Raw genomic sequence first — 72,089 nt, forward strand, 5'->3', positions numbered from 1 at the left:
TATTAAATGTTAGCAACAGTAAAACCCTCTGGTCACATTAGTGATTCCGATTGTATAATTCAGAGAGGAATATAAGAACTACTTACTATCGATATACAAATATGTATTTTGTAATAAAAGAATCGATACAGTAAAACACATCGTAAAAAACACATTAAAACGATCAATACCTTTTATACAGGGTGGTCCAAAGAAAGGTAACTGAACACGTAAAACAACGGTTCTAGATTTTGGTTACCTTTTTTGGGCCACCCTGTATTATGGAAAGCTAATGTGGCTGTATTTTAAACATATAACAATGTGATGTCTACATATTTTTCGTAAAATCATTATAAAAATGTGGAATCTATTTAAATATGTAAAACTCAAATAAGTATGAGAACCAGCGTCGAATACCATGGGTACCTGGGGGAAACCCTGGGGGGTAAAGGCGGTTAGGGGCGTGATGCTGATCACATCACCCCCACTGACGACCGGATCAAGAAAGTGTGGGGCGTTACCCCCACACCCCCTATACGCCTTCATGGCGTGGTGCTATGTACAGGGGAACACTTTACCTTTTTTACATTTTTACCTTTAAATTCTAGTGAATTTTGCAACTTAACATACTTGAACAAGTAGAATCATTTTCCAGCCTTGTCATTTTAAAAACAAATAGTACATGTACATAGCAAAATGTGGAAAATATTTGTGAAGTTCCCTATTTTCCTTTAGAGTTGTTTGTCCTCCCCGATGGCGCAGTGCCCGACCCTGTGGCCGAGTGGTTAGCACATCGCGCTGCGACGCCAAGGGTCCCGGGTTCGAATCCCGGTCGGGTATGGTTGTTTGTGATTGTCCATTTTCATCCATTTCATCATTTCATCACTCATACCCATCTTCGCAAATTAGCCAAGAGGCACAAAACGCGAAGTAAAATAAACTAAATCAACTACAAATCAACCGATGGCGCAGTGGTAGCGTCGTCGCCTTGTAATCAAGGGGTCCCGGGTTCGATTCCCGGTGGAGGCACATAGTGGTTCGGATCCCACTTTAAACTGTAGGTCCAGTCCCGATTTGCCTTACTGTGCATAAAGTGGACTTAAAACAACAAATCAATCCAATCAATCAATCCAATCCTTTAGAGTTGGTATAATTCGCGAAGATCTCATATTAGCTCAAATAAATATCTATAAGCATTATAGAAGTTCCAAAATATATCAAAATGAAGCTGCGGTTAGAATGGAAAAGGACCTTCAGAAGGCAAAAATGTAAATACTCTGAGAATCCGCCCTCTAGTATTGCGAGATTGATATGGTGTTTAATGCCCATAAACATACGCATATTTTCATCTTTTTCTATCGTAATTTTTTCAATTGTAGTCTTCCCACCTCCCATGACCTCTACCCCAAACCTGACCATGGACTTCGCAATCTCAAGGACGCTTGTTAAATATCTGGTCCGAAAGATTGGTAAATTTATGACTAGTTTCATCCCGCCCAAGGTCAACCCACTAATTCTTTGCATCTAGAGCAATTCGCGACATATGCAGTGCGTGTAGGACAGTTTTTTCTTCAAGCTATAACTGCCTGCCACCTGGTGAGCATTATTCTATGGTTAAAAAAATCCATGCAAGAATTTCTGGTGGAAGATGTTGAGGGATTGTTTCTCAGTGACAAAAAATTCACATGACAAAAGAATTTATAACTGCAGGTTGTAAAAGAGAGTCGCTAAGACACAATAATAGCGGCGGCTTTGATGCGTGGGTTCTGGCCCACTCCAGATTGTAAATACGACCATATTTATCGTAAGTAAGTTTTAAGAAATACTGAAAGATGAGCAGAGGGTAATGCCAATTACAGGGTGAAGTGAAAACAACTGATGGTTTGCAAACAGTGATGTGCGTCTACGCGTAAACAACGATAGTATTCTACACGTAGACTATTTTATACACGTAGATTACGTAATCTATGTAAACAACATGGCGAAAGGTGATAATTTGCAAAGGCGCAGTGGAATTAAAGGAAAATTATACTGCGTATCAGTTGCTGATGTGTGAAGATAACTTTTCATACTCTTTCCTCCAAATTCGAACAATTTTTCACCTAGGAAGAAACCTAATATAAGAAATATTCTAATGTTCATGGGAGAAAGACCATTCTTGCCTCACGACTGCCATCTGTTGTTGTTTTTTGCATACTATTTATGTTCTTCCATAGTTGATAATAGAAGAGAAGAGAGATTTGTTGTAAATAGGATTCTTTTCATTTCGTTAGGAACCAATATAGTTGAAAATGTCACTTTCCCTTCATGGAACCCTTGAAAATTAATTTTAATTCACTTTAGATTATCTACGTAGTCTATGTAAACTACAACCCAATGTAATCTACGCGTAGATTACGTGTAGACAACGCATGTAGACGTAAACTTATAGTCTACTGCACATCACTGTTTGCAACGCAAACACACACAGAGAGAGAGATAGAGAGTGATACACACATACATATGCAGTGCCGGCGATAAGGGGGAGTGGTGGGGCAGTTTCCCTTCACTTTTTTTAACTTTTGCCCCCGCACTATGCTAAAACTTATCTACCAAGGGAAAGTAGACTGTCCTTGCCCCCCAAAACTTTAACACCTTGTCCCCCAGTTTTGGAACCCAATCGCCGTCACTGTGTGTGTGTTTGTGTGTGCATATACAGCCGCTTTTTACCGTTCAATTATCACGGTACCTTTAAATAATTGGTTGTTGCGGACCCCTAGAACCAGTGATGTGCGTCTACGCGTAAACAACGATTGTCTACATTCTACGTGTAGACAATGTAGACTATGTAAACTATGTAATCTACGTAATCAACGTAGACAACATGGCGTTCGGCGTTCTCCGTGCAAGGCACGCGCATCGTTCTAGAAGCAGCAAACAGCATCAGCAGGTGGAAGTAGAGAGCGTGAAGTATTCGATGGTCCAGAAATACGTGTTTTAAGTATTTATTTACGTTCAACCAATTCACTAGGTATTAATTGAACTGCAAGATAAACTTGTCGCGACATACACCAAAAAATGCGATGTCCGTAGAATGACAAGATTTGTTTTACTTCTTTCTGTTTCCACCATTTCACACGTGGAAAAATCTGCTTTAAAGACACATGCACTTTCCTATGTAGTAATAAGACACAAAAATAATTCTAGCCTTCCCTTTTGTCAGTGTAAAAAATAATGTCACTTTTCACTATGGCTGTCATTTGTTTTTCTTCCGCTAGAGCTTTTCCCCTAGGTAGTGAAAATTCGATAACTTTACGTCGATGGTCTTCAGTTGGTTATAGGCCCAGATTATCGACATGTTTGAAGAAAAAAAATACTTTCTCCTTCAAAGAGCACTGGGATTTCTTTCTTCCCTGTTGTTTGCATTGTCTACAGTAGACTATGTAAACTAGAGCCCAATGTAATCTTCGTGTAGATTACGCGTAGACAACGCATGTAGACGTAAACTTATAGTCTACGGCACATCACTGCCTAGAACTGAATATATCCACTTAAACTTGCTCTCGAAGTATATATGACTACAATAACACGATGCATTTCAATGCAAATATATTATTTTAATAATATTGACACAAATGAAGGGTCTCATATTATATTTTAATATTAATATTGAGAGAGAGAAGTTGTCTATCATAAAGACACTCTAATATTAATTAAAACGATAAAAAAATGTTCAAGCTTTACAATCAATTTGTCTTCGAGGCAAGTACAGAGTTCGGTCGAAATTTACAGTAGGGTTTGACATGTAAGTAACTTTTTGCGGTGACACAAGTTCCCTTTGAAAATTACTATTCAAATTTACTCATCGCCGTAGGGTTAGGCAACACACATAACACCTCGCAGGGAAGCGGGTATTCCAGGATGTAGGTGTCCCGTTTTCATTACTGGTGGCTGTACGCGAGTCGTGGGAGATTCATTATGGTGAATTTCACGCAGGGACAAGGGCAAATAGTGAATGACAGGTGAATTATTTTGATAGAAAGAGCTTACCACCGACAATTCAATGCAAGAAATGGTGGCTACGATTGGGAAACTAACGCAACGTTTTGAGGAAACGGGTTCAGTGATGAACCGTCCACACATGTGTGCTAGAACCTCAAACATTGCGAACGGAGGGGCCTGATTTTGATTGATTTGTTTAACTTAGCTTTTCTTCCACTTTAGGCTAATCGCGAAGATGAGGATGAGGGATGATATGATGAAATGACACAAAGAACACCCACGCGCAGGCCGGGATTCGAAACCGGAACCTTTGTGCTAGCCACTCCGCCACGGAGATGGACGAAAGAGCCTGACTTTGTGGGGCGTCATTTAAAAGATTTCGCTTTACATGCCTAGTAAAACAAATCTCCATACGTTCAGCATCCATTGTATGTAATACCATGGATAATAGGCGGATCCTAACGGAGGTGGAGGCAGTCGGTCATACCAAAACCTGTGTTACCACCACCTACTATCTTGGGATGGAAAATGGTTGATGGACAGCTCGTTCCAAAACTTCAATCGCTGCCACCAATTCCACAACCCTGCTACGACATTGTTACCTGTGGATGTTTGGGTGGTTGTACGTACCGCTACATGTTCCTGCAGGAAAGGCCAGCTTGTATGTACTGCAGCTTGCAAATGTGCAGATACTGACACTAGGGAGTGGATGAATATCCGTGACTAGAAAAATGTTACACTATTTTTGTAGGCAAAATAAGGTTGAATAAGGATAACGTGCGGATTTATCATACACTGGTACTGTTAATATTTCAATATGGTCTTATGCTTTGAATATTATTATTATTTTGCATCTCTACTTTAGCAATGTTCTATACTTTTTTCTGCATCAAAAACCTACTAGTTCAAAAGTATGGATACGAAACATTGCATGGATGCACGTATCCGCCATTTTGTTTTTTTTAGCGATTTGGAACAAACAGCTTAAAATTTCAGATTAGAAAACATAATATTTGGATTCAGTAGGCTATACCCAAAAACAAAATGTTTGACACCAAGATTACTATTTTCTTTCTGCTCCCTCAAAAGTTATTAGGAACTCATTTCGTATGGCCGCCATTTTGTTTTTTAGCGATTTGGAGCACATAGCTTAAAATTTCAAATTAGAAAACATAATATTTGGATTCAGCATACCAAAAAACATAATGTTTGACACCAAGATCACTATTTTGTTTCGACTCCTTCATAAGTTAATAGAAACTCATTTCGTATAGCCGCCATTTTGATTTTTAGCAATTTGAAGCATATAACACCAAAATCGAGAGTGGCAAACAAAATATTCGTAATCAGCACATCAAATACATTCAGAAAATGTTGTTTGCCCGCTTTTCCTCAAAAATGCTTCCTACAGTCAGAATTTTCGAAAATTGTCCCAGTCTAACACACTTGATTTAAAATGCATTCATTTTTATAGGCAAAAATAGCAAATGTTTTGTGTAGAAAATATACAAACTACTAATCACCTTAAACCGTAAACAGTGTTCTTATGATTTAACTGTAAATAAACATGGCAGCTGATATCTTGCAAAGTATCATTAAAAAAATATTGCCAAATTCTGTTACAAAAATCATAAAAAAATATTTTAATTTATAATTATAGAGTACATCCAGAATGTTTTATTTTCATTGGAAGAAAAGTTACTGAAATTATTATAGTTTCATTAACACACTCAACAACCATTTCCAACATACATAAAAATGTATATTTATGTATAATTTTTTATTTGCTTGAATCAAACTGTTCAAATATTTTACAGATCCGTTTATTAGAAAAAGCCCTTCTACAATGGTTTCAAAAACCATACAAGCATTATTTTAAGCGTGCTTTTTTTTTTTTTAAAAAAATCGATTTAAATTTAAAAAATCATCAATTTTTTTTTTAAATAAAGATCATGAATTGTATCCACCCTCCTTAGAATACACAGGATGCAGACGATTTCATTTCGAGAAATAAACAAATGAAGCGCATGTTATTTCAATTACTTTGTACTGTAGAGAAAATTGTCACGGCTAGCCATGTCAATATTTTCTCAATCCACCACACGCATTACTTTTTCCCCTTTTATACGTTTACAACAACGACACCAGAAATGGGTCGAAACGGAAGAGGAATTATTGGTAGAGCTGTCTTATTTATTACAACACAAACCTTCTTACGAATAAGCATCTAATCGAGCTCAAAGAACACCTTATCCATTTGTCTTGTTTTCTAGCGAAAATGTGTGGTAAATAGAGGAGCCTCGCTTCATGTGTATGTACAGGGTGTTTCAAAATTATCGTTACAAACCTGACCACCCATAAAACCTAAACGAAATAAGATAACAAGACTCTGGCTTTTGTACGTGTAAGAACAATTCGAAAAGATTTTACGTGCATTTAAAAGAACACTGCATATCCGCAATGTTCCCATGTTAGTATATTCATGAAACATTTCCCGATAGATGAATTGAAAGGTACGATGGCTCAATATCTTGGCCTCAACGTTCGCCGGACCTTATCCCGCCCACTGGACGTTTCTTCTGTGGGGCTACGTTTAAGGTATTGTGACTGCAAATATGTTAGTGATTCGGATGAGTTGAGGCACGGAATTAAAGTTATTAACACCACAATACCAGAAAGTACATTGAGGACACCGCAGGAAGTCGAATACCTGCTCATGTAAAGCTTCAGTAGGATAAACCAATTTTCTTAGCTTGCTGCTCAATATCTCAACCTCGCCCCACCTCTCTCAACAAATATGTGATGAACCTGTTCATCTTAATATAATCTCACCGTCCCGTCCAGAATAGCTCAGTTACATTTAAAAGCTTTCAAATTTAGGTGATGGCCAAGATTTCATGGACCCTCACGTACAGTCACCGACAATAAAAATGGGACACCTAGTTCCTGAAATGCTCGCTTTTCTGCAAGGCGTTATGTGTGTTGCCTAACTCTACGCCAGTGGTAGAAGTTGCCATTGAAAATTTGCTATAAAATCCACTCTTGGCCGTTAATTTGCAAGGAAGAGAGTGTTTCAGGATCTAGGTGTCCCATTTTCATTGCCGGTGAGTGTACATTTGGGTATAAATAGGGTTGATAGGGCCTCTCCGATGATGTAGTGGCAACGTCGACGCCATGTAATAGACACCGGGCTCACTACACGGTGAAGGCACATGTTTTTCAGATCCCACTTTAAACTGCAGGCCCAGTCTCTATTATCTTATCTATGCAAAATAGCTTCGTTACTTCAATAATTATGTTGGTCTCACGCAGCATCCTGCATCCTTAGTCTTGGCGCTTTAGTATGTCTCGAGTTCCAGTCAGTAGACTCTGCCTTCGTATTTCGTCTTAGTTTGTCGTTAGTCTTTGTCATTGCGGGTTAGTAAAGAGCGACGTTTTGTCTTACAAATATTATGACGAAAGTTAAATATACTTGAGATTTCACATTCAAATTGCTGATACACGAAACACTGTTACATATATTCATCTGTTTCACACAAATTTTGATACACACAAATTTCCTTTACAAGAAATATGCAAAATGTTAACGTATGTTTGCACAACAGAAGAAATTGTGTCAATTTTAATCACATGAATCGTGCTGACATCTGTGGAGAGAAACTGAAACTACATTAAACGGGCGTACAACTTGCAAACGGCCTTCATTTGTATTCGTCCTTGAGTACCTGTGACGCCCAGCTTATTGCGTAATTTAACCGAGCGACCGTGTGGAGTGCGTCAACCTCTTCCCATTAAATCAGTCTTCTAATTGTTCTATCAAGTTGCACTCTTTGTCAATGCTGTTGGCAGAGAATGCTTTTTGATGCGTTGAATGGCGAAGGAATCATCATTATTATGTGCTCTGCTGCGCTGATCATTTCTGCTAAGTCTGTTTCTCTCTTTTTATACTTCTCATTTATTTCTCGCTCTTGTTCTCTCTCTTTGCTCTCACGTCTTTCCTTTATCTCCTTCTCCCATCTATTTCTCCAATTTCTATATTTCACTTTTGTTCTCTCATCTGTCTCTCACATATTGTTTTTATTTCTCTTCCATTCTCCCTCATTTTTTTATTTCCTCCCTTCTATCTCTATCCCTTTCTTTCTCGAATCTTCTTCTTCTCTCTCATCTCTCTCATGTATTGCTTCTATTTCTAACCATTTCTTTATTTCTTTGTTCTCTTCCATACTTTCTTCACTATCTTCTTCTTCTCTACAGCTAGTTTCTCCCTTTCTTACCTTTTCTCTCTCTCTGTGATTCTACCTATTTCTTTTGTTACCTAGTTTTCTCTTTCTTCTTGTTTACATCTGATCTCCTCTTTCTTAACTTTTCTACCTCCACGTTTCTACCTTCTCTCCTTCTTGTCTATGACTATTTCTTTTCTTAGCTACTTTTCTCTTTCTTCTGGTCTACATCTGATCTTCTTTCTTTCTTTCCTTCTTACCTTTTCTCTCTCCATGTTATTACCTCCTTCTCTCCTTCTTGCTTCTACCTATTACTTTTCTTAGCTACTTTTCTCTTTCTTCTTGTCTACATCTGATCTTCTTTCTTTCTTACCTTTTCTCTCTCCATGTTATTACCTTCTTCTGTCCTTCTTGCATCTACCTATTACTTTTCTTAGCTACTTTTCTCTCCATGTTATTACTTTCTCCATCTTGCCTCTACTTATTTCTCGATCTGTACCTTACCACTGCGTTTATAACAGTGTGGGTTGAGGCAGAGATGAGAAACTATAAAATTCACGCTTCACTCAGTTTTGTAGGGACGCGAGCGTGTTTGTGCACATGGTATAAACCTTCGTGTTTTGTTTCGTATTTTTGTTCTACCATTGAAAAAATTCACAGAATGGAGAGATCTATGACGCTAATGTAAATAAAACAAGCTCTGTCTCAAAGAAAACCATGTTTCTTTTGACGTAAGGCAGAGATGATGTCGTCACTTAACTTTGGTTTAACTAACGTTTCGAAACATGAATTAACTTAACTTCCCTTTTAAACAGTACACCGAGAAAGCAAGCCTGCTGTTAGGAACCACACCAAAACACGTCACAGTTTGTCCCTGATTCATTATCACGGTGTCCTGAAAACGGCTGCTAATTTCAGGCCTGGAAAACACGCTTCTGTCTTGTGACAAGAAGATTTGTTGAATCCTTGACAGACATTTCTTTCCTCAAATCTCTACCACGAAATTAACACCCATTTCCGCCCAACATTCCAAGGTTATTCCGGTATTTGTAAGAAGTGGGTTCTGTCAGGACCCCGGAAGAGTTAAAACGTCACGCCATATTTTGTTCAACGAAAAACCATCCATTTTGTTAAATACTACCGTTTATTAACAACACGTCATCTAGGAGTTACCACTAACTGGTCCTTAATGTTTAACCTTGTAAGCGCGAACCACCTTAGGGCATTGTGAGTAGCTACATAAAAAAAAAATACCCTTTTGTAATTCAACATTAATAACGCCACTCTGTCTACGTTTGTTTCAGGCTTCTTCGTCTGCCAAGCTCGAAGAATAATTGTCGGCTCAGGAATGGTTTCAACAATGAACAACTTAATCTTCGTCATTGTTATCATCATTGTTGTGTTGTTTATTCTTGTACCTTCTTCATTTGTCAAAACCTCGGATAGATGGAGGCACTTAGGCATTCTTAAGGATTAAGTTATTATTTATGTTACGAAGACATATGTACATATTTTTAAAATGGCAGAATATGGTTGAAAATTTAAAGTTGTACCAAGTCAAGAACATGTTACATATTATCACCCTTCAAATTGAAATTTAATACACTTTTTCGTAGAAAGTATTGTAGGATGTTGATTAGATTAAAAATTCTACTTCACCACTGTTCGTTTCCTTGCCTTTGTCTTGCTTTCTAGGTTTTGGAAAAACCGAATGTTCTAAGAAATTTTCCAACGAGAGTTAAAATCTAGCACAAACTAATAGAGAGATTCTGATTTAAGTTCAGGTTGTCAGATATATTCCCCAACCTGGAAGTAAATTATACAACAATTCTGAAAAACTTAATATGCTGACCAAGGCAGAAATTTATTTTATTATAAAACATAAACTAAACGTAACGTTTCAACCTTCTAGCAGAGTGTATAGAAGAGAAAGTGTGTGCACTTCGTGTACTTTCCGTAAGCCAAGTGAATAGAGCGGTGCCCCACCGAAACACTGGCAGCACCTCCGCTTGCGACGAGCGTCTTCTGCTTGCAGTGCGGCCGCGCTTTACGTAGAGCGTTGTGTTTTGTTGTGCTAGAATAACATTGTGTACTTTTATTAATGACAACATTGTTACGTTATTGAGTTTAGTGTCGTTATTTTTGTGATTGATCCGTTGTGACTAGTTTGTGTTGTGTTCAACGCATTATTATTGTGTTTGAAACAGCAGCGATCGAAAACTACAAGATGCCTACGTGTTTCGTACCCGGCTGTAGATCTGGATATGACCGCTGTTCTTCAGGCAGTATTAATTTTTGAGGCCACCTAAAGACAGTAATGGTCTCCCTAGAAAAGATAAAAAACTAAGTCATAATTGCTATGTGTGTGATATTCATTTTTCCACTGACCTTTTAGTGAAAGTGGATTCGTTCATAGTGGATGGCGATACAGTAGAAATTCCACGACAAAGGTGGAAATTAAAACCAGAAGCAGTTCCTCATATATTTCCTAATTTGTCCAAATACATCTCTAAGACAGTTAAGAAGCCAAAATCTCCCATGAAAAGGCAATCCTTGCGGACAGATGATAATAAAGTAAGTACTCGTCGCTATGTATCAAGCTTATCAGTAGAGGATGATTTGCTTCACACTGCGAATGCTAGCAATACAATAGCATTGCTAAAGAAAAAAGGATCAGAAACACATACAACTTTAATAAAATGGAATGCTGTCCTTAGAGATAATCGAAATTCCTTCGCTTCAGAAAAAACTCTAGAGTCCTTAAGAGTGACTCTAGAAAGTACTTTAGAAGTGTCCGAATATTTGTGGAAGAACAATTACAAGTACGTTTTGACAGGAAAATTTAATCAAGATCCCCTAGATCGCCATTTTGGTATATTGAGGTCGTTCACTTGCGATGATCATCCCTCCACTGTGGATTTTCTGCACTTACATATGCTGCAATCAATTTACGTACCAGCAAAACTTGCTTTATTTTCGGGCGGAAATTGTGAATGCAGGAATGAATCTCCTCTGACGTCTTTTGTTAATCAAATGCGAACTCTGGCAAGAGCAACCGAAAATAAAAATCTTTCGGTGAAGAAGAAAACTGAAAATAAAGTAAGGGAAAAAATTCCATTGTTGAAGATGAAATTCAAATACCGGACTGGGAAAACAACATACCGAACTTAAAATGAACAAAATATTGATAAAGAATACTTGGTGTATCATTTGGCAGGATACATAGTGCGGTATATTTCCAAAGTGACGAATTGTAAACTGTGTACAACTTTTCTGCACGGGGAACCAACTAATGTACCTGCCTCACTTACGTTAATCCAAGACTATGGTTCGGGCGACGGCTGTAAATACCTTACCTATGCATCGAAAAGTGTTTATGATGTGCTGTTACGAGTGGAAGAATTTGTTGCAGAAAAAATATCATGTGCTAATAGTTTATGGGGTGATATATTTTTTGAGTGTTTGGACAATTTAAATATAATTGCTGTAAAAACTTCGCAATTAGGATGCTGTGAAGATCATGTGCTGCGTACGCTACATAAACTCGTATTTCACTCTCTGAAATGTCGATTTTTCTTCCGCACCAAGGAGATAAGAATGGAATTAAGTGCCTCGAAGACAGCAAAATCATCTCGGAAATTCTCCAAACTATCCAGCTGCTGAGCTTTTCTCCAAACGTAAGTAACATGCATTTTTGTTTCTTATGTAGTTAGTTATGTAAGCAACGCGAGGATCTTCCGCGCCCTCTCAAACGTCACCACTGCCATCTAAGCGGTGGACCAAGGCAACTCAGGGAGTGCGCACACTATTTCTTCTATACGCTCTGCTTCTAGCAAGGTTGAACCAAGTGGTACAGAGTCTGAAGAAGACCTTGCTAGAAGGTTGAAACGTTACGTTTAGTTTATGTTTTAAAATAAAATAAATTTCTGCCTTGGTCAGCATATTAAGTTTTTCATATCATGGAAAGAATGCTTAATGGTGTTACAACAATTCTGTCTTTTTCGGGTACTATTTCTTTAAATCGGGTCATTGTTGGACACAAACCACTGAAACTAATAATTCCTCACTTTAGAGTTTAGGCATTACCAACACACAGGTCATCATTCTAATTACAAGTTCATTGATACAAAATATCAAATTTGTTATACTTAATGACTAAAGCCCGGATTTTTATGTAATATCAACCCCTAAAATATGTACATAAATATGTAATAAAAATGTCTGAAATATGTAAAAAATATGTAAATTCATAATGAAATATGTACTATAAATATTTATTCCAAACGTTACTTCCTATTTTTGTTACATTTTTTCCTCACAAAGGGATATGTTTATTTCAAAAAGACTTACAAAAATTGAAGTTACAATATTACAATGCTTACATTAAGTATTTTTTATGTTCTTATAGAGCAAAAATATTAACCACAATTTGAATATATTCAATATTTAATATACAATGTCACCAGGTACCATTCAAAATGTTCAGTAGTAAATTTTCGTTGCCCAAAATTTTTCACTCAAAAAACACTTACAAAAATTCAGGTTACCTTTGATCTTGGGGCAGGCACTGTATTTAATTATTTAACTTACAATATGTTACCAGGTACATTTCCAAATGTCCAGAAGTAAATGTTTGTCGCCGATCAGATAATATGTTCTTGTACGCAGAGAAACTTCTCTCCACGTCACAAGAAGTAACCGGAGCGTACTTCAGGAGGTGAATGTGGTCGGGAGAAATATCATTGGGAGGGTTAACTGTTTCACCATTGAGAATGCGGCTCACTGTAAATAAGCTGAAGTAACCTGGGTTTCTCTCAGTCACTGCGTCAAATTTTCTTCGAGCTTTCTCTCCCACATCTCCTCCAACAGCAGACAGTTTCTTTCTTGCATATATCCATGGCTTCCAGGAGAGGAAGCCCAACAGTTTCAATTTTTTTATGCTTGTATCAATCCAACCAAAATTGCTGTTTATGTATGCCATATCGCAAGCAAGTTTGGTGTCCTTGAAGAGATTTTGAGCAGTGCGTACCGATACAGCTGAGTCCGCCGAAAATGAGTAAAGCACAGATTTCACTTCTTCAAAATGTTCGTTGTAAAGCTTACTTGCCCGGATCCAAGTGCCCCATCTAGTAAGAATAGGTTCCGGAGGAAGTGGTACACCTGGCAATTGTTCCTTGTAAACTTGCACACGTTGTGGTGCCTTCAGAAACACCTTTTTCGTGGAAGAAATAAGTTGGTTGACTTCCGGGAAATTGCCTCTCACCACCTCAGCAATGCGTTGGAGAGCATGTACCAAGCAAGTAAAGTGGATCAAGTTAGGATAAAACACTTTAAGTGCCGTAGCAGCTTTTAACATGTATGACGCACTGTCTGTGAACATGAGAAGAACTCTCTCTTCTTGTACGCCATCCGGATACAACAATTTAAGACTGTCATTCACAAATCGTGCTATGGTGGAATGATTAGTACGCTCTAGAACTTTGCATGCAATGAGATGTGGTGTAGATGGAGAATCAGCAATTAGCGTTCCAACAATGAAATTACTTACATACCGTCCCAAAGCATCAGTTGTTTCGTCGATGGAAATCCACACATAGGAACTGCCTACTTCTGCCCTAATTGATTCTAAAGTTTCTTTGTAGGAATGTGGAAGATATCGCTTTCGAAGGGTTGACTCGTCAGGAAGTTTACGGCCACAATATTTTTCCAGAAAATCCCGGAACTTCGGTACTTGAATTTTATACCAAGGGATGTTTGCTGCAATCATTGCTTCGCACATTTCCTTGTAAAACACACTGAATGAAGAATCCTCTTGCATCTGGGTTAGTAAAACTTGCTTCTTTTCACTCCGTAGTTGTTTGTTTTTCACATGAAGTGAAGTGCGAACATGTTGATCTAATTGAGACTTCATAGTGCACCCAACTATTTTATCGCACACTCGACAAAAAATAACTTTACCATCCGTAGTAAATGCATCATCGACTGCTATCCAAGATCGCAACTTTTGAGATAACGAGGAGGTAGGCGGAGCCATTCCAGCTTTCTACAGCTAAAACACTGTTTAAATACTGAGGCAAGCTATTCTTAAAACTCCAATGGTTAAAATGAAAAGGTGACGAAATATATATATACGAAATTCTACGGTTGAGTTAACAATACTTCATTCAAGATTTGTCACCACCGGCTGCAAAAATCAAAACGATCACAACAATGTACGGATGAAAGGTAAGTGCCTCTCAGCGTTGTACTTGCCGCCTTCCATTGTTGGTTCTCTTCGTTCGCTGTGTGTTGCTTGCCGCTCCATGTTACAAACTGGAAACTGAAACACTGTCGAATCTTGATGTAATTGTTACGATGCGGCGAATCAACGAACTGCTATGTACGTACAATGAAGGCAAATCGCACTTTTAAGTTACTATATTTTTTTAGACCTGGAAATGGGGAGGGGAAGTGAGAAGATACTTTTTTAACTAGTAAGCCAAAAGTTCATTGGATTTTCCTCTTAAGGACTGTTTTATGTAAAAAATATTTTATATCTTAGGAATATGTAACATTTAGTAAAATATGTAAAAATATGTAATATAAAATTTCACTGTGACATCTCTACTGACGTAATTCGTCAATATATTTTAATTCCACGCTTGTACATATAAAGGAAAAAATATGTAATTACATAGAAATCCGGGCTTTATTAATGACACTTCTTTGTATTTAGAACATATAAGTTCTAAGTTCACATTATGCACAAATCATGACTGGACCTACAGTTTAAAGAGGATCCGAATCACTATGTGCTTTCACAGGGTATCCAACCCTGGACCCTTTCACTTCAATGCAACGACGCTATCGGCGAGGCCTTCGTTTGTATAATTTCTGACGTCCTCATACATAGAAAAATACAATCTACTGAAGATTTAATTTTGTTTTCAGTTTATTGTGCATTTTATAATCACAAGTTGCCAACACTGTTTAATAAATATACCGGGTGTCCGAATTGAAACGCCCAAATTTTAAATAATTATATTAAACATAATACAGGCAAGAACACTGTGGTAGGTGGTATATGATAGCTTAACTGTGGAAATGTTAAATAGGTAATGGATGTATTGTTCCAGGGGGTGGAAAGTTAAAATGACAACCAATGCTGAAAAAAACGCAAACTCTGTGGTGGTACGGAGAATTGGTTCCATTATTGCAGTTCAACGACGGTTCCATGCAGACTATCACAGAGACCCTCCCGATGCCAAGATTTTTATTTATTTGATTTGATTTGCTTTATTTTAGTTCGCTTTTTGTGCCACTTTTGGCTAATTTGCGAACATGGAGATGAGTGATGACATGATGAAACTGATGAATGGACACTCACAAACATCCATGCCCAGGCCGGGATTCGAACCCGGGACCCCTAGCGTCGTAGCACGATGTGCTAACCACTCCGCCAAGGGCCGATGCCAAGAGAATCAAGACGTGGAAAGCAGCGTTTCTAGAGACAGGATCTGTCGCTAGGAGACATGGTGGTGGCCGATCACGAACATCAGAGGAAAACGTTCAGCGCATTGCAGATGCATTTGCATGAAGTCCCAAGAAATCCGTTCGTACGGCGTCGCGTGAGATTGCTCTCCCAAATTTGGTGTACGAACGGATTTCTTGCAATAATGGATACCAATTCTGCGTACCACCACGCAGTTTGCGCTTTTTCATCATTGGTTTTCATTTTCACTTTTCACCACCTGGAACGATACGAAATAAACGATTCCTTACTATTCCTTACCTATTTAAAATGTTCGAAGCTAAGCTACCATATACCACCTACCACACTATTCTTGCCTGTATATTATGTTTAATATAAGTATTTGAAGTTAGGGCGTTTCAATTCGGACACCCTGTATTTTAAATTCCTGTAGCTCTTCCTCGATCGTATTGTGCTCAATTCCAATGCTATTACATTCCTAAATGTTACAAGAACAATGTTTGGGATAAAGGTTCATTTAAGAACCTGCCCATAGGCGTCGACTTGAGAGGGCAAGGGCTCCATGCCCCAAATCCATGAAGAAGTATATACATAATACATAAGGAAATTATAGTTGTCAATCTCCCCACTCATATCTAGATAGATTAAACTCAATTCTCTCTTGGCCATTGCTCGACAACGAGAACTGCCTGCAAAACATTAGCCTAAGGTCATACTCATGAATTGGATAAACCTAAACCCTTAAACGAGACTTGCAGACCACAAATTTCTCTTCAATCTAGTTAATGGTAACTTAAAAAAGTGAGTGCATGCTTCACAGAAAACTATTCATGTGATATGACGTCAATTCTAGAAGATGGCGCAATTTTGTAATCTCACAATGTGGTTATTGTCTAACCTGCAGATTTTCTGTTTTGCAGTCTCTACTGGATCTTTGGCACCCGAATGGGCGACTTTTTAAAAACATTTCCTCTCCATTCGAAAATAACTCTCTAGCCTTCTTGAACCAGAAGGACCATGGCTGCAGCAGGACAGGCCTTCCATCTGTCCCTATCCTGAGCAAGAGCTATACACTCTTTTCCATCCCTACCAATTTCCTTTAGGTCCATCTCAACATTATCCCTCCATCATCGTCTTGGTCTTCCTACTGGTCTTCTACCATCAGGTATACTCTGCCCCATCTAACTCTGGAGCAGACGAACGAAAACCAGTCTCTGCGCAAGTAGTGACGCGAGACGGCTCCACCAATGAATACGTGAGAGGGACAGAATTGCGTGGAGGTACTCCGTCGCTTTGGCCACTAGATTTTCTTCGCTTCTCTGGCGCTATGCGCAGCCTTGCTCCACAGTTAGGTGGGACAGGGTATAGAATTCCACATTAGGCTACCAAAAGTCCAGCCGAGCCTTACGCCAAGCGGTTGTTGTTCGGGCGTTGGTATGTTCAGTGTGATCATCCCGTTCTATTAAAGTCACAGACAATCCTGGGTTGTAACAATCTCGCTTACTTCCTACAGAATCTTTACAATCGAGAATTGTCCGTGACTGTACATGCGATTTCAACAACTGCAATTGAAAGGTGGTTCAGTATTAATATTATTATTTCCTTAATGTTTCTCTTAATTTGAGAGGTATATACAGCGTGTTCCGCTTATAAGTATAATAAAAGAAAAATTCATAACTTCTAAACAAGCTGTCAGAATGATGTGATTTTTGTTTCATTTTAAAGAATGACTCAGAATTTTTTTTAGCAACACATTCAGTGGTAATTGCGCATGCGCAGTAGCCAGAATGTCTTCAGTTTCTCAGTAGCCAATCGTCATGTGGTCGCCACAAGAAAAGGTGTTTTGTGTTTTAACGTTGTCTGAAGTGAAGTCTGTGACACTTATGCACAGACGATTTCTTGCACGTTATGGTTTAGGTGCTAAAGAAGTAGTTCCATCGTACATTTCAATAAAGAAATGGGAAAAACATTTACGCGAAACCGGTTCATTTCTCAAGTCTCGTTAGAGACTTCCTGGACAAGCATTTCAATGGAAAATGGATAGGAAGAAGTTCGAATTTTATTGAATAGCCCCCACGGTCACCAGACCTCACAGTATGTGATTTTTTTGTTGTGGGGGTTTGTTAAAGACAAAGTTTACTGTACACCGGTTAGAGATTTGGAAGACTTGCGTGAAAGAATTGGGGTTGCAGTAAGCAACATTACCCAGCACATGCTTCAAAACGTGTGGCTTGAGGCTGACAACCGGTTTGACATTTGCCGTGCCACATGTGGAAGTGCGCTAGTTTCCTTGATTTGTAAAAAAAAATCTGAGTTGTTACATGTTTGTACAAAGTTTGGACAAAAAATATTAAATAAAAAAGTTTTGATTTTTCTTTTATTATGCGTATAAGCGGGACACGCTGTATATATTAATGCTTTAAATTTCTATGCGCTTCATTTGTTAATATCTCAAAAGACCCTGCCAAATATGAAGAATATTAATACATGAGTCTGTGTTAAATTAGGGACATATATTTGTATTCTATTATTTGTATTCAAGACATATATTTGTATTCAAGATCGACACGTAGGATACGATCCATGACTCAGATATAATGTATTTTCCTTTGGGAAACATAACAGAAGTTCAAAATGTTTTTCCCTACCTTTCCTTATATACTCATTTGTCAAATTGTGCCTTCTTACCTAGCTATTTTAGCCCAGAAAAATATCAGAAAATCGTGACCTCTGTTGACAGCAAATACAAGTATAAGGCAAGAATAATATATTTATTTGATTTATCTTACGTCACTTTTTGACTAATAATAACGGCGATGTTGATTGGTGATTCGATTAGGTGGATGAAGGAATAAACTCATATGGACAGGACACAGCCCGTAGAGGATTGTAATGGCCGAATCCAAACGCCAGAGCTTCGTTTGTCTGCATGAATGCAGTTTCAAGGGTGTTCGATACCCTGCAGAGGCACAGTGGCTCGGGCCCTACTATAAACTGTGGGTTCAGCCCCGATTAGCATATGTGTGCATAAATTGGACAAAACTGGAAAATCTCAAGGGTGTACTACATGGAAAAAGAATTTAGCAAGGTCGGGTATTACGTTAAAAGATGTAGTGACTTTCACATTCTAAAATTCTACAGTACTACATTGAACGGGAAGACGGAAAAACGTATTTGAATAAACAAATGATACATATACATTCGCTTGTGCTAACGAGGTGATTGGTATCTTGAATATTTTTACAGTTCCGTTCTTATCTCTATCAGATACCGTACCGCATTTTTTTTTTTACAATTTCCACATCGTTCTGCATGAGAAATAACAATGGCATTGCATAACGCAACGTTAAGAGAGGCAGATTTGTCTGAATATAAATAAGTCCCCCACGAACGGAATATGTGTACAAACCGAAACTGCTTTTACAGTATGTTATTTGCAATTAACCTTGATCTCAATGGCAGATGCGTTTGTTTGTATATTTATAGGTCAAGGAATGAAAGGATTGTGTTTATACTTGTCATTATTTATTTCTGCTCTTTGATTTGATTGCATTCCTGTTATTTAGCGTCACTTTTCTGCCATTGGCTAATCGTGACGATGAGCGATGATATGATGAAATTGATGCAAAGAACATCCATGCCTAGACCGGGACTCGAAACCGGGACCCCTAGCGTCGTGGCACGGTGTGCTAACCACTCCGCCACGGAGGCCGGCTAAACATATTGTAAAATAGTACGCGTCCGAGCTGGAGTTTGGGGAAAAGGTGTGGAAGTCAGGCACCAACACCCTGTACCATATTGATTTATTTGTTCATCACAAGAACATACAAAATTTAAATAATTAAAAATGTTGAATTTAAAACATAAACACGGTTGAAACACAGTTTCAAAAAAGCAATACATTTTCAACAAAATTTTGTACCTAAGAACATTGTATGTACCAAATCACAGAATAATGACAATTATTAAAAACATTCATGCATACAACTGAAAACTTTCGGTGATTATCCAACCTCGACAATGGCGTGTAAAAGATGTTACATGAAAATGTATTTTTCTCTGTCTGTTCAGAATCAAGACCATGATATCACAAATTCAGAGCATTGAATCAGGTCTTATGAAGAAACTTATTGGGCAATTACGCTCAAATGCAATAAATAAAAGATCAGTCCTCTGAGATACCGAGAGGTAGATTTCTTTTAAAGTCCGATTATTTTCGGAACATCTCCAGTCTAGCTAGCGAGCCTACCAACAGCGTAGAGCGTGAAAGAGAAGGTTAGCGATAGGTGCTCGGTTGAGATGACGTCAGCGGCTCAATTGTTAATTGGTGACTTCGGAAGTTGTAACTCGCTTCAAAGGTGCAAATGCATAACAGCCAGAGATGTTACGGAATTAATGTCACTATACTGAACGCAACTCCAACTGGCGGCTGGGAAACAGCGAATCAGCGATCAGTTGAATTTTCTTCGACTGAAATCGTGCATTTTCGAGTCACAAGGTACCGAACGTTGTTCGCGGGACCAAACAAATGAGCGTTGGGTCCACCACATGTTCGCAACACACACCCCGAAGATGAATGGGGGACAGAAAGGGCCAGAAATAGCCGTCAAAGTCAGCCGCCAGTTGAAGTTGCGTTCAGTATAGATACCTCAGACGACCGATCGTTTATTGTATTTGTGCGCAATCGCTCAAAATTCAAGATGGCGGATCTCAAATATACAAAACTTTTGCTAAATATACATGGCTTCATGGGTTTGAAAGACATTTGAAAATCACTTCCAAGTAACTGATAAAATTAGCATTCTCGTCAAGAATTAGTGAATAAAAGATCGTCGCCCACTTTTAAACTACTTACTGTAAACTCACATTGGCAAACACAGTCAAAGCAAATGCTAAAGGTGAATAGACAAGAAAGAGTTACCATTTTGGTCAAACTGCATTTGGTACAAAATTCAAAAGTCTATAGCAGAATCTATAGAAGCTAGAACGTAGAACTGTATTTCACGTTATATAGCATAGTGTAGTAAATCTCACGAACTGCCATCTAGTTGTCAATTTTAGTACTAGAAAATGTAACAGCCTTAAGCTGAATATAGGTTCATTTTTACATTTGAGATGCAAATTGATTTAGGTGACCACACAACGCATTAAAAGCGGATATTCGGTTGACAAAATGGGGGGGGGGGTCAAGGACAGTTTAATTTCTGTGGAGGCAAAATCTGTTCCCACCTCACCCAATCTTAGCCACTGTGGAGGAATGAAGAAATAAATATAGTCAAGTCAAATAGGTCTGTATAGGCACGCCTTAACCAGAACAGGATTCGGCCTATGTGTCTGATGTGCCTTACGATAACGCCTGTAAGCGACCTGTATGGCGTTAGCACAGAGATCTACGACGCCAGAGGTTCCGGGTTCGAACTTCGGCCTGGAATGGGTATTCTTCCCTTCATCAATTTCATCATATCATCACTCATCCTCATCGTCGCGATTAACCAAAATGCGGCAGAGAAACGACGCTAAATAACACAAATATATCAATCAATAACGCATGAGTTGAACTGAATTGTTATTTTAAGTCAACTTTATGCACATCTAAATTAATAGGGATTTGTCCTACAGGTTAAAGTGGGATCCGAACCACTGTGCAATGTGCATCCGCCGGATATCGAACCCGGAACCCCTTGATTATAAGCCGACGACGAAAACTTGTTCTGAGTCTGCTGATGTATCGACTGATGCTTTTAAAAATATTTGATACCTTCGTATTTTTTGGTTTTACGAAAATCGATTTTCAGTATCGAAAACCGGTTTAGCAAACCCTTAGTGTGTTTTCTGGGCGAGGGGAATGAAGCTGTGAGGGGAAGGGGGTGAGGTAAAACCGCCATCTTGGGATGTGCCACAGTCACAGCTGATACAGTGGTGGAAGTAGGGAATTGAGCGTGGAATGTTCCTTTATAGTGCATACTATCTGTACATTTCAGTGACACTGCCTCTGTGCGCAGCTTTCGGATGCAACAGTAGAAGTGGCAAGAAATGTTTTAAAAAAAGAAGGAATTGAGAGATCCTCAGATGAACATGCTTACAACATATTTACGTTTCTTATACACGCATTTTTGTTGTGATTTTATTAGTGGTATTATTATTGACGGTATATATAAAATTTTAAATTCAAATTTGTGACATATCGGATTAGCGAAAATCGTTCGCACGTTTCACAAAGATAACTATTACAAATGTTTATACATGCTGAGAACTTTGTGGAATGCAAATTCATTGAACGAACAAAGAGAGACTTCAGTCATGGAAAAAGAGAGACGTGTCGCTTGGAAACCAACCATCAGAAATAAATGAGACCTTCCGAACCGAAGCGACATGCCAAGCTCCACATGTCGCTGGAGCTGGGCCGTTCTCTTAATACAGTCCATCGTGTCACCTCGGTGCATGCACGGTTAATTTTTATGCTTCAGAGCTAATGTACACGCGACTCATGTCGCGTCGGAACGAGCAAGCCAACGTTTACACCTGCCTTAGCGGCAAGACAAGACGCACAAGCCTGCATTGGTGAAATCCTCAAAGAGGCATGATGTTTCGGTATGAAATCTCTCTATTCAGACCGAAGCGACAAGCAACACGTGCCGCTTGGAAGCGAGCTTTCAGAAATCAATGCAACTTTTCGAACCAATGCGACACGGCAAGTTGCATGTGTCACTCAGAATGGTCCGTTTTCCCAATATCGTGTCGCCTCGCTCTCTTTGTAGCGCATGCGCGTGAGTGCTTGCTTTTAGGGAGATTTTACACCGAGATGTGACACGCGGCATGTGTAGCTTAAGGATTCCACCAATCGAAGGCAGGCTAGTGCTACCTGTCACGACTCAATGGTGTGAAACATTGATGTTGATAAGCTTGTTCTCAAGCGGCATGTGTCGCGCGAGCACCTGAGAATTCACACCGGAGTGGCAAGCGACACGACATGTCGCTTGAGTATTTCAACAATGCAGGCTTGTGCGGTCTGTCTTGCCGCTAAGGCAGGTGTAAACGTTGGCTCGTTCGTTCCGACGCGACGCAAGTCGCGTGTACATTAGATCTGAAAACATCATTATTTGAGGCCACAAGCGACACGAGCCTCTTCAGCCTGAAGCAAAGAATTTAACTGTGCATGCGTCACCAACAAACCGAGGCGACACGATGGAATGTATTTAGTATTAAGAAAACGGCCCAGTCCGAGTGACACGTGCAGCTTGGCGTGATTGGCTCGTTCCCAAGCGACACGCGTCGCCTGTGTGTGAATTCTCACCAAAGCAAAATATTCACCGCAGATGCGCGAACAACACACTGAAGCGACACTAGGTATGGTATTGGAAAAATGACCCAATCCGAGTGACTCTTATCGCTTGTCGCCTGTCGCTTCGGTTTGAATTCTTCCATTGAATGAATGGGCTTCTGTCTTTTGTCGCCTATCGAGTGTCGCGTATCGCCTGATGTTTCGGTCCGAAATCTTCCTATAATCTCGACTTATGCTTACTTATTGAGGTGGCGTAAATTGCTATTAAATCGTGTTAAACCTTTGTACACAGCTCATATTTTTATATAATAATGTTTTGTGATGCATTTACGAGCGTAGGAGTTATAATACAATCCCTATTTTGATTCTATTGTTATTTCATTAAACTCCTTCTGGTGTACTAACGATATATAATAGAGCATTACATAATATGGTAAATGAACACGCCCCAGTATATAAAAAGGTCTAGATATCCTTATTTCTTTGTCAAAACTAGTTACTAAGAACTTCGTGTTATTGTTTCTGACGATTCAAACATAAAGAAACATAACAAGCAGCCTTAATTTTCCCGACGAAATTCCCTCTCGCTGAATGTTAACAAATAGACGCAACAGCCGGATGGCACATCCCAACATGGCGGCCGCCGGAAGCTATTTTGGCTTCAGCTGACGTCACACACGCTCTCTCTATACCTTCTATACTTTAAGAGTAAACCTAACGAATTAACCGCCTCTCTACCATCCATAAACGCGAAGGTTTATCTCCGATTCTAGCGTTCTATTCGTTCTTAAACTGAGCAAGATTAATGCAATGTTATGTACCGCTACAAATTTCCTTCTGTCTATTCTCTTGAAAACTGAAATCGTGAACCAGTATTTGGAAACCGGTTTTAGGAATCACATTTTTTTTATAAACCAATATCGAAGATGATACTTTTAACCTCTCGAGAATATAACTGAAAGAAGGAGATGAAACGCAACTTTCTAATACCATCATATTGAACAGGGTCACATCGTCTGGAAGTTGCTTGGCAAATCGCCAAGAGTCCAAAATTGGAAACGCTTGAAATATCGTTCCAAGAGTCCTCCAACGTGCAGCATGCTGACAGAGCAGTACTACGTGTAACGTGACCGGTATTGGCTGTCATTAGAAACGTTATCGCGAGAACTGCAAGTTTACCCAACAACGATATGTAGCAGTATTATCTAACTGGCCCTATATGAAGGGCTGAATTTGCTCTAGGGTCACCATCTCCTTCATTGTTGTAATCGCCGTGCTATCCTGGCGGTGGAAGTACGAACTAAACAAACAAATGACTCTCAACTCCAGTGTCCTTGTGGTCCTCATAAAAAAATTGTGGCCCTGATCAACAGTGGATCAATGAACTGTAGGCACCTGACTGAACTTGAAATGACGGATAGAGAACGAATGATGGACTGAGAAACAGAACGAATGAAACAGAAAGACATAGAGAAATAAAGGAAAATCGATGGGAGAGAGACAGAGAAGAAAATAAAATAAAATAGAGGAAACGGATAGATAAACAGATCGGAAAAAGATGGGGAAAATACATAAGAAGGAAAGTGTGTTTTGTGTGTCTTTGTCAGAATGAGAGAGAGATGGAAAGAGAAGATTGTAATAGACAATACCTCCAGCAATTTTTGGTTAGCGGCCTGGCCGTGCGTACCAGTCCCTTTGATTGATTTTGCGTTTTAAGTCCACTTTATTCACACTAAGGCTAATCGGGACTGGACCTACATTTTAAAGTGGAATCAGAACCAATATGAACTTCCACCAGGTATCGAACTCGGGACCCCTTGATTACAAGGCGACGACTTTACCACTACGCCAAGGATGCTAATATGGATTGTTTTTTTTTAACCAACGGATGTCGCCACTGGGCAAATAATATCATTTTGAAAACGCAAATAGTCTGTATAAGTTTCTCAGAATCATTTAATAACAATAATAATAATGATGATAAACTGCTTTATTAAGTGGGTGAGGTTCAGCCTGGGGCTGTTCTGGCATTGTAATCACTGTCAATATACTATAAGCTGCATATAACCAGTAAACTATGTATATCATATCTAGGTCTATACATGTAGGAAATATATAAAATGAACTTAAAACAGGACGTTATTGTTAATAAAATGTCACATAAGGATATCATTCTAGAGTAATAATGTCATAAACAGAGAGATAATAAAGAAGATAGAGACAGAAGGAATGAGAAAACGTTAGAGTAAGATAATTTTCATAACATCTCTGACTGTTCTGCATTTGCAGCTTGGAAGCGAGTCACAACTTCCGAAGCAGCCAATCAACAAGCGAGCTACTGAAGTCATTCCAACCCGGCACCAATCGCGGACCCTCTTCCTCACGCTCCTCGCTGTCGGTAGGCTCACTAGCTAGATTCGCGTAGTCGACCAGAGCTATTCCGAAAATAATCAGACTTCTAACAGCGAAGAAAAAAGAAACAAAGAAATGGAAAAGCAGAGGACGAATGGAACAGAGAAGAAAAGAAAGAAAAAGAAGATAGAGAAAAGTAAGATGAAGAGAGATATAAAGAAATGCAGATATAGGGAAAGAAAGAGAGTAAAATGGAAGGAAAGGAAAATAGGAGGAGACATATCCGGGTTGGAGAGGGGAAAGTTAGTAAAAGAAAGAATGTTGTTAGGATCACCTAAGCAGAACCCAACAGAAAACCCACGCGAGTGGAATTCTCCAGAGATGCACTGTTTAGACCACAGCATCATGGCATATGGATGAAGCAACGGGTTCATTTGTATTGAAGTCAACACATACGAGTGAGAAGATCTACAAAACCAATCTCGGTGGTCAAGCGTGATTAGCTGTGAACTTAGAACTTCACCACCAGGGTTCGTATCCTGGCTGAGCATGTTTCCTTGTGAGTTTCCTTCCCCTTCATCATGAGTCATCTTCGTCGTCGCGATTAGCCAGTAACTTAAAAAAAGCAACGTCAATTAATAAAAATAGAATTGCTGAATTCAAGTTGTTGAATTTTTGTTATTAAATCCAATTTATACACAGAAAAGCTAATCGACTCTTCACCCACTGTGCAATGTGCCTCCACCAGGGATCGATTCCAGGACCCCTTGATTACAATATGGCGACATTACCACTACGTCATCGGGGAGAAACAAACGAGGAAATAACAAAGAAAAATGGTACTTAAGGGTTCAGAGTTCGAATTTATTCTTCAATTTCGCCATATCAACATCCTCATAGCCGCGATTAGCCAAACGTGGCAAAGAAGCGAAGCTAAACAACAAAAATCAAATTAGAATGATAATAAGCATGTGAATTCGATAAATAAAAGTGGAAAGTACAAGCACAACTAAACAACAATTCACAACTAAAATCATAGATAAACCCCTACAGGTTGAAGCATGCAGCATACCACTCAGCACATTTTAATGACTTCATTCTACTTGTAAGAATTTGCAATATTTAAATTCTTGTTTGCTTAGCTAATGAAATGAGCTCATTCCAGAGCCTCAAGAGAAGCTATGTACGCGTCATGTTGCTATGTTTGCTAATAAATTGCGTGCGCGGTACCGCAAGTTGTTTGAGCAATCATTGCCCCCCTCTTCCTCCTTCCACCAAGTCGGCAAATTCTTCAAGGAAAGAGGATATCCCGAACTACAAAGAGAACAAAGGTAATTTTCACCAGTCCCTCCCTTCCTCCAAACTTTCTGGATAGTCATCAGGAAACTTCCAGACCTCCAAGCATTCCGAGTACGCATGTGTGCGTGTGTGTGTGTGTGTGGTAACGCATGGAGAGACACGCCTCGTGGCTTCCAGCTCAAGGTGGGCACGGAAGATAGGAGGTTCCAAGGGCGTAGTCATCAGTGAAAAAAAAAAGGGAACTCGAACGCTGTGGTCGTTGACAGATTTACAAGAGCATGCTTCCTCACAGAATTCACATTGCCGGAACTTGGTGGTGCTTGGGAGGTGGAGGAGGAGGAGGGGGTCTGACCTTGCCGACGGGATGGATTCCGATGGGTATAAAAATGGGTAGAGCTGAATCCGGGGTATCTAGCTGGCAGCTCGGCAAGAAGAATCAACAATCATGAAGGTCTTGGTGAGTATCCATAACTGTGGACTTTCACACTTGCCACGAAACTCTTAAATCTGCCATCTCCGACTTACAGAACCTCTAGTAGTATCTTTCGTTACACATATTACCATCGAATCAACTTACTATATCTCCAGTAGTACATTCCGTTACAATTCTTGCCACTGAATCAACTTACAGTACATCCAGTAGTACATTCCGTTACAATTCTTGCCACTGAATCAACTTACAGTACATCCAGTAGTACATTCCGTTACAATTCTTGCCACTGAATCAACTTACAGTACATCCAGTAGTACATTCCGATACAATTCTTGCCACTGAATCAACTTACAGTATATCCAGTAGTACATTCCGTTACAATTCTTGCCACTGAATCAACTTACAGTACATCCAGTAGTACATTCCGTTACAATTCTTGCCACTGAATCAACTTACAGTACATCCAGTAGTACATTCCGTTACAATTCTTACCATCGGATTGGCAGTACCTACAGTAGTATATCTGTCGTTACAATTCTTGTCATAGAAGTGTAGATCTAACCCATGTCCGCACGAAAACTCACACACATTTTTGCATTTGTTTACAATCATGGTAACGCGGTGTTAACAAACATTGAATTGCCAACTACGATTCATACTGGCGAAGTGCATTAAATAATTTTTAACAACATGAATTCAAGAGCCATTCTTATTCTAACCTGCAAATATAGCCAGAAAGTTAAATTTCTCTAGCCAAATTCTGCTATCATTACGTTATGTGCAACAGAAACAGCGATTAGTATATTCGGTTTCAAGTTGATTGAAGCAAGTCGGGGCGAATCAATCGTGAAATCGAACTCTGGACCCTTTGATTACAAGGCGATACAAAGAAGTACGGTCTAGTTTCGTGTACTGACCACTTTTATGCTTTATTTCTCTCCTAAGCATGATGCAAAGTGCACACACGAGGAACCAAACATGGGAGCTCTTGATTGCAAAGTGACGATTTTACCACTGTGCCATTTGGGTTTCGTAAAGTTTTTTGTACTATTGGGCATCCGGACACAAAAGCATTACATGCAGCCTTGTTGTAAGTTCATTGTAATATTCCACACTACAGCATGTATACGACAACCTGTCGCGACACAGTCTATATGAAAATTGTAGTTAACAAGTAAAAATGTTAGTGCTTGTTTTTAAAGTGTCTGACAACATACATGTTAAGTAGTTTCACACTTTCGATGGAATTATCTATATATTAGATCTACTCCTAACGATTTGATGCATTTCTGTCATGTTTAAAACAGTACTGTAAATTGCATCAGTATAGTTTAAAAAAAGACATGTTGATGACATGAAGAAGATACTGTCTTGCGGTGATTAGTAATCGCTCTGGTAGTCCGGAAGGAAATGCCTATCCATAACGTTTCGTAGCTCATAAGATCTTTATAAAATGTCACATTTTCATTTGCCACACTAAACCCAATGATAGGTCGTATGAACCTATAAGCCAGAGTTTGTTCATCTTCTGTGCTCATTACGAGAAGAGTGACTTTCTTATGTGACGACTGGTGGCGGCGATTGGGTTCCAAAACTTAGGGGGGGGCAGGAAAGTTTACTTTGACTTTATACATAAGGTTTAGCATAGTGCGGGGGCAAAAGTGGCAAAAAGTGGGGGCAACTTCTCCCCTCGCCCCCACCCCCCTAATCACTGCCACTCTACATACAGAATCCACAAATGTGTCAGTTGGCCCAGAAGTGTTGGCTCCTGTTACACAATAAAGTGCAGAAACCGCCAGTGACGTATTTTTGTGCTTGTATCATCTGCGTACTGTGGAATACAGTTCATCACTTGAGACGATTAGACGCGATTAAAGAAACCAAAACTACATTAAACTGTGTCAGTTGATGCACTAAAAGTGCATCAACGTTTATTTGATGGATTCTGAGTTCTGTGTGTACAATCGTGGATAGAAATACTTCCCCATAAGTCTACTGGTATTAAGGCTCTACGGGGGAAGTTTTTTTTTTTCATGACGGTACATCTGCTGCTAATCGCGACGATGAAGGAACAATCACAAAGAACACCCATTCGAATCCGGGACTCATGGCGACGAAGAGGGCCGTGCTAACCATTCCGCCACACTGTGGACATCGACACCATATATGACAGCCAGAAATTTGCAAATGAAATGTTGAGCTTTAATAATGTACGCTGACTAGAACAAAACATCGGCTAATTCACTCTACCATTGTAAACAAGTAGTTACTGCGATTTCTGACAGAATGGGAGAACGCACCGAGATGTAATTACTGCAGAAGAAAGCACACTAGTCCTGATCAGTGACGTACACAGGATTTTCAAGGGGGGGTATGTATATTTCTTTAGTAGACAGTCCTCATTTGCCATCATTTCTTGACTTTGGCGTACTGTTTTTTATGAATGCTTGTCTAAAGGGGGTTGTGACCCCACCAACCCCCCTTGGGCACGCCACAGATCCAGTACTAATCATCTTCTTTCTCCACAGGCTATTTTCCTCCTCTTCGCCCTCGTGGCAGTTTTCGCCGCTGAAGAGCAGCAGACCAGGGACAAGAGGGGCCTCCTCTACGGTGGATATGGACTTGGCTACGGCTACGCTTATCCAGCTGCCTACAACCTTGGCTACGCCGGATACGGATATGGCTACGGCTACCCATACGGCTATGGCTATGGTCTTGGCTACTACGGTTAAACGCTTCATCTTGGTGAGCACGGTTTTCTAATTTTTTATCTTAACGCAGTTAGACATGTTTCTATCACTAGTTCAGCTCTAAATAAGGAGACTTTAAGAGCCAATGTCTGCCTTGACTCGAAAGGAAGCCTTAGAGTCCACATTTCAAGAGATCTTTTCTCTCAATATAAGGCCAACTATTTGTCCCTTTAAGTGGATTCGAACCTACGACATTTGATTTACCTATCTGCGATGAGAGAAGGTACGCTCTCGAAACGTATAGTGTAAAAAAGAACTCAAACTGAAAATGGAACAATGGATATTAACGTACAGTTTAAATAGCGACAAATGTAGACTGGTTTTTACTTTGTTCACCAGAGCACAGATGGAAGCACCAGCATCATAATGCAACTTTTCATATGTATTCCAAAATACACTCTTAAATTGAGCTGATTTACTTTGAGAACGTTGATAATAACATAATCTCAATGAAGAACAACACATCGGTTAATTTTTTTTATTCAAATGCATTTTTTTATATTAAAATATAATAAAGCAGTCAAAAAGTATTAATTTATTTACTATAAGTAAAGGTATAATATTGGTTTTCTACTTCACTACAGTAATTATCCCCATCGTGTATTGTAATAGTTCAATTTTCTAAACTAAGCTTGTTATTATCATTGGGCTTCGGAGTATACATTTTTCTGTATATACAGTGGCGGTGATTAGTGAGGAGTATGGGGGCAGTTGCTCCCTACTTTTTGCTACTTTTTCCTCCGCACTATTCTAAATCTTATGTATAAACGTAAAGTAAACTGTCCTTGCCCCCCAAGTTTTGGAACCCAATCGCCGCCACTGTGGAAAAGGAAAGGTGTGTACATAAAGGTAAATGAAGAGTTTTGTAAAGTGTACTACACAGAGAAAAGTAATATGTCCACATATTAAAGCATGTATGGAGCTTTGAGACACTTTGGCTTTAGAATTTCCACTCATTCTTGAGTATCCTGGCAGTTAGGTAACCCGTTAAGCATTTCCCTATGGCTGGGTTGCGGACGTTTAAGGCATACGGCAAAGAGCAACAATTTCTGTTTGTGCGACTTAGTACATTAATAAAACATGTGATCCTAATCATTGCCTTTCTTTTTTATCTTGCAGGAGAGAAAATATCCGCTGAAATCTCATTATTCCTATGATCACGTGATCAATCTACAGCTGTAAGCAAGTATTACACATACAAAGCTGAAGAGACCAAATTCCAAGTTAACGCAATTTGCAATCGACATTCTCCATATTTTTTTTTCTCAGGGCCCTGTTAAATGCTGAATGTGTGTAAATTAAGAAAGAATCATCTTCATTAAAACCATATCTTTTTTAAAGCAAAAACATGTACTTTTATTGTATTTTACCTTGGTTGTGTTCATTTGTGTGTTCTTTGTTTTAAAATATTTTTCTAAGTATTCAATTCATTTCGTGTCTGTAGAATTATAAGTCTGAAAAAGGTATTACATTTTCGTATAAAGGAAAGCGCGCAAAGGGAGAAATGAAATTTGTATATTTAAATAGATAGGAAGTGACACAGAAAAAATTATAATTTTATTTTCCTTTTCCTTTGTGCTACCTTTTACAAATATTCTCAAAAAGAAGCATATCGAAGAAAAATCAACTATTCTTTATATTCTACATCACTTTCTCTCTCTATTGCCACTGGCGTGCGCAGGATTTTCTTCGGGAGGGGTCTGAATTGTAAAGGTGGATAGGACATGGCTGATTTCTAGGGGAACGTTATACACAATAAGATATGTAGAACTTTATATCGACAAAAATGACAATCGGGGTAATTTTAAACCGAAGTTTGCATTTATCGGTCTCTTTTCCCAAGTACTTTACTGCTCTAATTTGAAAAGGTTTTTCTGAAAATTTCGGAGGGAACTGTAGCCCCATCAGCCCCTCTCTGCGTACGCCAGTGTCTATTGGTTATATAAACTCTACGTATTCTCTAATTCTGTCTAAATTATCAGGAATTATTTCATTTTTCCATTTATTTCTGTTATTTTGGATTTTAACGTCGCTTTTATATATTTCTGCATTATTCGCAACGATAAGGATAAATAATGAACTGAATTGGAAGGAAGAAAAATATTTGCTTTACCCATGAAGCTCTGGTAACATGTCTATTTCTTTTATTTTACATCATCATCTCTCTCTCCCTGTCTCTCTCTCCTTCTCTCTCTTACTCCCTTTCTCTCTCTCTCCCCCCTCCCTCCCTCTCTCTCTCTCCTTCTCTCTCTCTCTCTCTCTCTCTCTATCTCTCTCACACTATCTTCGTCTTCTCCATCTCTTAATTTACATTACAAATGTTTCCCCTTCCTTCATACACTCTGATTCTCCTTCATCGGTATTTTTCTATCCTTCTTCTCCTTTCCACCCTTAATTCTCCTATTTGATTGATTGATTTCTTTTTACTTTAATTCGCTTTTTGTGCCACTTTTGGCTAATTTGCAAAGATGGGATAAGTTATGATATGATTAGATTCATGAATTTACACTCACAAACATCCATGCCTAGGCCATGATTCGAACCCGGTACCCCTGGCGATTTCTCCTATTTCATTTTCACATTTATTCTATTTCGAAAGAAATAAGGGCAATCTATTACTTAACTTTCCAATATATGACAAACTCTGTAATAAGATTCAACAATTTTGAATAAGACAATAGCGAGTAAATTCCATGCTGATATTTGGTACTGTAAAAAGCCATAATGCCATAAAAATTCACACCCACGCTTTAAATCTGTAGAGGAATCACACATGGCAGCATTGAATAAAACATCTACTAAATCTAAAATTTCAGAGAATTACACAGTTACTCACATAGTTAACTGCTTTAGTTATAACTTGTAATTCTAGTTAACCAAATATTTCTCTTTTTAAGAATTATTCATTGTGTACTCTGCCACTTTTCCATATCCAGAACCCATGTATCCATAGCAGATCTTACCTCTTTTGTTTTAAAAAGTCAAGGCTATTATAAAGATTTTAAAGATTTCTTAAAAAAATGTTCCTGAGCATGTTGAAAATTTGCAATGGTGTGTAGACGAAACAACGCAAGACTTCATAATAATGTTATTGTCTTTAATTGTTACATGGGAATGTTATTAAAATGATATTCGTTACATCTGGAGCGAGTCATGTCTCCCTAAATATCCAATCAACGAGCGAGACACTGACGTCATCTCAACTCAGCACCTATCGCTACTTGCTACGCTGTTGATAGGCTTTGCTAGTTAGATTCGGGCTGTCAGCTGAAGATACTCAGAATGAAATCGGAGTATATTTTTCACTGATCTAAAAATGGATTCATTTTTTGATTCAAATAAATGAATAAATTTGTTAAGGAGTAAAACATATAATTTCGCTTGCTTGTGTAGATATACCCTATCCCGGGAATCTCTGGAGGAAGGCCGCGCATAATGGTAGAGAAGGGGAGAAAGCTACGGATAGAGCAGGTGTTCGCACCCTGATTAAACGTGTTCTCGTTTCATACTTATACACGTTACATCAATACTCAAATACTATGACCTTCCCTAATGACGCAGTGGTAACTTCGCGCCTTGTAATCAAGGCATCCAGAGTTTGACAACCGGTGGAGGCGCATAGTGATTCGTATCCCACTTTAAAACTGTAGGTCCAGTCCCAATTATCCTATCACATAAAAGTGGAGTTAAAGCAAAGAACTCAAACTCAATAGAGGCTATGCATTAATGTACACAACATATAGGAAGACTGAAAAAACAATGATTATTTTATGGACGACACTTACTGATTGAAATATGGCCATGCGTATGCTACCTATTTAAGCCGAGAACAATGGACCACTAGCCGAAGCAAATCGAAAGCACTTTCGCTCTCCTCGGGATATTTTATATTGCTTTACCCTGCCTTATTGTTGGTTAATTGTTGAAGGATGTAAATATGATGATGAAACATGTCATAAGAAGAAAATATCGAAAGACGCACATAAAATGTCGGTGATTGGTTGTTAGAAAAGAGGGTGGGGTGGAACAAAACAAAAACGCTGCTTAGACAGTGTTGCCACATGAAGGGAAATTTCCCTTTTGCAGGGAAATTCGGACCGAATTTTTAGTCAAAAGGGAAAGGAATTTTGATGAAAAATACCACAATTTCAGGTAAATTTTAAAGACAACTGACTACACTATTAAAAAAAGGTAAAGTGTTCCCCTGTGCATAGCACCACGCCATGAAGGCGTATAGGGGGTGTGGGGGTAACGCCCCACACTTTCTTGATCCGGTCGTGAGTGGGGGTGATGTGATCAGCATCACGCCCCTGACCGCCTTTACCCCCCAGGGTTTCCCCCAGGTACCCATGTTATTCGACGCTGGGTGGGCGCCGGAGCCGCTTCCATCGTTAGAAAAGTTCCCGGATTTGAACCGGCCGGGGATCGAACCCGGGACCTTTAGCATGGTAGTCAGACGCGTTACCGACTGAGCCACCGCGGCCACACTATTACAGTTTCTTAATTTCCAATTTCATATCCACATTTTAATCTTTATATTTGTTTCTGTTCCTTCTCATTATGATCCTTTGAATATAAACCTGTATCTATTTCTGTTAAGTTTATTGTACGTACGTCGCTTTTATGCATCTTCCGATAACAGTAACAATGAGGATTAACGATTTAATGGTTGCTGACCAGGATTCAAATCTGGGACATCTGGCAAAAAAGCGATGAAGCTGACATGTGAAAAATTTGTTTAATATATTTTATTTATTCCAAATTGGCCACCACCAGCACTAATAATAATATCAATAATTACAACTGCTGATACTACAAGCTTTTTATTATTGTTATTATTAGTATTTGATATTTTTAGGTGAAGGGAAAAATTAGTCCGAAAAGGGAAATGCTGTCTCTTAGAAAGGGAAATTGTGCCCTCATATTGTGGCAACACTGTGCTTAGAGTGCCAAAATATATAGCTACGAGCTGGGTTGCAATATGCATGGAGAGCAGCTTTTGGCTATTGAAGGGTTCGGCTGTAAAACATGGTGAGTAACATTTTGGTTATTTCTGAGTTCGTTAAGAAAAAAAGGTTATTAGAAGCCAGTGGCGGCGATTGGGTTCCAAGGTTCCAAAACGGCGGGGGGGGGGGGGGGCAAAGACAGTAGACAGTAGGTAGTCCCTTTGTAGATAAAATTTAGCATAGTGCGGGGGCAAAACTGGCGAAGTGGAGGGGGGCAAATGCCACCTCTCGCCCCGCCTAATCTCCGCCACTGTTAGAAGCTATAATGTATACAAATTGTTTTCGTGTTGTGTTCACCAATTTTAGAAGGCTTTACTGTGCAACGTCCACCCCGGTTGTACACCAGTCGTCACAAAGTTAGTCCGCTACTCCTTTAGTCGGGAACATGAGAATCTTTGCAAATTATCAGGGCTTGCTGGGTAGAAAAGAAACACAACACAGTATTCAAAGTTAAACGGAGTTTTACAATCTCTTATATTTCCTAATCACTTACCAATAAAACACAAGAACATTCAATACTAACGTTGGGCAATTCACTCACATATAGCGAAAGTCAAATTACATAATTAATTGTTTACTTTCAACTTATCGGCAAGAAGAAAACTCGAAATCCCAAATTTTTTACTTCAAAACTCTCCGTTTCGAAGTTCTTATTATTCTTCCCCTTCACCTGTTTTTCAAACTCAGTCTGTCGTAAGGTGAGGAACATTCAGGTGGGTTCACTTCCTTGGCTGAGATGAGAAAGTGACGTCAACAGGAACAGATTTTGACGTATTTATAAACATATATAAAAGTTTCAACTACAACTGTATCAGTCTAACTATAATTGTCTGTGACAACTTGCACATTATTTGAAGTAACAAACATTTTAAAAATCTTAACTTCTTACAAATATAAAATCTTAAACTCTCAGGTTCGTTGGAACTGAGACCAATGAAAATTGCATGACATGGGAATTTTACTCGGAAATTGAAGGATGGCTTATTTTACATAGTAATTAAAAAAGTGAACAAAATGTCACTTCATGTTTTACTCCTGAGCTATTCATATATTATTCCTTATTATTTTTCCCAGACAGAGAGAGAGTTTGTATACCAAACACATTTCTGCTTTCGTTTAGATTCTTATACTTTGTGTGCATATTCCTACCTCACTTTGGTTGATTACTTTGTTTATTTTACTTCGCTTTTCTGCCACTTTTGAGTAATCGCGAAGATTAGATGATACGATGAAATTCGTGAAAGGACAATCCCAAACTCGCATGGACAGGACACACACACAACACCATAGATGACCAGGATCGTTTCCCCTTCTTATTAACTTCACTCCTCGCCACTGTGAACGACTTTTCAGTACAATAAAAGCGTCATATTGTAATCGTTCGAGACATCATTCACAATATTCAATTCTTCAGGGATTTCGCCGATTAAAACCATGTGCAATGGTCTAAACTTCTCTCCCTAGATATCAGTATGATCTCGATGCGTTAGAGGGATTCAATGTTATTTTCTAACACTTCCAAAAGGAGAAAATTGTTACAAGGATGCATTCATAACTTTTTTACTGGTTAAAGATAGGGTAACAGTATGGTATAGTGAAAACACATTTCACTCGTTTATTTCCTAATTATTTACATTTGTACTTACCTGTTATGCATAGCGGAACATTTTTAAACGTGGGATTTTGCTGTCTTCACTGAAAAAAGCGTAATTTTTCACATTACAAGTATTTATTGTTCGTTGCTAATTCGCTTTCGTTACACACAATATGGCGGGCAAATCTTGACTCACGTTGTCTATCGTCAGCTGATATGCAGTGTTTCCAAACTTATTAACCGAAAAATGCCGCACAAACTTTTCACAGAAGGTTTTTAAGCGAAAATTGATCCACAAACCATTCACGGAAGGTTAGGTTAGGTTACGCAAACATAGAAAATTAAATTGGACAAAAAAAAAATCACAATTCAACCTTCACACGTCATCTTGTGGTGGTTGCTACACTAACAGGGGGTTACATAATCGAACGCACGGAACATTTGATTCACGTAGTCGACGGTAATGGTGGTAAGAGCTATCGTGCATCGGATATACATTTATGTCGAAAAATACATGATTTACCGGCCGAATAAGTTGAACGAAGGGAGAAAACACTTCCAGGAGCTTCCAAAAGTCTACAGAAACTCAGTTCCGTAAGTAGTTTCTCCTGTAAATTTGAAGAAATGTGTTTTCACTATACCATACTGTTACCAAAAATAGTTTGTTTTTTTTAAATACCATTGCATTTCTTGTGCAATTCTAGCCTGATTTGATATATCGCATCACTCCTTTCCCATTTAAATTCGACATGGCGGCCAACAACATGGCGAACGTCCTATTAGGACACAAAACTATGGTTCCCTCTTGGCCTGTTTCTATCATAATGAATTAGGACTCGGAAGTTGATGACCTAAAAAATCTCCATAAAATGACTCATAAAATTACCTTAAAATTATTTTGAAATTACCTAAAAATAATTCTCACTCTTAAAATGAAAGGTTGATTGTTTTCATAATTTACAAGAGAGTAGTTCAATAATTCGATTAAACCTGTTGTTTGATGGTTTAAACTAAAGGCAAAGGGAAAATAGCTATTAAGTGCAAATGCAGTTTTCTTATTTTTACTTCAAGGGTACGTAAAATTAACGGCAAATGGCAAATGCATTTATATTTCACGAAACGACAGGTGTAACGACCGCCATGTTAGGCAGATTTCAGTCGTATATTGGCATTTATCTTATTCGTATACTTTCAAGTTAAGAACTTGGATTAAATTATGTATACTTAATTGTTTTCATAATTCATGTATATATTTACGTTTTATCTTTTGTTATAATATTATTCGCGTATTTTTGCAACATTTATTCAGAATGTATAGGCTAATGATTATCCCAAATAATATATGCAACGTTTTCATTGTTTTGCAAATCCAAGATGGCTAGGATTATTAATATCTTTCACGCAAATTTTGTTGTTTAAGCACAAGTTAAATACATGTCTTCTTAATATCGAATTTTGTTCAACAATGTACAAGATTGAAGTAATTTGTCTTCGTTATAAACTAAATCTTTATTTAATCATTTTTATGTGCAAGGGCAAATATGAAATATTTGATAAAATCAGTTTAGTTATTTCTATATAGTTTAATATTGTAATGTTATAGCAAAGTATTTCTTCCTCTTTTTCAATAACATATCGTTTTCCTATTGGCTGTTTATGTTAGGAGTGGGAAAACCACGCTCCGTGTTTTTGGCGATGTAAAAACTTCCACGTTGGCATTTTTAATTATTGCCATCCCGAACTTTAGCTTACTGTCGCTAATTAGCATTAATGTGTTATATAAATTATCTGTTTTTCTTGTGTTATTTTGTGTTTAATTTGTATTACTGTAAGATAGAAAAATCTGTTATGCTGCGCCTCGCGCTTGAGGTAGGCAGTTGAGATCTTGCTATTAACTGTGAAGGCGGTGTTAAATAAGTTGCTTATCACTGCCTACAAGCGTGCATGACCCAACAAATTATAATTATAACTTGTGCGAATCAGTATGTACGCGCGAGAATCGTGATTAAAGATTTTGGACATTTTAATTATAAAGTATTTGAATCTTATTTACTGTCACGTGTCACAATTCGGTGGTTTATTTTCTGGAGGAAGGGTGGATCGTCTTAATCCCGATCTCTGGGTTAGAACTGGTGCTTCCAACTGACCAGCCTGAGCAAGGAACGGTGTGTTGCCAATTCGGATCTCCATACCCTGGAGTTACGAGTGGTGGCACGTTGCACAGGGAAGGAAGAAAAAAACCTGAAGAACGATAAAGAATGCAACAAAGACGGCAAAAGTACTGAATTACCTAAAAGCCAAAACAGTGCCTAAAATAATAATAATAATATTTTTTTAAAAAATATTCTTCATCAGCTTCTCGAGCCCAAATCATGACGAATTGTACCCAGCATAAGTCAACATAGGGACTTTTGACTCACCGTGTACTTTGTCGCGAGCACGAAATCACTTGGGAGAGAACAGTTAAGTTTCCTACCGGCTTAACAAGCAGTTTAACCTTCCGTTAACAACCCACCGTGAATTCAGATTGCAGCCACCTTCTCCAGATGAAGTGATAGAACCACTTCCCTCGGATACGCAAATTATCAAAAGGTTCGAAACCGTACAAGGTCGAGCAGGAACTTGAGTACAACAATGTTAACAAAGCGAGTTCTAATCGTACGATAAATCAACAATCACCCTTGAAAAAAAAGTACCAGCCGCGTTCCGTACACGATAACGCGGCCGTTATTTCTAATTTGCGTTGCTATAATGTCATACGAGTTATTGCGTTATGGTTAGCTCCCACCTTTTATACGAGTCTTCTGATTGGTAGTCTCGTTAAACAACAGTTTACCCTTTATGTAGATCTTTCGTTCTTGTTTGAAGTATACGCCAACATGTTGATCTTTAATGTTTTTTATAAAATATCTATTGGTTGTGGACATAATCCATGCACCAGTTAACAATTTATTAATCCAATATATATAAAGCCCCAATCCCACCACTGACTCACTGACATAAATGTTCTCTATGAAGGAAGCCCCGGAGGCAAAAAATGCCCGATTACGACCCCCCATGAAATAGTCCCAAAAGGCCGAGAAAATTCAAAAATCGCTCAATTCAATTGGCCCTTCCTTAAGGGTGAAAATGCCCTTTTTTCACGTCCTTAGCAACCGTTGCCACGGGCATTTCTTGCAGCACACATTGTTTCCTTCAATTCTTAATTGTCTCACAGATCAATAGCACACAGATGAATGAACTCATAGTTTTGAAAAGGTGCCTGCAACAAGGGTGACATCTACATAAGAAGATTCAGTCCAGATACAATCTACGTTTATATTGTTATATTCAATACTTAAATATCTACATCGTGCCTGTTTTAACTAAATGTTTAGGGGGTATAATGACATGCAATTCCTTAGAGCTTGCTGGGCTTGTTGTTGTCCAATGTCCATGGAAACGGACGTTTGTAGGGAACTTAAAGAAGGTTTATTTTCGCCCCGAAATCTACTGTAAGTGAATTATGCTAGACTTTTCGTATTTCAAAACATGAGCGTCAGAATTTATAACAGAGGAGAGGGAAGAATTTGATGGGAATGGCGGAAACAATTATTTTTCAACTACGTATAAAAATGTGAAAATTACAAAAGACGTAAATATTACATTTACAATTTAGTGTCGCTATTGAATTCGTTTATGCAAAATATTCAACTAATTATCTTGAAACTGTTATTTCTTACTCAGTTTATTATTAAGAAAATAGACAATACTATTTTGAATATTTGTACCTTATTAGAGCCCATACACACATAAGTTACTTTCTAAACTTTTCAAATTAGCGAACTTATACACTTGTTCCCCTTCATTCAATACAACATGCAGACATTTTATCCCATCTACAGGGAGGTTATTTCAGTCGTTCACCGCCAGCGTGTCAGCCGTTCGGCGGGCTCTTCATGCAACAGGTCCCGGCAAATTGCGTTCAGGAAGTCCGTAACAGAAACCGCTTGTTTTGTAATGTTTCCACTTTTCACAATTACAGTTACAATTACAATTGAAATAAGCACGTACCTTGTCGCAAGGATGCTGTGTGTGTGTGGAAAAGGTGTCCTCCCAAATACAAATATTTCTGGCACCTTATTTCTGACAGAAAATCTTAGATTAGACATCGTTACTTTATCGTCAGTTGTCAGAAAGGGAAGACAGCATCCCGGCGCATAAAGCAAACCGAAAGCGTAAAATGATATTTAAAAGTAATAATAATGATGATCACTAACCTCCTGTGTTATAAGAGATGTTGAAAATGACCTCCTTTAACAGCAATACAACACGTTTCTTAGGTTCAAGAGATCCTGTCTATCGTAATTCCCTGACCACTTTTCTGCAAGAATTCGTTTTCACGTAATTATCGTACATAAAAACTCTCTGTTCAAGACTATATTTGTTTAACGACATAACTAATGAATGAATAACAATTAACACACAATAAAGCACTGGCCATGAGTAGCACATTACAATAACACAGTATAAGCAACACGTGTACTGATAAACGCAAACAGAAGTGAACATGAACGTACACTGACGTCTGGTAGCCGACAGTGTTGCTAACCATTTTTCGGCAATGTCCCTACAGACGTAGTCAAAATGTCCCTACAACTGACCAAATGTCCCTACGCCAAGTAAAGCGACTAAAAAAATTATCACCTCATGAGCATGCAAAACAGAAGATAAAATATACACATTTACTTAACAAATCTTTCTGCTCGGTGCTTCCACAATTAATGAAGGAGCGAATTTACATTTGCCTATCCTAACTTAACCTAACCGTACCTGGAAGCGGCCCCGGCGCCTACCCAGCGTCGAATAACATGGGTACCTGGGGGAAACCCTGGGGGGTAAAGGCGGTCAGGGGCGTGATGCTGATCACATCACCCCCACTCACGACCGGATCAAGAAAGTGTGGGGCGTTACCCTCACACCCCCTATACGCCTTCATGGCGTGGTGCTATGCACAGGGGAACACTTTACCTTTTTTGTACCTGAATGGTTCGTGGGGCTATCCGTCAATGGTTTGTTGGGCTACCCGTTTTTCGAGCCCAAATTTTAACTATGTTTGCCTTGCCTAACCTAACTTAACCTAACCTTACCGAGAATGCTCAGTGGGGCTATTCCTGAATGGTTTTGCGGTAATTGTGATTACGAACCGATAAAAAATATTTTTTTCGTAGCACTTTAACATCATCGAAGACGCCATTTTAGTATCCTGTAATTTTATGATTGATGTAATGTTGCCAAATTTACCTGTAATCAAATCAGTTCTTCTACATCGTGATTGTCGCTGTCACATGTAAGCACGTTCTTTGGGCAATATACTGAAATGAATAAGTTTATTAATTAGCCCTCCTGCACACTCCACCTAACAATCTGTATAACATTAACAACTTTTTTACTGTTCTCTTCCGCTATTCTTACACAATCCATGCTCTCCAAGTATGAAATCAACAGTGTGGCAACGCTGTAGACAGCGTAACTAATTGTAATTTGTTCATATCAACAAATATGGCTACCATACTTGTATACGGAGAATCATTGCGAGAATTGAAATGCTTATTTTACAACTTCTACACGTTAATTAACATTTTTTCCCCCTCACCCCAACATGTTAACTTGAGATAAATCATCACGAATAATTATTTCGTGAGTATAAGACGTAGCATAGAAATTACAGAAGGGTCCGGTATTGTAAATTCTTGCCTTAATGAATAATAGGGGTGTGCGGGACAGAATTTTTTGGGTCGGGACGGGATCGGGACGGTAATTTTTTTAAATCCCGACATTCGGGACTGAAAAATTTGCAATTTCCCGACCAAGTCGGAAAATTTTCGGGACGGGAAATGTTCGAAATTTCCCGAAGCACTGGAAATCTCGAATTTTACAAGTCATTTTCACTTTAAGTGATTGTTTTTGCATTTCTAGAATAAAAACTTACAATTTTCGATAAGTTCCAGAAACTTACAAGGCAGAAAACGTCGAGAATTAACGACTTTTTAAAGTAAAGGATCCCGCACACACCTAATGAATAACGTTGAGTCGTTTACTGTTGATTATGTTATTTGAAGTCATACATGCTGCTGCTGTGCAGAGATAGATGTTGGTTGGTGATGCTGTATTTCCTGCAGTCTTTAACAATTCTGGTCCCATTTTATTTCCCTTTTTTGTTTTTGTATCACTTAACATTGAAAATATTCTTTCCGTTTCCGCTTTAGAATGTGGCAATGTTAGCACTATTTTCGCGAGAGTGGAAATGTTTTCAAAAAGGAACTTGCCTTGAAAGTTTTTGGCAACCGATAACATGTTCCAAAATTCTGATGGAGATTTGTTAGTTAGTTCTTTTTTCTCCTCTTCGCTAAAGTATCCAGATAAACTAATTCATAAAATGTCATTTACCAAGATTGAAAAAAGTACCTACGTTTTCCCTCATTTGGCAAAATCTGTCCCTACGTTCCTACGCGGGCGAAATTTAGTGAAAAGTCCCTATGCTTAGGGACATGTCCCTACGGTTGGCATCACTGCCGACACGTGCAGTATGAATCGCCCTCTCGCGGCTGACAACTCACCCAACCCCCGATAAGCTGCCGGCGCTGTCGCGACAACTGAGGATAAAGTAGCGATGTCTAATCTAAGATTTTCTGTCAGAAATAAGGTGCCAGAAATATTTGTATTTGGGAGGACACCTTTTCCACACACACACAGCATCCTTGCGACAAGGTACGTGCTTATTTCAATTGTAATTGTAACTGTAATTGTGAAAAGTGGAAACATTACAAAACAAGCGGTTTCTGTTACGGACTTCCTGTAATGCAATTTGCCGGGACCTGTTGCATGAAGAGTCCGCTGAACGGCCGTCACTCTGGCGGTGAACGACTGAAATAACCTCCCTGTATAATATGATTACGCCCACAACGTGGCCGAAGGTCACGCATGCGAGCGTAACAAGACGTGGCCAAAGGCCACGTCGAAAGTACGCCAGTCCAATATACAGTGAGTCACATAATTATTCGGACACACAGTAAATTTCTAACATTTAAGAGCGGGAAGGGAGTGAAATCTGTGTACAGCGTTGAAGTTGATTTTTGTTTAAAAAATGTCATGTTTAGCACAAAATTGGACGATAAAAAGTTAAAAAACGAACATCAGCAACAATATAACGAAGGATGAATCCCTACCGTTGCAAAAATAGTGCCACAAAATTATTCGGACACATAGTAAATGTTAACGTAAGTTTGCGATACAGTGACAATTTCGATTTACGAATTGATTGATACTCTGTTCATATATATTAACTCTAGTTTCCTGTAGGTTTTGTAGCAAATACGATCGCGTTTTGTTTAACAAAGTTGTGATATAAGAACATTTTCTATGTAGAAATGGAGCGAAGAGGAAAGGAAAGTTCATTTGAACAACGTCAGTTAGTGATATGGCACCACGCTAAGGGTAAAACTTACCTTGCAATAGCCTCAATGTTGAAAATGAAAAAAAGTACAGTTGCAGATATTATTAAGCAATTTAAAGATGCAGACAGGATCGAGTCCCACGGTCATACAGGGAGACCAAGAATTTTTTTCCCCAGAGAAGAGACAGTAATCGTGAGGATTTTTTTTTTTTTTTTTTTTTTTTTTTTAAGATGAGTGCTCCAATGGTGTGTGCTGAGGTAGCTGAGGAGTGTGGAAAGCATAGTCATCCTGAAACTATACGAAGAGTGCTCAGAAGGGCAAACTATCATGGCCGTGTAGCCAGGAGAAAGCCATTTGTAAGTAAGCCAAACAGGACAAAAAGACTGGTGTTCCAAAACGAACACTTAGGAAAGGATCAGTCATGGTGGAATCAGGTAATTTTCACTGACGAGAGTAAATTCAATATTTGTGAGTCAGATGGGAGGGTGACAGTGTGGCGTAAACCAAATGAGGAGCTCCGAGGGAAACCGTTGCCTTGACATTCTGAAGTAAAATCTAAAGACCAGTGCTGAAAGGATGGGCATTCTATGTAACTTTATGTTTTATCAAGATAATGACCCGAAGAACACTTTCCGCGTAGTACAAGAATGGTTATTGTACAACTGCCCAAAAGTGCTCCATCCTCCACCGCAGTCTCCAGACTTGGACGTCATTGAGCACCTCTGGTGTAAGTTGGAAAAAGAAGTGAAGAAAACACCTATAACCTCGAAGGCAGACCTCAAGAAGAGACTTCAACATGAATGGGCCAACATATCGCCAATGTACACCAGAAAATTGGTAGAAAGTATGCCAAATCGTTTATCCGAGGTGTTAAAAATGAAAGGGATGCCTACCAGATACTGACATTTCTGTTCGTTGCTTTTCAAGCGTGTTTTCCTGTTTCTCCTTCCATGTGTCCGAATAATTTTGTTTAACCCACAAAAAATGTTTGTTTTCTTTAATGAAAATATTTTACTAATATATTATATTAAACATAATTGAAGATAATTAACAGTGTGCTCATATTGAGTTTTATTTGTTAAATAAATATTAAACATTTATCATCGTATTATATCACGACTAAGTCAGTAAATATTCAAAAACCTTATCTGTCCGAATAATTATGTGACTCACCGTATATATAGACCCAATCCCACCACTGACTCACTGACATAAATGTTCTCCATGAAGGAAGCCCCGGAGGCGAAAAACAGTCGATTACGACCCCCCATGAAATCGTCCCAAAAAGCCGAGAAAATTCAGAAATTGCTCAATTAGCCCTTCTTTAAGGGTGAAAATGCCCTTTTTCATGTTCTTAACAACCCGTTTCCATGGCCTTTTCTTTTTTTGCTCACATTGTCTCCTTCAATTCTTAATTGTCGAGATACATTATATTTCTCACAGATCAATAGCACACAGATGAATGAACTCATGGTTTGGAAAAGGTGCCTCAAACAATGGTGACATCTACATAAGAAGAAGATTCATTCCAGATACAATTACGTATATGTATATTGTTATAGGCTACTCAATGCAAAAATATCTATATCGTGCTTATTTTATCTAAAAGTTTTGGGGTGTAATAACAAATAATTCTTTAGAGCTTGCCGTGCTTGTTGTTGACCATGGAAACGGACGTTGCTAGGGAACTTAAAGAAAGTTTATTTCCACCCCGAGAACTACTGTAAGTGAATTATGCTAGACTTTTCGAATTTGAAAACGTGAGCGTCCAAATTTATTACAGAGGAGAGATAGGAAGTTGATGGAATGACGGAAAACAATTATTACCAAATTACGTTTACAAATGTGAAAATGACAAAATACGTAAATATTGCTTTTCCAATATAGTGTCGCTATTCAATTCGTTTATATGAAGTATCTAACTATTTTGAAACTGACATATATATCCAGTTTATTATTATGAAAATAGACAATAACGTGTTGAATATTTGTACAATATTAGAGTACACACATAAAGTTATTTTCTAAACTTTTGAAATTATCAAACTTATACACTTGTTCCCCTTCATTCAATACAACATGCAGATATTTTCAAAGTCATTAAGTTCATTGAGGAACCCCATCTATAACGTGATTGGGTTCACAACGTGGTCGAAGGTCACACATGAGAGCGTACAAGACATGGCCAAAACTAAAGGTTTAGGGGTATAATAACAAACAATTCTTTAGCTTGCCGTGCTTGTTGTTGTCCATGAAAACGGACGTTGCTAGGGAACTTAAAGAAAGTTTATTTTCAACCGGAAAACTACTGTAAGTGAAAAATGCTAGACTTTTCAAATTTCAAAATATGAGCGTCAGAATTTACTACAGAGGAGAGGTAGGAATTTGATGGGAAAAGACGGAAAACAATTATTTTTCAATTACGTTTATAAATGTGAAAATGACAAAAGACGTAAATATTGCTTTTTTCAATTTAGTGTTGCTATTGAATTCGTTTATACAATAAATCTAACTATCTTGAAACGGTTATTGCTTACTCACTTTATTATTAAGGAAATTGGAAATACTATTTTGAATATTTGTACCATATTAGAGCCCGTACAAATGTAAAGTTACGTTCAAAACTTTCGAAATAACTGAAGCACGTCGGCGAGCGAGTTTGTAATATAAATACCCATGCATATAATATTTACACACACATTACTTTCATAATATATAATAAATCATTTAATTGCATATTTATAGTATTATTTTCACTTGAAGAAATATTTTGTAAGAAGGAAAAGTAAGTAAATAAGGCAGTGTCAGTGGCGCTTGATGTCCACTCTTGTATACAAGTCTTGTAAAAATTGTTCTTTGTGTGTTTCATATACTGAAATATAATATGGGTCGAAGTTGCACTATATTCATTACAGAAACAGACTGGTGAAGGCACTAAGTTCTTCTCGTAAAGGTGAACCGGAGCAATAGTGTGATTTAACCTGCAGCGCATTATAGTTGTGAGGGAACTCCGGGAGAATCGAATATATTTAAACCAGCATTCCTTTGGAATTCTTTCTTGTATAGCCTAGAATAGTACAACTTATCACATTGAGTACCAGTATTCGTCCACAAACTTTGCCAGCCAGTAAGTAATATCTTTTAAATGTGTGATTCCAAACCTACAGATTGAAACTTTATTGAAAACGGCCATTGGATTGTTCTATTCGTTGCTAACTTTGGCAAAGTATTTGTCCAAGAATTGAAATGATGTCAACAATAAATAACAGCAATCGAAGTGGCCACTCACTAAGGATTATAATGAGTCATTGAAGTATTTGCAGGTTTCTTGTAAAGAAGTTTACAATTTTGACATAATGGCGAGGCCAGACTTTTCGGTGAGGGTTTCAGCCCCGAATCGAGAGATAAATGGCTCTGAAAAGATCCCCAAATTAAAAAAAGAGATACTTGAGTGTGACCAACAATGTCACGTTGGGACCTGAACAATGGGAAATTCGTGAGTCGACTAGTGAATGTGTTCTGCCACCAAGACTTAATTGAAACGTTAAGGTGCAGAAATATTTATAACGTAATCACCGAATGATTACTTGTTATGTTTGGGCTGTAACGACAGTTAGTGTCTCAGAAACAAGACAGTACTTACCAAAATGGTGCAGACACAGGTGCAGATAATATTAGACGTCTACAATCATGACACCTACCTGAAAGGGAAAGAAAGAAATTGAATTAATTATTATAATTAAAAAAAACATAAAAGTACAGTGCACGCTTGTTTCAGCCGTCATAAATACATATATATTATTATGATTACACTTTGACTGACGATTTATTATTTTTGTTTTAAACGTCTTTTGGGGCTTCAGCCGCAGACCCCTCTTAACCCGGCAATGTCCTGTGAAGCTTCAGTGATATTTATTTTTCTAAACCTCCTACTTAAAAAAACATTAAATCAATCCATTCAGTATAAACAGTACTGAGATAGGGTAACAAACACCAAGAGAGATAACATCAAAGCTGGGTCGCTCTTGGAGATATACGTGGAACAGAAGCCCTATTTACAAGGGAGGTTATCTAAGTGTCCCCCTCCGATTTCCATGAAACTTGGCAGGTGTATAGAGGAGCCCAAAGGAAAGAAATACGTTTTTTTTGTGTTTCAGCTAAAAAACGGTTTTAGGGAGCAACCCCCACCCTCAAATGTCAAGATGAGGAGAAATTAAAGTGGGGATCTGACCCCTGTGTCCCCCTCCGATTTCCATGAAACTTGGCAGGTGTATAGAGGAGACCAAAGGAAATAAATACGTTTTGTTTTGTGTTTCAGCTAAAAAACTGTTTTAGTGAGCAAACCTCCCCCCCCCTCAAATGTCAAGATGAGGAGAAATTGAAGTGGGGATCTGACCCCGAAACCACATAAATATGGCATAGGAATAAACAGGGGGCATACGGCCTATCTATACACCTGCCAAATTTCATGGAAATCGTATGGGGACACAGGGGTCAGATCCTCACGTCAATTTGTCCTCATCTTGACATTTGAGGCGGGTTTTGCCCCCTAAAACAGTTTTTCAGCCGAAACAAAACAACATATCTTCCTTTGGGCCCCTCTATACACCTGCCAAGTTTCATAGAAAACGGAGGGGGACACAGGGGACAAATGCCCACTTCAATTTGTCCTTATTTTGACATTTGAGGGAGTTTGCCCCCTAAAACAGTTTTTTAGCCGAAACAAAGAACATGTATTTCTTCCTTTGGGCCACTATATACACCTGCCAAGATTCATGAAAATGGGGGGGACACAGGGGTCAGATGCCCACTTCAATTTGTCCTCATCTTGACACTTGGGGGTGGTGTTGCCCCCTAGAGCAGTTTTTTTAGCCGAAACAAAAAAAAACACGTATTTCTTCCTTTGGGCCCCTCTATACACCTGCCAAGTTTCATGGAAATCGGAGAGGAACACTTAGAAAGCCTCCCTTGTTAGACTCACATTATATGTAGAAAATAGGGTCACATAATCAATTCACCCTATTTTCCTACTTCAAACTACATTTAGGCCTAGCATGTTGTCAGTAGCTGAAACCTCCTTTATGAAATTCCTGGGTGTTTGACGATTGCTATTTAGAGTAGCTTTTCTGTTACTTTCCCTCATCGCGACGTTGAGGATGAGTGACGATATGAAATGGAAAGGACACTGACAAAGTACGCCCATATCCAGGCCGGTATTCGAACCCGAGACCACTGTAGTCGTAGCGCGCTATGCTAACCACTGCGCCACTGAAGTTGGCAAATTTATGGACGTGTTTATACATACAAAAGTCGTGAGGTTAAGCGTTATATATATAGTGATTGATTTGAAAATTATGGGTACGTCATCACCTTGACTGTTTGCTACAGTAACATACTGAGACCTTTTGAATTAAGAGTCAATTGGGCGTCTTGCCTTCGCTTTGTAGCAGCATTTCCCCAGTGACAAAGCACACATCGAACCTTCGTAGTGATAACGTCGTCTCATACCCGGTGGAGGTACATAATGATTTAGATGCCACTTTAAACTGTACGTCCAGTCCCGATTAGTCATTCTGTGCATAACTCAAAAACAAAACTCAAACCACAAAATGAGTAGAGAAGTAGAGAGGGCGAAAATATTTTCTCTGGAGTCCTCCCTAACGCACAATGCCGTACAAGTATTGTATATTTCAGCCAAATATAGTACAGTAAAACCTGTCTATTCCGGAACATGATGGTTCCGAGCAAAATTTTCCGTCTTAACAGTTTTCCTTCTTATACAGGGTTTACTTTAATTACAGTGTATAGCGCTTCAGGAAATAATGGAAAGCCAGATTTATATTTTGCACTAATGCATGTACGTACATGAAAAAAAAATGCGATACATTCATCAATTTCATCATATCATCACTCATCCCTATCTTCGCAAATTAGCCAAAAGTGGCACAAAAAGCGAAGTAAAATGGACACTTACAAACATCCGTGCCCATGCCAGGATTCGAACCCAGGACCCCTGTCTTCGTAGCGCGATGTGCAAAGAGGGAAAGAGAAAGATGGAATAAGAGAGGTGAAGAAAGATTGAGATAAAAGTGAAGAAAAAAAGAAAGAAACAAAGAGAGATAACAAGAAAAATAGAAAGATGACGAAAGAACAGAGGAGAAACAGACAAAGAAAGGTGGAGAAAGAGGGTAAGAGATGAAAGAAAGAAACTGAATCGTAAAAGCTATGAGTATTGTAGCGCATTCTTTCATATTGATAATGTTACCGATAAGCGAGTGGCAACAGAGGCGTGTTCCACTTACAGTATTGCATTGTTTTCTTGCGAGCAAAAAAATAAAGGAAGAGTTTTCCGTCTTACTGAGAATAAAAACATCTCGTTGGTCTTTAAATGTTGTTCCGTTTCCGCGTTAAGGAGGTTTCCGCCTTCAGCAGGTCATTTTCAGGTATAAAATCGGTCCGTTCTGGGGACTTTTTTTTCCGTATTTACAGGTTTCCTTCTTATAGACGTTCCGGGATATGCAGTTTTTTGCTGTATTTACGAACAGTATTTGTAGAGGTTTTCATGTTTGGTAGGGTGTATCCTACATCCGGGACGAAGTGGTCAGCACTACGCGCTACCAGGCGAGAGGTCCCGGGTTCGAATCCCGGCCAGGGCATGAGTGTATTGTGTGAGTGCACCTCCATTCATTTTATCATGTCATCATGCATCCCCATCGTCGCGGTTAGCCAAAAGTTGCAGAAAAGGCGACACTGAAAAACAAAATTTAAATCACATCTACCAGATTATGGAAGAGAAATGGCAGATGAACCACGACAGACACAAGAAAGCAAAAAATCGCGAAGGACCTCCGAAATGGCAATCTTTCGCAACTCCAAGAGAATTTGCATGTCAATGTCACCGTTCCAGAAAGAATCCGTTCGCATGCTAAATGGAGCATACATAATTGCAAGCAGCATAAGTTGGGGCAATTTCACAAGAAGTCACGGAGAGAGCGTCTCCCCATTTCGCATACTCGGGAGGGTCGTCTTTGTCGATCTCTGAGTGAAAGCTGGGGTCGTAACAATCCTTGAGGTCCCCAGAGGAATAATGGAGTCGCAGTTTCCACGCCATTTCGCAATGTCAATTATCACATTTTTGCGAAATTTTATCAGCTCACAGCACCAAAGGTGTAATTTGTATTGAAGGTTCTGTGGTGGAAGTTCCAAAAGTTCCACGTTCCCTTTATCACCAAATAAAATCCATCTCGCATTGCTTCCATATATCCTAGTATCCAGTTCCTCCTATCTAATTCCGGATCTCAACCTGTGAATTGCACCGTGCGATATAGACGCATAGATTATGTACAGGTATGGATCCATCCATTATCGATCTCGACCATAGTGAAGGTGGTGTCATGAGAACCACGCCCCGGTCGCCTTTACGACATATGGCTGTCCTCAGGTACTGTACCCATTCATTAGAGATTGGAGAGAGAGAGAAAGTAATGAAAGAATAGATAAAAACTAATGAGAGAAAGAGAGAAACAGAAATAATGACAAAAACAGAGATATATAAAAGTAACGAACGAAAGAAAGAGACACAAGTAAAGAGAAAGAGATAAAATTAACTGGAGAATGAGAGAGAGAGAGGGAGGGATTGATTGATTTGGTGTTTTAAGTCCACTTTATGCACAGATAGGCTAATCGGGACTGGACCTACAGTTTAAAGTGGGATCCGAACTACTATGTGCCTCCAGCGGGTATCGAACCCGGGACACCTTGAATACAAGGCGACGACGCTACCACTGCGCCATCGGGAGGCCTGAGAGAGAGAGAGAAGTGTAGAAATAACGAAAAATAGATAAAAGTAAGGAAAGATAAAGGTAACAACAGAGAGGGAGAGCGAAAAGGAAATATCAAAGAAAATGAATTTGTAGGTTAAGAAAACAAAGAATACAGAAAAAGGAGGGAAAGGCCAGTTGAAGAAATAACCAGAGATATATTGGATATAATGTAGATAGAGAAAGAGAGTAGACAATCATAATGCAAGAAGAAAAGGAAAAAATCGAGAGAAAGAAAAACAGAAAGAAGGAAAATAAATATTAATATAAGAAAGAAAAAATAATAAATATACATTTTTCCCTAATTGCAAGTTGAATCAAGTAACTTCCAGCCCGTGGACACCCATGGATACAAGATATTATTCTACCCACCTTTTCCTGCGTCACCACAATCAAGTTAAGAATTCATTACCCTCATAAATGTTCTAATAAAACATGGCTCGCGTTCTTTCGTGGCTAATTGCAACAATAACCTTGCACTTTCAGCACAATGCAAGGGCTACCTGATAAAATGCGAACAGAACAGGTTTCACCATGACAAACGTATCACAAACAAAAGATGAGCCGACAGACAAAAACAGCTCTAAAACATAATTTACCTTACGTTTTCTGCAAGGATTTAAATCTCCCTGTGTTTTTAGTTAAATTAATCCTTGGTGCTTTGTATCACATGAAGAAGATACAGAGGTTGCAAGTAAAAAGGGTCGCTGGCATTAATTACATACTTAACGCCGTGACTTGAACGTGCATGCTCGGGATGAAAACGAGTCATTAACTTTGTCGCCTTGTAATCAAGGACCCCTTGGTTTTATTCCCGTCTTAAATGCATTTCAGTGGGCGTCGCTACTGAGGGGGCTCTAGCCCTAAGTGAAATGGTCCTATCTCCCTCATGTGGGCTACACTATTTCTCCCAAGAGGAGAAGAAAGAAGGTAGAAGGAAAGAAAGAAATGAATAGATGTTAAGTGGCAGAATAAGAGAAACAGTGTAAGCAAGTGTGGGGTGAAAATTGATGTAAGAAAAGATAGGGTAAGTGTTGATACAGAGACAAAAACAGAGGAGAAAGAGGTAGTGACTATCTTTATAACAGAAATACAGAATATAATAGAAAGAGACAGGTGAAAAAGGGGAATGATAGAGATAGGTAGAAACAGAAAGAAAAACAGATGAAAAGTAAAAAGACAGAGGAAAACACAAGCAACAAAGAAAGCAATAAAATAGAGGAAGATAGAGAACGAATGAGATGGTTGAATGGGTGACAGAAATACAGAAGATAGAAAAACAGCACAAAAAGAAAAAGGCTAAGAGAAAGGAAAGTAAACAGAGACAGGGACAGGTGAAAAAGGGAATGGTAGAGAGAGGTAGGAAAGAAAAAGAAAGGCAGAATACAAAGGAAAAGAAAGAAAAGGAATACAGAAATAAAAAATAGAGGAAGAAATAAATTGAGCTAGGAAAATGAGAGAATGTAAGTAACCATGGACAACAAAGCAGATCCAATCTGAAAATATATTTCCACCGCAAAAAAACTTTCTGGCGACGCCACTGGCCCTAAACAGGACCTGTTTGCCTGGATGACCCCTAAACTGTATGTCCAAGTGGACTTAAAGTAAGGCAAATACTGTCTTTACAGAACAGTAAAAAAGTAGAGGTGTGTTTAAGGTGACAGACTCGCAGTGGGTAAATCAGAATTCTGCTGCCACGAGCCTCATTTCGTGGTGTAAATGTCTCACCGTCCTCGTTGCGTATAAGCTAGTGGTACAAATCAGTTAGTTACAAAAGCCAATCAGAGACGATGAACAGAAAATCATAAAGATATAGTTTTCGCAGTCGTCATAAAAAAAATCAGTGCTACTCAGACAGTTGTTGGAGCTGTGTTTACTGCGTAACCGTACACTTTAATACGCCGTATTGAATCTTCGAATCTCTAGAAGTTTCTGAGAAATGGATAAATATCGATTGGATTCGACCGTTGCCGAAAAGATTCATATCGTATCAAGGTAATAATTCACAACCCTTTTTACCTGCCGAAGTTCGTTTTCTCTCATAGTTCTCTGTCGTAATAGGCAACGTTTTCACTGTGGTTTTCAGGTTTCCAGATCCCTTCTCCGTTAACCGTTCTTTCCACCGCGTCTCCTAGCAAACAGTTCCTATTTATTGAATTTGTTAGTGTGGGCTGAGGAATTTTAAACTGGTGGTTGTCACCTCTTCCACACTTCAAATTTGTCTTGTAATCAGGGGCTGTAAATTTGATTCCTGAAGGCATTACCATAATTCATACCTGACGCGAACTGTAGGTCCAGTTCCGATGAAGCCCAGAAACACAACAGGTGCTGCTTCTCCCAGAGAATTTTCCTGTCCCTACGAAACAGAAGAGGTGTTATCCCCAGTTTATATTGAATGTTTCGCGGCGTTTTCGCGTTAAAGTGTAAAATTTGGTATTAATTTGGAAAATGGCATAATTCGCGTTATTTGCCTCCAAATACATTTTAAACAATTTATTTTGCTTTCCTCAATTTTTCGGTGTTATCGTTAAAACAAAAGCTTCACGTCCCTAGCTATATCAAATAGTGCATCACACAGAAAAAAAAACACAACCGGTACCGGCGATTAGGGGAGCGTGGGGGGAATTGTTCACCCACTCCCCCCCCACTATGGTCCCTTAATGCTAACCTTGTCTACCAAGAGAAAGCCATCTATTCTTGCCTCTCCCCCAGTTTTGACACCCAATCGCCGCCACTGAACACTACCGTATGCTGAGTTAGGGAGAGACATTTCTATTTACTTGGTGTCCCATGCAAGCTCCGAACTGCAGACCCAGTCTGGATTATAAACGTAAATCAAAATGATGTTCCCGATTTCAGTGTCTATTTATTTCATTGTAATGATACGCAAATGACTGAGATTACACACACAGAAAAACGCAAAAAGTTTTTCCTGGCATAGCTATTATAAATGTTCTATGTGCGATCCACTTGTTACACGACACACATCTAGTTCCTGCCACACACTTCCTAGCAAGTCAGGGTCCATAAACCTTCCTGTTCGAAATGGCACAAAAGACATTCAATTTTGGACAATCACGTTCATATTGCAAAACAGCATGTGACTTCTCTGTTACATGCACTGTTGTAACTTTTCATAGAAAAAAGCCCTCAATCTCAAGTCTTTGCTTTCCGCGAGACTCGTTAGACAGTTTTCTGTTGAATACCGAGTTCTTGACTTGCCAGAAGGTGGTTCAACCCCAAATCTTGTTCGGAAATGCCACGGAACAAGCACGACAGACTTATTGGTATGATAATCGAGAATACAGAACGCTTTGTGCTGTCCAGTGGTAGCCATTTTCCTCACTGCGACTAAACTGCCTCCTGGTGGCCGACAGCGCAACTACGAGTTTGCAATAGATAGAAAAAAAAACATTTTAAGATTATATTCCATAAAAAAAATTACATATGCAATAAAAGCTCATTACCTTTCGTATAAGAAATGAACGAAATCGGGAACATCATTTTGACTTACGCTGTACTTTATGAACATAAAAGTACTCTTGGAACAAACTTTAACAAAGCAAGGCAAAACTAAACTACTCGAAGATACGTAAGGACCTGACAAATGTGCATATTATTTCCAGTTTTGCATTTCGTCCTTGTCCTTCGAATTATCCTGGAGTAGGCAACCGTAACGATTCGAGGTGAAAGCATATTTTTAAAACGGGGGTACTTATTGGTTGTCAAATATATCATTTCGGCCAACTGGCCAAGGACAGGACACTGTAAATGCCGGTTCTCTTTGTAATTAGTACTGACTTTTTGTAAATGTTCCCTGGTTAATTTACTGCGTTTTATGACGAATTCTCTTTTTCAAAGGCTCTTCATAAATCTTAGGTTTCTGCAGATACAACCGCTCTACAACTTCCTATCGTAGATTTGCACAAGGACAGATGTCGCTTGAGTGCTTTTTTATAACCTCTGTGTTATACTTTGTAGCGCCGTGTAATTATGGGAACTTTTATGTAAATTTAGTGTCATTTCATTCTATAATCACCATTGGTAACAGTAAGGCATCAAAGGTCATCGCTCTGTTGCACTTACTGGTCAATTTCTTTTGTCTTTCGATGTTTAAAACAGTTTCTCTATCTTTTTGTTAGTCTCGTGACTGGATCAATCGAAATAGTCATGGTGCTTCATTGGTTCATCATATACATGAATCATTCTCAACACGAAAGATTGAATTCATCAAAAATAGTTTTGTTAATGAGACTATTAAGTTCATTCATGGGTCTTGAAAAATATATACAGTATGTAACATTCTTATTCGTACACACGGATTTTCAAAGAAAATGCTTTAATATCTGAAAGGAAATACACTCTTTTGAAATTGTTTCTTTACAATTCAATAACTAATATCATTAGGAACATAAAATCTTACCCAAATTCTGTATAACCAATTACAATAATAAATTAAATTAAACTGAAAGAGAAACATACCATTTTTTGTACAACTTTTCTATTCGTACACTTAATAATATAAAAGAAAAAAGTATATTCAGAGCAAATTGACTGACAGTTCTAATACTTTGATGCGTATCCTTTGGCTTTAATTACTGCTTGACACCTGTTCTTCATAGAATTAACTGGTTTCCGACATGTTCCAGAGCTTATTTTATTCCACTCGGCTTGCACAACACTTTTCAACTCTTGTTTGGACTTTATTTACTCGCCTCTTCAAAATTGCCCATAAATGCTCACTGGGATTTAAGTCTGGATTTTGAGTTGGTGTTTGTAGTAGTTTGGGCACATTTCATATTAGCCAATTCATGTTAACTTGCGGCTTATGCTTACTGTCATTGTCTTGTTGGAATCTTTAGATAGACGGCATGTCCATTTTTTGGGCACTTTGCTTTACATTTTTCTTCAATATGTCCAAATAGACATATGCATCCATGATACATCAATAAACTGGATGGTACCAACACCTTTGGACGACATACAGCCCCAAATCATTAATGACCCACCACCGTGTTTAACTGTGTTAATATGATCATTGTCTTTATTTGATTTTCTCCAGACCCTATTTATCCCATCTGACCCGTATATATTAATCTTGGACTCGTCTGACCATATGCTACTATCCCAAAATTCCTGGTCCTTGTGGATGTGCTCTTTCGCGAATGAAAGTCTATTCCTGCGATTCACCTTATTTACATACGGCCTCTTTCGTGGTATTCTGCCATGATATCCATGCTTCCACAAAGCACGTCGGGCAGTTTGATCGGACATCATCTTGCCAGCAACATTTTCTACTAACGGTCGTAACTGAGAACACTTAGTCGGGGGTTTTCTCACACTCTTTTTAAAATAAAGCGTTCATCACGTTTATTCAACTGTCTCTCTTTTGGTTTTCTCGGCACATTCTGTGTTGAACCTTCCTCTTTAAATTTGTTTACTATGTATTGAACTGTGGATGATTTATTGACTGTTTGTCCATTTTTCCTTAACGAATAACCTCTAAGGGTTAAATTTATAATAACATCCTTCAGGTCGGAACTAATTTCTTCACCTTGCCCATTTCGAACACGCTTGACGGGGAGCGTGCCTGCATGTTCAAACTTGTTACGAAGTTGCAAACTGCACGAAATCGCCAGAATAACGGTGGCGCTGTATGCGAGGAAGATTGAAAGTCTTGCCTGTACGAATAACAATGTTGCATGAAACAGCGTGTTTTTCTCTTTTCACACAAATTACATGCTCTGTTTATACACTTTGAACATACATTTTTATTGACATTTGTTGGTGAAACCTCCATTAACATTAATTTCCAGGTACATATGAAAATGATTATATTTAGTAGTAGATATGACATTTTGTCCTCGAAAAATCTATGTGTACGAATAACAATGTTACATACTGTATGTGTATGTGTGTGTAAAATCCTTTAATAAATCAAACAATGTATATTTATATCCCAATTCATCGTTTTTGACACTTCATTTTTAAAATAACTATTTCTTAACTTACAACGTACACAATTGATTCAAAAAAATATCAACAGTCATAGAATATAAATCTGTTACTTCAATCTGGCCTTGCTTCCTAGACCATTTAGCCATCTTTAATCTTGACAATGTGCCGAAACGTGGAATACATTTTAAAAAGGCATCAACCATAATCCCAGAGCTACTAGTCATTTTGGTTAAACATATTTCCTGATATTTCATAGTTTGACACGCACCTACACTGGTCCTCTAGGGCCTAGGATGGGTTGCTAAGTTACCCTTGATCGGACTCCTCAGTTAGCTATTAGGGTAACTAACTTGCAGGCTCTGACTTGGTCACTGGTGTCGGATTTTATACCCCTCTTAAGTTAGAAATGAAAGGGTATGGAACTTTCTTCCAATAAAGTCTGGTTTATTATCGTTTATGTACAGTATACAATATCACTTATCGACTGGCAATCTTGGATTCAGGTTAACTGATGCAGATCTGATGGCAAATCCGTAACGGGTAACCCTTCGAAGATTATTCACGGTTGCTTTTTGGTATTGCAAGAACCCAGAGCCGAAGCAGCAGGTTTATGAGAAGCTAACCCAAGCAAATTGCAGCGTCCACAAAGGACCGGCCAGTTCTTCCTACGAGGTAGACTTGTGATACCAGCAATCGGGTAAGAAAGCCGAAATATACAGAAATTTGGTTCCTTTTTATACTAAATGGTTGCTTACAAAATACTAAGGAAACTTGGTCGATATTTACACGTATCTATGGATTTACATAATTACATCATGCAATTTAGATTTTTACAATATTTACATAAAATAATCAAAGTTTTAAATAACGTACCTTCCTAATATATTTTTCCAATGCCAAAAACGTTTACATAATTATTAATTTTGTTATCTTTAAGAAATGCGGATTAATTCTCGAATATTCGAAACTTGTACAAGTCATAGATAAATGTATGCACGTGCAGATGTTGAACTCCCTATTTTCAAATGGAAGTATGACCATCGACTGGGGCGACACAAGTTCATCAATCATTTTTAAAAAAAACTTCCAAACCATTCTGTGGTGCTTTAACATGTTGATGACGAAGTTAAAACAGCACTTTCTATGTAAGGGAAAAAAGTTTCTTAATATTGTTCAAATTTTATGGCTGCAGCAACAACACAAGCTTTCCATCTGTTCATATCCTGGACAAGATCAATCCTTTCCATCCTTACCAATATCCTTTAGGTCAATCTCAACGTTATCCCTCCATCTTCGTCTTGGCCTTCCTACATGTCTCTTATCATCAGGTTTTCCTGTAAACTCTTCTTTCCTCTCCCATTCGTGCCACCTGAGTCTTCTTGATTTAATTATTCCAATGATATCCGGACAGGAATAAAAGTTGTATAGTTCTATACTATGTTTCATGAAACTAACTATAAAATATTTTATGCGGAATATCTCCATCATGAAGCTGTTTCAAGTAAGAAGGGAGATTTAGTTTCATTTTCAAATCCTGGTAAGTACAAAAACCATTTCATTTTCTCAAACTCGTCCAAGGCTTTTCAGGATTTTCGGGTTAGTAAGGATTATGAAGGTACATTTTATCTTTACATATATTTTTAATATGTGATGGATCACATATCCATCGAGGGGCATCAAGAAAGATTTTATGAGGAGTTTTAGCTGCAGAAAAGGTTGGTTGGTTGGTTGAATTGGAGTTTTAAGCCCACTTTATACACAGTAAGGGTAATTGGGACTGGACCTACAGTTTAAAGTGGGATCCGAACCACTATGTGCCTCCAACGGGTATCGAACCCGGGACCCCTTGATTTCAAGGCGACGACGCTTTTCTGCTACTATTGGCTAATCGCGATGAGAATCAATGATGATAAAATGAAATTCATTAAAGGACAATCTCCAACACAAAGGACAGCACATGACACAAGCCTCACAGAGGATCACACTGGCTGTGAGTCCGGACGCCAGACCTTCGATAGCCTGTAGCAGTGCAGTCCAAGGTGCGCTACGTGTAACAAAAGAAGTTGAAAACATGCCATAAACAAGCAATTAGAGCATTCTGGGCAAAATAGGCACCAAAAACTGAAAACAGGCATTTGCAGGCCGTCAGCTGAATACTGTTCCTCTGTACTTTAAGGGATTAATAGAAATAACACCACGAAACTAGAGAAAATGCAAAATTGGGCTATTCGTAGCATAAGAAGTACGGCTCACACGTACCAACGCTGGGATCCAGTCGAAAATATGCATTTCTACTAAAAATTCACCAGGCAATTAACACGCACCACCTCTTATTAAGGGACAAAGTAATGATATCTAAGTAGTGTAATTGATGATACAACCAGCACCACTTACAAGTGTAGAAAAGGAGAGGCTATTTGATTGAACAATCTGATTTACCCACACTTAAAACAATGGCAAAAGAGGCTTATACCCCAATTCTTCAAGTGTGATATGCTCTGATTTTTTAAGAATTCTGGATTCTAGTGTAGAAAAGATGAAGCCTCTCAGACAGATTTGCTTATACTTAAAACTATGCCAAGTTCCCATATGATCTTATTGTTTATAGTGTGTTTTTTTGTCAAAATCCCAGGAATCTTGAATTGATATAAAGCTCATAGCTATTGGGTTCTGAGACCCAGTAGAGTGTGGGTGCATAGCCCCATGGATTTTATTGCCTTGTAATCAGGAGGCCTCTGGGTTTGAGTCCTGATAAAATGTGAAGCCTCCCCTGATGGCAAAGTGTTAATATTGTTGCCTTGTAAACAAAAGGCTCGGGTTTGAGTCCTGATAAAATGTGTAAGATTGAAATACATGTGGCAAAATAATATCTCCACACGTGACATTTTGAGAATAATTATTGTTAGTTGATATACAACTGATAGCTCCCAGATCTAAAACCTGGTAAAAAGTGTTGTACAACAGCATAAAAAGAGCAAAATTATTTTATATTGGGGATCACCCGAGCCTAGTTACTGCTGTTATAATTGTTTTTGGCATATTGTGAATAGTTCTGTTTTTTTTTTCGACCAGGAAATTTTATATAAATAAACAACAAAAATGCCACAACAAAAATATTGCAATCAGTGTAATAAAAATATATCTAGTTCTCATTGGGCTAGGCATTGCCGTATTTGTGACTCTAAGAAATGCAGAAAAGCTACTAAAATGTGTCCAAGATGCCATAAAATATTAAGCAAGGCATATTACAAATGGCATAAGTGTAATTCTTATGTACAGTCATCAACATTGCCCCCACAACCATCTACATCTGGTCTGAAAAGGAAGCATGAAACACCTGTTAATGCTTCACCGGCAAAGCAGCCACGCTATGAACCCATCCATAGCAGTTTTAATGCACAATTAAGGGATTACCTGTTTGTATCAGAGCAAAAATGTGGTATTAAGAATGTTTTGAACAGTGTAAATCCTAATGTGCAGGCAATTCTAAATGCACAAAATGGCTCTTATAAGCTCTCCCTCAAATTGTTTACACAATATAAGAAACCAAATGGCACAAAATTTACACGGCCCCACATAACAGAAACTGTACCTGTATATTCAAATGCAAATTCAGACAAAATAATAAGCAGTTTGATAGATCAACTGAACATTAAACACTCTGAATTTGCAGCAAAAGAGTCTGGATGGAGCCTATGCGGATCTCCACACAAGTTATATGTTAATATTTCTGAATTCAGCCCATTACAAGGTTCTACATATTTGCCATTACCTGCCAATATTAAAAACAAAAGAGCCGTGGTTAATATAGAAAATAATGATGAAAAATGCTTTTTGTGGTGTATTTTAGCTGCTTTGTATCCAGTTTCAAGGAATCCTCAGAGAATAAATTATTACAAACAACACGAACATGATTTTGATGAAGCAATGAAGGGTTTAGAATATCCAATGTCTGTTCAGAATATTGATAAATTTGAAAAAAAGGCCAGGGATATTAATGGCAAACAATTATCTATTAATGTATTTATTTGTTCCACTGGCCGTGGCAATTGCTTGATAGAACCTCTCAGAATCAGTACATTTGATGATGAATCTGCAATTCCGATTGATCTGCTCTTAATTGAAGGGGATGGCACAAATCATTACACTCTGATACATAATCTTGAAGCTTTAGTTAGAACACAACTAGACAAAACTCATAGAATATTCAAGTTGTGCAGAAGATGTTTGTCTGTATTTGAAGGTCAAAAAATGGTGAAAGGGGTTCGGGAAGAGAATGCAGAAATTGCTAAAAACAAGTTAATTGAGCATCTGAAATACTGTGGGAACCATAAACCTGTTCATATGGTGATGCCTAATCCAAATGAAAATGCCAAATTCAAAAAATTTGAAGCCTTGTTGGAACACCCAGCATATATAGTCTGTGATTTTGAATCAAATCTCAAACCCCTTGCATTCTGCAGCCCAGACCCTGAGGAATCTTCAATTACACCATACCAGTTACATGAACCTTCCAGCTTTTATTATGTGGTTGTACAGGATGGGGTTGTTAGTAAAGAAGATTTATACATGGGAGCAGATGCCATCAAAAAATTTGCACATAGAATAGAAAATGAGTGCCATGACATAGCACCTAATATTTTATTAAAATCAAAACCCATGTTGCCTTTAACAGAGAAACAGATTGAAGATTTCAACAATGCAGAAAAATGCCCGGTATGTGATTCTGAATTTTCAGATAAAAATATCAAGGTGAAACACCATTCCCATACAGATGGTAAATTTTTAATGGCCCTGTGTAATAGCTGTAATATTAAGATCCAGAGACCAAAATTTGTCCCCATATTTTGCCATGGAGCATCCAATTATGATTTTCATCATTTGATCAGATACGAGGGGTTTGACAAGCAGAATTTAAATATTTTAGCTGAAAATGATGAGAAATATATTGCTATTAGCAAAATAATTAAAGTTAATGGTGTTCCTATTCACATAAGATTTCTTGATTCATACAGAATTTTATCAGCTAGCCTGGCTACACTGGCCACTCAATTATCTGATGATCAATTCAAAATCACATGTGCTTTGTTTCCAAATCAGGACCTGAAATTAATTAGGCGGAAGGGTGTATATCCATATGATTATGTTACAGATTTTTCTAAATTTGATGAGTGTTCTCTGCCACCAAAACAACAGTTTTACAGCAAAATCAGAGGATCTGGAATCACTGATGATGATTATCACCATGCCCAGTTGATGTGGAACAATTTAAAATGCCAGACATTTGGTGATTATCACATGGCATATTTAAAACTTGATGTGACCCTCTTAGCTGATATACTGCAGGCATTCAGAAAATCTTCCATGCAAAATTATAAGCTGGATCCAATGTATTTTTACAGTGCTCCGGGCCTAGCATGGTCTGCAATGTTTTTAAACACTAAAATGCAATTGGATCTGATCCAGGATCAAGACATGTATCTGTTTATGGAGCAATGTATAAGAGGAGGCATGGTGCAATGTTCTCAGAGATATGCCAGAGCAAATAACAAATATATTCCTGATTATGATCCTGCACGGCCATCAAATTATATACTGTATGTAGATGCAAACAGCCTGTATGGTTATGCCATGATGAAAAAATTGCCACATGCAGGGCTTGAATGGGTTGAAGATTTCAATATTGAAGATCTTAAGGATTTTGATGACAGTGACTATGGCCTGTTCTTAGAGGTTGATCTGACAATTCCTAATGATTTACACAACAAATTTTCTGATCTGCCCCCAATTCCTGAGGTTCAGTGCTCACCTGGCTCTAAACAGAAGAAATTGATGATGACACTGGAGCCAAAACAGGGTTATGTCATATATTACAAAAACCTCCAGTTCCTGATGCATCATGGTGTTCAAGTGAGCAAAGTTGGCAAAGTTTTAAGGTTCAGGCACTTAAAATGGTTGGAGTCATATATTAATACAAATACAGTGCTTCGAACATCTGCAAAAAGCCAATTTGATAAGGCCTTGTTTAAATTGATGGTCAATTCTGTGTATGGCAAAACAATTGAAAATGTCAGAAAACATACCGATGTTAAAATAATTACTGACCCCAGCCTGAGCAAAAAATTGGCTGCAAAGTCTAATTTCAATTATAGAAGAATTTATGATGAAAATATGGCACTTTTCAACATGAAAAAAACAAAGATTAAGTTTGATAAACCTATTTATGTAGGGGCTGTGATATTGGAATTGGCCAAATTACATATGTTAAAGCTCTATTATGATGTGTTGAAACCTTTTTATGGTGATTGTGTAAAATTGATGTACATGGACACGGATAGTTTTGTTCTTGATATTCAAACAGAAGATGTTTATCAAGATATAAGATATTGCACAGCCTGAATTGCTTGAATATTTTGATACCAGTGAACATACAAGGATTCAACCCCACAACAAAAAGGTGCCTGGCAAGTTAAAAGATGAGACACTTGGTGATGTTATTGTGGCATTTGCTGGGTTAAGGGCCAAGATGTACAGTTTTGAAACATGTAGTGGCGCTGTTGCCAAAAAGGCCAAGGGCATTGGCAGAGTAACTGTGGAAAAAGAGCTCCAATTTGAGGATTATAAAAATTGTCTCAAGACCCAGAATTTAATAAGAACATCAGAATCCAGAATTCAGAGTGTGGATCACTTATTGACTAGCAATAATGTAAGAAAAGTGGCTCTGGACCCACATGATGATAAGAGATGCATTTTGTCATGTGGCATACATACTCTACCATGGGGGCATTGTGATTTGAAAAGTGGGAATCAATGCCCAAATACAGAGCATGATTTGAAATAAATAAACATGCCTATGAACTTATTTGGGTTCAAAAAACAGGCTATTATGGAGCTGCCAACACCACAACCCTCTTCTGATATGATATCTAAACTGAGTGGCTTGTTAATTATTCATCTGAACAGCATACTTACAGATGTTGATGATAAAACAGGCAAAATATTGTACATATTTAACAATAATTTAAATCATTACCAATTACCTGTAGGTGGGCAATTGCAATTTATTACAACCCCTGAGGGCAATGTCAAGATTTCAATAGGGAAAAATATTTACAGAATTAAGCACTCAAACATGATTTCTGGCACTGTATATACTGTTTCTGCTGGTGACTGCTTATATATTGAGGTCCCTGGATCCTATGACAAGCTTATACCCTTTTTTATAAAATTAAGAATTAGATATTCAATAATAAATAACCGCTAAAACAAAAATGCCTAATGATATATTTGGCCATACAAGACATGAAGATCACAGTGATGAGATTCTTATGCTTGATGTCAGAGTCAAGAAATTAAGAAGTGATTTACAAGCTTTACAAACCACACTCAATGCCAGTCTTCAATTAGAAATTACAAATTTGCAATCACAATGCATGGACCCTCTTCTTAAAATTGATTCTGAACTCAAAGTGCTGCTTCAGAAATATACTGATCTGGCAACATTAGATAATTTTCAAAGTTTAGAAGAAGCTGTAGCAGCTCTTCAAGCCAAATTTAAGACCCAGGCCACCAATTCTGAGCAATTGAAACAACAATTGGAAGAGCAAATAAATAATGTCCAGGCACAGCTCCAAACAATTGTCAAAAGCATAAAATCACAAGAAGATTTTGATCTAGTGATTTCCACTCTAAAAGAACAGATTCAATCACTCCAAATACCTAATCTGGATCCTCTGCACAATGCCATAGCCGAGGTTAAAGAAAAAATTGAGACACTTGAAAATTTTATGAACAATTTGCCATCTTCTGATGCTTTGAGTGCAATAACTCGGAGTGTTGCAAATATTAAGCTGCAACTTGAAACATATGAAGATTTTGGAAAAATTCAAAGTACCATAACCCATCTTGAAGGTACAATAGCAGCAGTGCAAAGTGATTTGGCAAATGTACAAGAAACTCTAGAATCTCGCCTGCCCGGTATTGTAGATACCCTTGTTAGTGTCCAGCACCAAATCACAAAGCTTGAAAACCTCAACACTGAATCTGAGCTATCTCATTTTCATCACTTGATTGATGATATCCAAACAAAACTTGAAATTTTACAACAATCCACACCCTCTCAGCCAGATATAGCCCTGATCCAAAATGCTATGCAAAATGTGGCTGATGCTTCTGAATTAAACAATGTAAAATTGGCACTTGAATCTTTGCAAAATACAGTATCAAATCTGCCTACATCACAGGAACTTAAAAATATTAAGAGAGCAGTGAATCGCATATTGAAATCAGAAGATATCAAGAATATCCAGGCAGAGATCAAACAACTTACTCAGACAGTGGCCACTCTTCCAACTAATCAACATATTAATGAATTGCATGCCCTGTTTGAGGATATCAGAAGACAGGTCCATGATCTTACTGCTCAAAATTCAAAATTGGCAGTTATTGAAAATTTGCAACAAATTGTAGCTAATATCAAGCAACAGCTAGGGACCATGGAATCCAATCAAGCAAATGCTCTGTCTGTTTTTGCCACCCAGCTACAAGAAATTGTGCAACAATACAAGAAACTTGTTGTGGACATAAAAATCAAGCCAGGCCATGATGATGTTGTTAGGACCATCAATGAGCATCTTGAATCTGTAACAAGCAGATTGCTCACAGCAGAAAAAGAAATAACAGGCATAATCGAGAATCCAAAACATACAGTAATTCTTGAATTGTACAGCATCCCCAACAAAGAATATGATTCATCATTTACACCAGGTGGCAAAATATATATGCTGTCCCCTGCACAATTTTATTACCAATTTTTTGTTGGGGGCACATTGAGACCAATCAAGATCAAATATTGGCTTCAACCACAGGCACACCACTACCCCACCTTATCAATAACAAATGCTGATAACAAAGTGAAAATCACCAGTGTAGAATTAGAGGATTTTACAGATCCCAATACATTAGAAACAGCATATGTTGAAGATGATGGCTCTTTGGAATTTAAAATACATATTGGAGACAAATTATATTTAGAAAATCCTGCAGTCTCAGCTGCTGAACACCCCATAGTTGCAATATTCTTGTTTACATATTATGTCTAGACAAATTATTGTTGATGAATTAGACAGACAAGCCCGACATAATTATAAGAGACTCCCAGTAGTCACAAAAAGCATAGATGATTTATGGCAAAGCGACTTGATTGAAATGGCAAGTGGACAGTTGAAAAACTTAGACAAAATCAACAAGGGCTACAAGTATCTACTTACTGTAATAGACACATTTTCAAAATTTGCCTGGGCTGTGCCACTCAAATCCAAGACTGGAAAATGTGTTACAGAAGCCATCAGGACAATCATCAATCAGAGTGGAAGATCACCGCGCTATTTGCAAACAGATAATGGCAAAGAATTTTATAATTCTGTGTTTCAACAATTTATTAAAAGCCGGTCAATACAACATTATTCGAGTTACAGTGATCTCAAAGCCTCAATTGTAGAGAGATTAAACAGAACCTTAAAAAATCTTATGTATAAACAATTTACCCTGCAAGGTAATTATAAATGGATTAATATTCTTCCAGAACTTCTACATAAATATAACAACTCGGTCCATTCCACAATCAACATGAAACCCTCTGAAGTAACTTCTTCTGATGAGCAAAAATTGATCAGCACTGTTTATTATCCTAAATATCAGCCAACAACAAGAAAAGCCAAATACAAGATTGGTGATCAAGTAAGAATCAGCAAATATAAGCACTTATTCAAAAGAGGCTTTACAAGAAACTGGAGCACTGAATTATTTACAGTGGTTCAAGTTAAACCTGGGACCCTTAACACATATATAATAAAGGATCACCGAGGAGAAATTCTCAAAGGCAGGTTCTATGAACAAGAGCTCAGCAAAACTAAACAGCCTGACACATATCTCATAGAAAAAATTATCCGCAGAAAAGGCAACAAGTTATTTGTCAAATGGCTAGGACTCCCAGAACACAGCTGGATCGATGCAAACAAAATAATAATATGAACACCTGGGATGTTATAAAAAGGCTGCCAGAACCTGAACAACAGAATAAGAGAAATGGCAACTTGCTACCTGATAATATTAGGTGTCTTATTGTTGGGCCATCTGCTTGTGGTAAAACTACACTAATGGTTGATAATTTTTTATTGGCACCCAACTGGTTAGACTGGAAAAACAGGCACTTGTATATCTTCTCTAAGAGCTTGGAACAATTAAAATATCAGCAGCTGATGAAGCTATATGATGGATTGGATATAGCCACTTTTGAACCAGATGTTAAGCCACTTCATGAATGTCTCGATAATTCTGTTGTTGTGTTTGATGACATTATACTAGATAATCAAAACAAGGTTAGAAATTTTTTTACACAGGGCCGGCACAAAAACATTGATTGCTTCTACCTTGCACAGACTTTTTCAAAAATACCCAAGCAGCTGATCCGAGACAACAGCAATTTTATATGTGTGTTTCATCAAGACCATACCAACCTCAAACACATACATGATGAATATGAAGGTGGGGACTTGAGCTACAATGATTTTTCTAAGTTTTGCAGCAGGTGCTGGAACCAGGACAGTTATGGGTTTGTCACAATTGATATGACAAGAAAACCCAATAGTGGCAAATACAGAAATAAAATCAACAATTTTCTAGACATTGAAACATATATAAATAACCAGGAAAAGGCCAATCATTGATGATCTTAAATTAAGAGATTATCTTGTAAAAAGATTTAAGGGATGGAAATCACAGAACCGAGGAATTTATGAACAACACAAACAAACAGAACAGCCTATCATTGATGCTATTAGTGAATTAGGTAAAAATATCAAAACTGTTACAGAGCAAAATCAAAATTTGATCACAGAGCTTGTACCTGTAGCTGCAAGGAACATATTAGATTATCCAATCACCCCACTTTCCAGTATTCATACACCTAGTCCTATTGCTCCTCGAAGAATTGAAGCTACTCAGGATCCTATTGAATTGGGTCTTCTTGCTCAAAAATATTTAAGCACACCTAAAGACAACAAAGATGAGGTTTTTGGCTTATATGCTGACACAGAGCGTGATGGTAGCATCATACATAGAATTGGCAATTTCAGAGTAACATTTATGGGGGATGATCTGATTGTTTATTCAGAATCTCGTCTCGGAGAAAAAGGTGCTTTTGTTAAGTACCCCGGCACACCTGGATTGTGGGAACTGATGACTCGGAAAAGGCCTGGCAGCTATACAGATCAAGATTATGAACATTACAAAGAAATATTAATAAAATCAGATGCTCTATACCAGAACAATGATCCCACACAAAAAAGAGTCAAGTCGAGCAGTGGAGCAAAATACAACAATTTAATCAAGCCCATATGGTCACAAATTAAGACAGGGAGTGGAATCAAACAATACAACACCCTGCCTAAAGAATTCGTGTGGGTTGATGATGTCAGGAAACTTGTAGATAGGTTATTGGTGATAGCTGGGGAGGAAAATGCTGGGAACCACAATTTTTACAATGAAAAAGTTGGAATTATGGACATGATAAGCACAAAATTGTCTAATTTTATAGTGAATGACACTAAGGGGATTGGATATCTCATAAAAATTATTAATACTCTACCACCTAAATTTTGGAATATTTCTGAGGGTCGGGGCTTGGTTAATGACATTATAAACAAGCTGCCATTTGAACTACACATTCCAGGCTATCAGTATTGTGGTCCCGGTACAAAATTGGACCATAGATTAAACAGAGGTGATCCTGGTGTTAATCCTTTAGATGCTGCTTGTAGAGACCATGACATAGCATACAACACACATTCTGATCTTGACAAAAGACATGTTGCAGACAAGAAATTAGAAGAGGCTGCATTTGGCAGATTTGTAAGCAAAGATGCATCTTTGAGTGAAAAAATAGCAGCATTGGGAACCACCATAGCTATGAGCACCAAACAAAAACTGGGGTGGGGGTTGTGAATATGTATATAATAAACCTACAATGAAGGCCAAGGGTGTTATGTATCAAATACCTTATGCAGGTCTCAAATCTCTTAAAACTATTGACAGTCTTTTAACCAAAAAGCAGCGCAAGAAAAAAAATTCTTGTCTTGCAAAGGGGCATGGTATGAAATTGTTGCTTAGTACCCCCCCAATTAAAAAAATTACAGCAATCAAGAAAAAAATCACATGTAGGGGGATTCATATTTACCATCCCTGCCATCTTAGCTGCTCTCGGGGCTGTTGGGAGCTTGGCTGGGGGATCAGCTGCCATAGCAAAAACAGTAATAGATGCCAAGAAAAATAGGGCAGAATTAGATGAATTGAAGCGCCATAACCTGGCCATGGAGAAACAAGGCAAAGGTGTTAAGAGAGCCATGAATAAGTTTAAAAAAAACAAGAGCCGCTTACAAACCAAGATATTGAAGCTTTAATCAAGCCACTGGGCATCAAACATTTTAGAGGTGTGTACATGTCTGATTCTTTACCAGAAGAAGCACTCAACAAAGAGTGTGGCATTGTTAATTTGGATAAGTACAAAAATCAGGGCACTCACTGGATTTGTTATCTTAAATATTTAAAAGATGAGGCATTTGTGTTTGATTCATTTGGAGGTGTTCCACCTGAAAATTTAATAAAATATTTAAAATCACCCAATCTTTATTACAATAATGCCCGTGTTCAAAACTTCAAAGATGTTAATTGTGGACATTTGTGTTTATCTGTTCTCAGATATATGTCTCAAATAAATAAACCATCAATTGAAAATTTTCAAAAAGCCTTGTGGTATTTAAAACATCATGGGGGTATTCCATCTCACCAGCCAAAATTCAATATTGAAACTCAAATTGCATGATGACATAGTGTATCCCAAAACAATAGCTCTCAGAGCATTTTATGGCATGTACTTGATCCCTAATATTACACACCACAACAACACAATTGCAGTAGGGGATCAAAAAATTGTCATCACTCCAGGGCAGTATAATCTATCCACTCTAAATGCTCAATTACCCAGAGGTGTAGTGTTAAGTCAAAATTCTGTCACTCACAGAGTAGAGATTGTATCTGCCACAGAAACAGTGAATCTGGGTACTATAGGAGAGCTGTTAGGCTTTGAGAACAACACAAAACTTGAAGCGGCCATCAAACACACTGCTATTAATATACCTAAATTCTTAGCCATAGAGACTCTGAATATTCACTGTAATGTGGCTGAGGGTATGATCACCACATCAAATGGCATAGGCACTCACAAACAAACCGGCATCATTGCAACATTCAAACCTAATTCTGAATTTATGGAGCCCATCATCTACACTCCATCACCAACATTATATTTTCCAGTGTGCCATAATAGAATAGATTATATTGAATTGATGGTCACTAATGAAAAAGAAGAATTAGTTTATTTTGCTGGAGCCACAACAACTGCAATCATAGAGATTAATATTTAAATAAAAATACATACAAGAAGAAAATGGAAAATATTGAGAGTTATGAGCTACAATCATTCCCCCCAAACAGGAGGACATTTGCAAATTTAAATCAACCCAACACAGAGATTGAGGTTGATCTTGATGTAGGGGATGGTTTTATACACCCCCACAGAGCAGATCTATACATCAAATTTGATGTTGTAAAGCTCGATGGAACAGATTATCCGGCAAATTCAAATATAAGACTTGTAGATAATTTTGTGCCACATCTATTCTCTGAAATTGAGGTCAGAAAGCATGGTGTTGTTATAAACAGAGTGGATTATCCTGGCATTACCTCCACAGCTTTGGCCACACTAAAATTATCCAAAACCGAGGCTTCTTACTACAAAATAGGTGGATTTGAGGCTGGTGATAAAATATTATCTAAAAACCACACAGTGCTGTTCCCTATGCGCCTGTTGCCAGGATTCTTCTCAGATTACAAAGATATTATGTGGAAGGGTGGTTTAAGAATCACATTTAGAAGAGCTGCAAATGATAATAATGCTTTGATGAGGTACAGTGCAATAAACTCTACTGGGGAAGCTCTGCCTAATACCCTACCTGATGAAGGCAAATGCATTATTCAGACTATGGAGCTAAGAATCCCAGTTGTTGAATATGAGGCCAGTTATGCTCTTAAATACAAAGCTGATATAATAAAAAATCCACAGATTCCTCTACAATTTTATACATATCAATCTGTACAGAAGCCCGCATCTGGTACATATTATGAGTTTGATGCTACAAATTCATTCTCCAGTATACAATATGACATGCCTGATTTTGTGGTGGTATTGTTTCAGACTGGAAGACACAATAATCAGGAAAAAAATTCAAGTAAATTTGATAGCTGCAACATCAAGAACATTTATCTTAAAAATGGCAGAAATGAGGTATTTCCTAGAGAAAATTATAATTTAGACATGTCCAAGAATGATTTCCTCAAATTATATGAGGCATTTTCGTCATTCAAAAGGGTCACTACTGGCAATACTGACAT

The 72,089-nt window shown here is 38.2% G+C and overlaps 1 long non-coding RNA gene across 1 annotated transcript; it reads left to right on the forward strand.

The window, feature by feature from the left end:
• The first annotated feature begins 26,956 nt into the window (after positions 1–26,956).
• On the forward strand, positions 26,957–31,127 carry LOC145980970 (uncharacterized). The gene is made up of 3 exons (XR_014440905.1): positions 26,957–27,041; positions 29,546–29,762; positions 30,887–31,127. It is a non-coding gene; the product is annotated as an uncharacterized LOC145980970 (long non-coding RNA).
• Positions 31,128–72,089: the final 40,962 nt, after the last annotated feature.

This window comes from Lepisma saccharinum, chromosome 28, assembly GCF_977018435.1.
Source record: "Lepisma saccharinum chromosome 28, izLepSacc3.1, whole genome shotgun sequence".
Lineage (NCBI taxonomy): Eukaryota > Metazoa > Arthropoda > Insecta > Zygentoma > Lepismatidae > Lepisma > Lepisma saccharinum.